The sequence below is a fragment of the Anolis carolinensis genome, unplaced genomic scaffold, assembly GCF_035594765.1.
Source record: "Anolis carolinensis isolate JA03-04 unplaced genomic scaffold, rAnoCar3.1.pri scaffold_7, whole genome shotgun sequence".
Lineage (NCBI taxonomy): Eukaryota > Metazoa > Chordata > Lepidosauria > Squamata > Dactyloidae > Anolis > Anolis carolinensis.
In genome coordinates this window covers 35,703,836-35,775,083 of record NW_026943818.1, presented here as the reverse complement: position 1 = coordinate 35,775,083, position 71,248 = coordinate 35,703,836, and the positions used below count along the sequence as shown (strand labels likewise).

The 71,248-nt window shown below is 43.1% G+C and overlaps 6 protein-coding genes across 6 annotated transcripts in view; 1 reads left to right on the top strand and 5 right to left on the bottom strand.

Annotated features, from left to right (window-relative positions):
• The window catches only part of LOC134293124 (uncharacterized), a 5,285-nt gene extending 4,001 nt beyond the window's left edge, over nt 1–1,284 (bottom strand). The window contains exon 1 of the mRNA XM_062959678.1: nt 1–1,284. This exon is cut by the window's left edge and continues 495 nt beyond it. Within this exon, the coding sequence (XP_062815748.1) occupies nt 1–1,053 (1,053 nt within the window). The 5' untranslated portion in view covers nt 1,054–1,284.
• A 551-nt stretch (nt 1,285–1,835) lies between these two features.
• Nucleotides 1,836–2,114, bottom strand: LOC103281293 (cysteine-rich and transmembrane domain-containing protein 1-like). Its single transcript, XM_008122582.1, has one exon. The coding sequence runs from the start codon at nt 2,112–2,114 to the stop codon at nt 1,836–1,838; it is 279 nt and encodes a 92-aa protein (XP_008120789.1).
• Nucleotides 2,115–7,680: 5,566 nt separating this feature from the next.
• Nucleotides 7,681–15,565, bottom strand: LOC100565934 (mast cell protease 1A). The gene is made up of 5 exons (XM_003228765.4): nt 15,406–15,565; nt 15,141–15,288; nt 12,965–13,100; nt 10,146–10,397; nt 7,681–8,336 (listed from the first exon to the last, which is right to left on the bottom strand). The coding sequence occupies exons 1-5, from the start codon at nt 15,464–15,466 to the stop codon at nt 8,196–8,198; spliced, it is 738 nt and encodes a 245-aa protein (XP_003228813.1). The 5' UTR covers nt 15,467–15,565; the 3' UTR covers nt 7,681–8,195.
• A 6,161-nt stretch (nt 15,566–21,726) lies between these two features.
• LOC134293226 (mast cell protease 2-like) lies at nt 21,727–32,523 on the bottom strand. Its single transcript, XM_062960186.1, has 5 exons — nt 32,386–32,523; nt 29,377–29,524; nt 29,145–29,286; nt 27,811–28,065; nt 21,727–21,927 (listed from the first exon to the last, which is right to left on the bottom strand). The coding sequence occupies exons 1-5, from the start codon at nt 32,438–32,440 to the stop codon at nt 21,796–21,798; spliced, it is 732 nt and encodes a 243-aa protein (XP_062816256.1). The 5' UTR covers nt 32,441–32,523; the 3' UTR covers nt 21,727–21,795.
• Nucleotides 32,524–45,592: 13,069 nt separating this feature from the next.
• LOC103281292 (cathepsin G) lies at nt 45,593–51,554 on the top strand. The gene is made up of 5 exons (XM_008122577.2): nt 45,593–45,725; nt 47,297–47,444; nt 48,594–48,729; nt 49,086–49,337; nt 50,991–51,554. The coding sequence occupies exons 1-5, from the start codon at nt 45,665–45,667 to the stop codon at nt 51,129–51,131; spliced, it is 738 nt and encodes a 245-aa protein (XP_008120784.1). The 5' UTR covers nt 45,593–45,664; the 3' UTR covers nt 51,132–51,554.
• Nucleotides 51,555–53,094: 1,540 nt separating this feature from the next.
• gna15 (G protein subunit alpha 15) lies at nt 53,095–70,991 on the bottom strand. Its single transcript, XM_008122578.3, has 8 exons — nt 70,853–70,991; nt 66,494–66,838; nt 63,009–63,193; nt 60,813–60,967; nt 60,441–60,569; nt 60,124–60,253; nt 55,529–55,682; nt 53,095–53,817 (listed from the first exon to the last, which is right to left on the bottom strand). The coding sequence occupies exons 2-8, from the start codon at nt 66,816–66,818 to the stop codon at nt 53,573–53,575; spliced, it is 1,323 nt and encodes a 440-aa protein (XP_008120785.2). The 5' UTR covers nt 66,819–66,838; nt 70,853–70,991; the 3' UTR covers nt 53,095–53,572.
• Nucleotides 70,992–71,248: the final 257 nt, after the last annotated feature.

The following is a 71,248-nucleotide window of genomic DNA, read 5'->3' as shown; positions in this document are numbered from 1 at the left end:
CTCCCTCGCCCGGATCTGCTCCAGTGGATCTCGGAAACGGGTCTCCAGGGCCCCCATAAAGCGTCGGAGTGACCCCAGACATGGGTCGCGCCGCGCGTGTAGTTGAACGTACCAGCTGGCCGCTCCCCTCTTCAACACTGCACCAATGGCCCGTACCCGGCTGGATTCCGTTCTAAAAGTGTGGGCATTGTCCTCCATATAGCCCCTCACCGTGGTCAGGAAAAAATCCAGTTCAGAGGACTCTCCCCCAAACTCGATCCTTAGTTCCTCTCGTCTCGGTAGGGGTCCCTGTGGTGGCAATCCCCAATTCTCCGCCCGTCGCAAGCCCCCTTGCGGGCCAGTGGGCCCCGCTGCTGCTTCCCTTTGTCCTGTGCCACGCCCGGCATTCGCCAGGGGCACCAGGGTCTCAGTTGGGAGCGTAGCCGGGATTCTCGGAGGCTTTTCCCCTTCGTCGTCACTCTCCTCCACCCGCGTCAGGCTCGTTTGGATCTTGGGCCGGGCACCGGGCTCCTTTCGCATTTCCCTTCCCTTCGGTGCTGGGAGGTCTGCAAAGCCCTGGCTGCTTCCCATGCTCACGTCCCACATTGAGCTAGCCCGGAGTTCCCTTCCTCGCTCCGGCTCCGCCAAAACCGCCAGGCGCTCCATCGCCCTCGACATCACTGCCAGGGTGGTCTCCATCGCCGACATCCTCTCCTCCAGAAACACCATCTTTTGCGGGCCTGGGGAAGGTGAACCTTCCTCTCCTCCGGTGCTATCTCCCCGCACCACTCCGCGCCTCTGGGTTACCCCATTTGGCTGGGCATAAGCGGTGGATGACGCCAGGGCCGCCAGCTGGTGGAACTCAGCGTCCGTCTCGGGAGTGGCCCTTTCCGACCTTCCTCCTCCGGCGCCCAAGAGCTCTTCATCCTCCACTTGCATGTTACACCTCACCGCTACAGCGGGATGGTGTCCGTATTCTTGGCTTAGTGTCAGCTCACCACAGCCGCTCCTGAATGAACACACGAGACTCTCTGTGGTATCACCAGGAACTTTTACTGTAGGAAACATGAACATCAGAAAAGCCAAGAATGGGAGGCTCCGGCCAACCCTCCTTTATATACCCTCCCCCTCATTTGAACAGTCTCTTCCCGCTCAGTAAAACCCCGCGCAAATTCCCCGCCAAGTCCATCAGCCGTTTCTCCTCCGAGTCCTGGGACGCAGGTGTCTTATCAATGTCAGTGACCCTGAAACTCAGAGCCACATCCAGGCTCTAGTAGCAGGGTTCTGACACTCTACTGTATTATTATTATTATTATTATTATTATTACTATTATTATTAACATTGAGGCTGGGTGGCCATCTGTCAGGGGTGTTTTGCTTGTACTTTCGGTGCACAAAGGCAGAAGGGGATTGGACTCAATGGCCCAAAAGGTCTCTTCCAACCCTCTTTTTATTATTGTTGTTATTTATTTATTTATTTATTATTGCTCGGTGGCCAACTATAGTCCGGCCCTCCAACGGTCCGAAGGATCGTGAACTGGCCCCCTGTTTAAAAAGTTTGGGGACCCCTGATCTAGATGGTCTTTCGAGTTCTTTTTGCTTGCCTATGGTCTTATGAGATCATCTAGATCAGGGTCACCAAACTAAGGCCTAATTTTGGACTATTTCATCATAGTCCGGACCCCCAGAGTCTGAGGGACTTAAAACGTTTGAGGACCCCTGGGATAGGGGGATCCTGGGACTCGACCAAGATGGCAGACACAACATGGCTTGCGACGCATGCAAAGCAATATGTTTATTACGTGGGGGGGGGGGGGGCAAAAACAGAGTTGAACCTCCCGGGAACGGGGAGTCGCTCAGTTGCAAGCGGTCAACATGTCGCACATACAGCAGCAGCAAAGGGCGGCCAGGCAGCCTTGCAGACAGCCGGTCAGAGCGGAGTCCTGCGTCCGCCGCTCCTCCACAACATACACTGTCTGCCCGGGCCCGTAGCCGTATGCAGGGCCTGGATATTGCTGGTACACAGGCTGTTGGTAGACCCCCGGGTAGGGGGCTCTATACAGCGGGGCTGCCATGGGTGCCGGGTAGGGAGCCATTGGACCTGGGTACGGCGGCGGAGGATAGTTGGGGTTCATGGCTCATGTCACCTGGAACGGTTGCTCTTGCCTTCTGCTCGTTCCTTACACTGTGCTGAATGAGAGATCCTAGGAGGAGTTGTCTCAAAGGTAGAGTGTTTTCATGGTCGGAAACTTTATCTTTGGGACTGCAACTCCTGCCGGATAGGAGATCCTGGGAGTTGACCACGATGACAACTACACTGTCCTTCTGTTTCGTCTAGTCTGTCAAAGCTGGTCCTTTGAGATCTCCTTCTTGGTAACAGCTACTTCTTCCTTTGGCTTTATGTGTCTTCTGCAATGGTTACTCCTCCGTTGCACACTTGTCTCGTCTCTTCTTGAACTACTTGATCCTTCCGACGTAAAGGCTGACCAATCCTTACCGGTCTCTCTCTCTCTCTCTTTCTTCTACTTATCTCGTTCTCTATCCTTCCTCTCTTATCTCTTTTGCTACACCTTCTTGCGTTGTTTTTTTACTCTGTTCTTGTATCGATCGGTGTGTCTTCCACCTTGGCACCAGTGTCCCAAGTATACATCCACAACAGTGGCTCCTTTCTTCCTTGTCCGCAATAGTTGGGTTTTCTTCCGACCCCAAAAGCTATCCGACCCTGCCGCTCATACTGATGGGTATGTCTTCCACAACCGCTACTCCTTCCTTCCGCTCATCCTCAGCGGCATCCCTTCCCTTTTCGCCTCTTCTTTCTGTAGGGACCATAAGCCAGAAAAATAGTAAATTTTTGCCTAACATAGCTGTGCCTCTGCATATATCATATAACCTTTATATAGACAACTAGCTGTGCCCGGCCACGCGTTGCTGTGGCTAGGACTTAATTTTTCTTTTCTTTTTGTTGTATGAACGTAGAGGCGTGGATGAGAGGTTGTGCTGTCAATTTTTGAGGTTGTGGGGCATTTAGTTTAATTGTTTTGTCCGGTGCCGTGATTCCATTACCCTTTTATATATATAGATACTAGCTGTGCCCAGCCACGCGTTGCTGTGGCGAAGTATGGTGGTATGGCAAATAAAGTATTGAGGAATTGGTGGTAATTAAGGTAAAGAGTAAAGGTGTGGAGTCCAGATAATCCAGTTAAAGCAGATAATATAAGATTATATGGGTTATATAGCTGTGTGGAAGGGCCTTGAGTCTACACTGCCATATAATCCAGTTAAAATCTGATAATCTGTATTTTATAGGCAGTGTGGAAGAGGTCTAAGTGAGGCCTAACTCTGCCTGTCCCCTGGGCTGAGTGGGTTGCTAGGAGACCAAGTGGGCGGAGCTTAGCCTTTTAACTGGCTGCAATTGGATAAAAACAATTATTCCTCTCCCTCTAATGAGGACTTTATTTTTCTTTTCTTTTTGTTGTATCTACCTAGAGGCGTGGATGATGGGTTGTGTTGTCAATTTTCGAGGTTGTGGGGTGTTTAGTTTTGTTGTTTTGGCAGTCGCCAGAATTCCATCACTCTTTTATATATATAGATAAGCACTTTGTATGAACCAAAGTAGTATGTACAACACAAGACCTGTGCCCCTCCCTTCCTGGGAGCTGGTGCCTTTTTCCAGAACGTTCCAAGACCAAAAGTTAGCTTGAAATCAACAAGTGAGGTCACAGGTATCACTTATGCCAAAGTAGGTGTGGAAGGTGGGGAAGATCCTCAGCCATTGGTCAATTTTAGATAAGCCGAGATATAAATTCTTTGTTTGCTACGCACATGTTGCAACGGCCATTTGCATGGTACAGACCCACAAAACACCTGTGGCTGTTTTGCCTTATCATCAGCTGTGATAATAATAAAAGTCTTGTTTTATTGCTCTCCTGGAATTCTCTCCTTTACCTCCCCTCCAGGCTAGTCTCTAACACTTCTACAATAGCTGATCCTCTTAATCCTATTTCTGCCTCTTCCGCAACGACTGGGCCTTCCTTCTGCTCCTTCAGATGGACCAGTGGGAGAAAGACGAAATCTATATATATAAAAGGGTAATGGAATCACGGCACCGGACAAAACAACTAAAGTAAACGCCCCACAACCTCAAAAATTGACCGCACAACCTCTCATCCACGCCTCTATGTTCATACTACAAAAAGAAAAGAAAAAATTAAGTCCTAGCCACAGCAACGCGTGGCCGGGCACAGCTAGTATATTTGCAATTAGAAAGCCGTTTCCTTTCCAGAGAGGATACAGGGGCCACCCAAAGAGAGGGACACAAAACATAAATTTGGGAATACTTGCTCTGTATATGTGTGTGTGTGTCTGTGTGTTGTCGTCAAACAGCCAACTGTGTTGACTGTTTATTACCTATGTATTGTTTTGGATTTGTATTTTGTATTTTGGGTCACACCTCGAGTGTTTTGTGAGTTGCTCTGAGTCCTTCTGGGAGATAGTGGCGGGATATAAATATATTATTATTATTATTATTGTTATTGACACAAAGACAGAATATGACACAGCAAACGAGATGAATATGCTGGATTTCATATCACAAAATCACAAGTCAAACGTCGTTGTTGTTCTTTTATTATTATTATTATTATTATTATTATTATTATTATTATTATTATTATTATTAAGCTTTGATTGCCAGAATCATTGTGTTGCTGTTAGTCTTCGGGCCTGTATGTCCAGATGGCACAGAAACATATCTCAAACATACAGTAGAGTCTCACTTATCCAACGTTCTGGATTATCCAACACATTTTTGTAGTCAATGTTTTCAATATATCATGGTATTTTAGTGCTAAATTCATAAATACAGTAATTACTACATAGCATTAATGTGTAATGAACTACTTTTTCTGTCAAATTTGTTGTATAACATGATGTTTTGGTGCTTAATTTGTAAAATCATAACCTATTTTGATGTTTAATAGGCTTTTTCTTAATCTCTCCTTATTATCCAACATATTCACTAATCCAACATTCTGCCAGCCCATTTATGTTGGATAAGTGAGACTCTACTGTATCTGTAACTAACGGATAAGTTATGTACCTGTGTATGCTGAACACATGAAGGTCGTGAGTAAACCAAATATGTTATTCTACCCAAGTCTACTTTGTGTTGTCGAAGGCTTTCATGGTCTGAATCACCCCGGACATCATTCCACAGATCTATAAACCCCACTTGCCTAGTTTCCAATAGACCTCACAACCTCTGAGCATGCCTGCCATAGATGCTGGCAAAACGTCAGGAGAGAATGCCTCTGGAATATGGCCAGACAGCCCGGAAGACTCACAGCAACGCAGTGATTCTGGTCATGAAAGCCTTCAACAACATAATATTAATAATATCCTGATTTCCCCTACCAAAGGAGACCCAAAATAAAATACTAAAAATATTATTCTTAATAATTATTATTTCAGATTTTGGAATTCTGGTTACGGATACCCAGCTAACCTGGAATATAGCACACGAGGCAACTCTAACTTCAGCTCCCAGCAGCCCCAACCAGCATCACCAATGGTGAGTCATACTGGGAGTTGTAGTCCAACAACATCTGGAGGAACGTCCTTACCCCTGATTTGCCTTTTGCTCCCAATCCTATTGCTGACTTAGACCCATTGAATCAAGGGGAACTGGGTAAATCAGTAGTGACCTAATCTTCATGGATTATTGGCCATGCCCTAAAACAGGGATTCCCAAAGTGGGAATCCGGAGGGGGGGGTAGTTTTAATTTTATTAGTAATTTTATTATTTATTTATTTCCAGCATTTATACCCCGCCCTTCTCACCTGGGGGACTCAAGGCGGCTTACAACAGTTGGCAACATTTAATGCCAAGAAATGTGGTGATGGTACCTATTAGGAGATGGGGGCGGGGCCAGGGAGGGGCGTGGCCTCTTCCCAAGTGTCGGAGACAGGGCTGAGAATCTATACCTCTCCTGAGGTGCCTGTTAGGACACAGAGGGCGGAGCTAGGGAAGGGGGTGGGGCCTCCTTCCAAGAGCCCGAGACAGGGCTGAGCCTCTATACCTCCCCTGAGGCGCTTGTTAGAACATGGGGGCGGGGTATAGAGGTTCAGCCCCGTCAGGCACTTGGGAAGAGGCCCCGCCCCCTGTGTCCTGGCAGGCGCCGCAGGACAGGGATAGAAGCTCAGCCCTGCCTCAAAGCTTGTAACTCCGCCCATCCCAGTCCCGGCCTCCCATTTGTGGCCCCGCCCACCTCCCCCTCCCAGCCCACCTCCCCCTCCCAGCCCTGCATCTTGGACTAGGGGAGAGGCTCAGCCCCGCCCTCTTGAGCAGGTGCCACACCCACCCCTCTAAGCCACGCCCCTTTCCAGGGGGCACTGAGTAATATTTTTTCTGGAAAGGGGGCAGTAGGCTAAATAAGTTTGGGAGCCACTGCCCTAAAGATGGCATGGACATTCAACATTTTGCTGGTACCACTCAATATGAATAGTAGAGACAGGAAAAGTCAAGGAGAGCAAAGAAGACACTCGGAAGAACCTGAAAACACAGGAGAAAAGGGATGCTTACTCCTCTCTGGTCCTCTCAAGGATCCAGACTGATGGGTTCTAGCTGCGAGTCAGTCCTCTTTGCTCACCTGACTTTTTGTGACATCATCTTCCCTGCAGATGAAGACCTGAAAGGATAGGGCGGCTTCACTTGCACAACCCTGGCCCTCTCGAATGACGTCACACAGGACATTGCCTAAGGAATCCTCCAAGGCCTCCTCATGGCCACCATAGAATTGTACTACGGGACCTAATGTTGTTGTTGTTGTTGTTGGCAGTTTTCCCCAACGGGATTACTTTTCTTTTTCCCAACCTAATGATGAGCATCCCCCTCATCCCATCCCCTCACTTGCACAACCCTGGCCCTCTCGAATAACGTCACACAGGACATCAGCTAAGGAATCCTCCAAGGCCTCCTCATGACCACTATAGAATTGTACTACGGGACCTGTTGTTGTTGTTGTTGTTGTTGGCAGTTTTCCCCAACAGGATTACTTTTCTTTTTCCCATCCTAGTTATGAGCATCCCCCTCATCCCACCCCCTCACTTGTAAAACCCTGGCCCTCTCGAATGACGTCACACAGGACATCAGCTAAGGAATCCTCCAAGGCCACATCATGGCAAGTTGGCAACTATAGAATTGTACTACAGGACCTGTTGTTATTGTTGTTGGCAGTTTTCCCCAACGGGATTACTTTTCTTTTTCCCATCCTAATGATGAGCATCCCCCTCATCCCACCCCCTCACTTGTAAAACCCTGGCCCTCTCGAATGACGTCACACAGGACATCAGCTAAGGAATCCTCCAAGGCCACCTCATGGCCATCATAGAAGTATACTACAGGACCTGCTGCTGTTGTTGTTGTTGGCAGTTTTCCCCAACAGGATTACTTTCCTTTTTCCCATCCTAGTAATGAGCATCTCCCTCATCCCACCCCCTCACTCATAAAACCCTGGCCCTCTCGAATAACGTCACACAGGACATCAGCTAAGGAATCCTCCAAGGCCTCCTCATGGCCACCATAGAATTGTACTACGGGACCTGCTGTTGTTGTTGTTGGCAGTTTTCCCCAACAGGATTACTTTTCTTTTTCCCAACCTAATGATGAGTATCCCCCTCAACCCACAACTGACCACAACTGAGTTTTATTTGCTGCAAAAGACATTTATTTCCAATACAGTGCAAAACAGAAGGAGTTTGTTAAGAAGGGGACAGAATCGGGAGACGCTTGGGAAACACAAAACTGTGAAATATACTGCCTGGGAGTCCGGTGGAGTCTCCTTCTCTGGAGGTTTTGAAGCAGAGGTTGGATGGCCATCTGTCGGGAAGGATCGGATGGTGTCCTATGTCGCAGAATAGGATTGGACTTCCAACTCTAGGATTCTAGGATTCTGTATCTTTATTTCCCCATGAACCTGCTAATGTCTATAAGTTGGATGGCCATCTGTAGAGATCGGATGGTGTCCTCCTGTGAGTTGGACTGGATGGCCTTTTGGGGATCCCTTCCAACACTAGGATTCTATAATGGAACATTCTTTGGGCTACTTGTTCCTAGATGATTTCTTCAAAAGGCAGGCTCAGTGGAAGAAGGAGAGGCATTGAAATAAGACCTGAGCAAGCAGAACATTGGGACGAAGAGCCCAAGGGTTGGGACCTTCTCAAGGATTCGACTCCATGACCTTCTGGATCCAAGGCAGGAAATGCGCAATGCGAGCGTAAACCCCGGGCGGGGCGTCGTAGCCAAAGGACACGACGCCATGTACCACGCCGTTGCAGACCATTGGGCCTCCGGAGTCTCCCTGCAAAGTTAAATTCAAACGTGATTTTCGTTCCTAGAAAGGTCATTTCCTAATTGGGTCTATCACAAAAACATAGGAGAAAGTTTTCAACTCAATGGGATCTCAGTAGAGCACAAGCTGAACATGAGCCAAATCTTTTTAGACACCTTTAGGAGGTAGCCCAGCCCACTCTCCCCATAGATATTAAGACCATAGGTAAGTTTGGGGATGGTTTCATAAGACCATTGGTAAGGAAAGGGACCCTCAAAGGCCATCTCGATGGTCTCATAAGGCCATCAGAAGACCACAGATAAGGAAAGGGACCCTCAAAGACCATCTAGATGATCTCATAAGGCCATCAGAAGACCATAGGTAAGGAAAGGAACCCTCAAACGCCATCTGGATGGTTTCATAAAACATTAGATAAGGAAAGGGACCCTCAAAAGCCCATCTAGATGATCTCATAGTACCATAGGTTAGGAAAGTGACCTCCAAAAGCCATCTAGATGGTCTCATAAGGCCGTAGCTAAGCAAATAGGCCTTCAAAGACCATCTAGACCAGGGGTCCCCAAACTTTTAAAACAGGGGGCCAGTTCATGATCCTTCGGACCGTTGGAGGGCCGGACTATAGTTGGCCACCGAGCAATTATTATTATTAATAATAATAATAATAATAATAATAATAATAATAATAATAAGAGGGTTGGAAGAGACCCTTTGGGCCATTGAGTCCAATCCCTTTCTGCCTTTGTGCACTGAAAGCACAAGCAAAGCATCCCTGACAGATGGCCACCCAGCCTCAATGTTTAATAATAATAATAATAATAATAATAATAATAATAAAAAGAGGGTTGGAAGAGACCCCTTGGGCCATTGAGTCCAATCCCTTTCTGCCTTTGTGCACTGAAAGCACAAGCAAAGCATCCCTGACAGATGTCCACCCAGCCTCAATGTTAATAATAATAATAATAATAATAATAATAATAATAATAATAATAAAGAGGGTTGGAAGAGACCCCTTGGGCCATTGAGTCCAATCCCTTTCTGCCTTTGTGCACTGAAAGCACAAGCAAAGCATCCCTGACAGATGTCCACCCAGCCTCAATGTTAATAATAATAATAATAATAATAATAATAATAATAATAATAATAAAGAGGGTTGGAAGAGACCCCTTGGGCCATTGAGTCCAATCCCTTTCTGCCTTTGTGCACTGAAAGCACAAGCAAAGCATCCCTGACAGATGGCCATCCAGCCTCAATGTTAATAATAATAATAATAATAATAATAATAATAATAATAATAATAATAATAATAAAGATGGTTGGAAGAGACCCCTTGGGCCATTGAGTCCAATCCCCTTCTGCCTTTGTGCACCAAAAGCCATTAGTATTGCCCCTGACAGATGTCCACCCAGCCTCAATGTTAATAATAATAATAATAATAATAATAATGGTTGTAAGAGAAGAAGAGACCCCTTGGGTCATTTAGCCCAACCCCCTTCTGCCCTTGTGCCGTGGGGGCCAGATAAATGGCTTCGATGCCCGGGCCTTAGTTTGGGGACCCCTGATCTAGACAATCTCATAAGGCCGTAGCTAAGCAAAGAGGCCTTCAAAGACCAGGTAGAATTAGGTGAACCCGAAGTCTAAAGTTTAGGACAGGGGCCAGGTCAATGACCTTGGAGGGCCACATCCGGCCCACGGGCCATAGTTTGGGGACCCCTGCTCTGAACTCACTGGGTGGCTTTAGGCAAGTCCCACCAGTGCCATGTGGCAGCGAAAAGAGCCAATTCAGTTCAGGTCTCCCGTGTCTGGATCCCCCTCGCTGCTTACCTGGCTTGTGTCCAGGAGCTGCTTGTGGCTCCCCGCACAGATCATCCCGTCGTCCAGCCAGGGGTAGACCATGCGGCACTTCCTGCGACTGTAGATGTTGACGTCGGTCTCAAAGAGCCTGGGAGTGGTTCTGCCTTCGTCAATCAGGCCCCAGCCGGCGATGTTGCAGGAGGTGCCGGCAGGGAGATCGCTGCCAGACTTTGGCAAAGGCACAATTTGGACGTATTTGTTTAGGACGGGTTTGAACTCCAGCTGGGAAAAAGGGAAAGAGGACAGCGTTTAAGGCAGGGTCCCTTGGACTTTTGGGAGACCGAACCACAGTTTGATGTTGTTGTGTTGCCTTCAAGTCTTTTCAGACTCAGGCAACCCTCCCACACAGTTTTCTTTTCAAGATGCATTCAAAACAGGTTTGCCTTTGTCTTCCTCTGAGGATGAGATAGTGGAACTTGCCTAAAGACACCCAGTGAGTTCATATAAGACCATCTAGATGGCTTTTGGAGGTCACTTTCCTTACCTATGGTCCTATGAGACCGTCCAGATGGCCTTTGAGGTTCCTTTCCTTATCTATGGTCTTATGAAACCATCCAAATGGCCTTTGAGGGTCCCTTTCCTTATCTATGGTCTTCTGATGGCCTTATGAGATCATATACATGGTCTTTGAAGGTCTCCTTGCTTAACGATGGCCTTATGAGACCATCTAGATGGCTTTTGGAGGTCCCTTTCCTTACCTATGGTCCTATGAGACCGTCTAGATGGCCTTTGAGATCCCTTTCCTTATCTATGGTCTTATGAAACCATCCAGATGGCCTTTGAGGGTCCCTTTTCTTATCTATGGTCTTCTGATGGCCTTATGAGACCATCTAAATGGCTTTTGGAGGTCACTTTCCTTACCTATGGTCCTATGAGACCGTCTAGATGGGCTTTGAGGGTCCCTTTCCTTACCGATGGTCCTATAAGACCATCTAGATGGCCTTTGAGGGTCTCTTTCCTTACCAATGGTCTTATGAGACCATCCAGATGGCCTTTGAGGGTCCCTTTCCTTACTGATGGTCTTATGAGACCATCTAGATGGCCTTTGAGGGTCCCTTTCCTTACCGATGGTCTTCTGATAACCTTACGAGACCATCTAGATGGCCTTTGAGGGCCCCCTTCCTTACCTATGGTCTTCTGATGGCCTTATGAGATCATCTAGATGGCCTTTGAGGGTCCCTTTCCTTACCTATGGTCTTATGAGACCATCTAGATGGTCTTTGGAGGTCTCTTTGCTTACCTATGCTGTTATGAGATCATCCAAATCAGGGGTCTCCAAACTAAGGCCCTCCAAGGTCATTTCCCTGGCTTGAAGACAACAACAACAATCCTAATTTTGGACTATTTCATCATAGTCCGCCCCCCCAGCAGTCCGAGGGACTGTGAATCGGCCCTCCACTTAAAAAGTTTGAGGACCCCTGGTTCAGAGCAACAGCGCGAAGTTCAAACCATAACACCAAATCAAGAAACATCTTCCTACGATCTACAGAGATACTCGCAGGAACACCTCAGCAAGCGGGATTCCAAAAGTGGCAGGCTAAAACCCGAAACCTCAATCAGTGACTGAGACGGGGCGACTCGGAAGGTGCTGAACATAGTGCGCTCTGGCACCACGAGATGCAGAACTAACCCTTACGAAATGTAACTACAAAGTGGAGTCTTATGAAATACAAGTGTAGAGAAGAGCAAACCACAGACCACTGACTATCATGCGGTCTGAGCCCTGCCGCATGCACAACACCAGAGGCATTCCAAGTGGCCAGCTTCTGGTCAAAAGAAATTTAGTATAACTGTGATGACTCATGGGCCTTGTAGTCCTGTTCCTAGTACTATTGTGGCAGACGAAGAGGAAAACATGGGGTTTTCGCCGGTTCAGCAAGAGCCGGAGTCCCTTCACCTGCAGGATGTTGATGTTTGCCCTCAAGAATTCAGCCAAACAGGCCTTGGGCAGAACTCCCCTCCGTTTCCCAGGAAGGAATCTTATTCTAGAGAAAGGGGAGTCAGAGAAGCCCAACGGAGGAGTTTACGCATAGCTGCCAAACATCAAGCTGATTAGGCCTGCTTCCCTTGGGAAATTCTAAGGAGTCACACATCTGGACAGAGTTGGGTTTCGCTTCTCGTTCTCTAGGGAAAGAGTTCTGTTGGCGGGAAAACGAGACCCAATATAGGTGTTTGGCGCGAGGGAGTCAATTGATCACCTTCAGGAGAGAGATCGTGTGTGGACTTCGTACCCCAGTTCCTTGCTTCCCAGATCAAGCTTCAAGCCTTGCCCTGCCTCGCGGTTTTACCACGGACCCTGCTTCATGCTTCATGTTTTGCCTTGTCTCCAGTCACGGACCTAGTCAAGAATCAAGTTTATTTCCAGCCTTGTTGTCAAGCTTCATTGGACTCTAAGACTCTGTTATTTCCCCACACTATTGCTTGGCAAAGTGTGTGTTTCGGTCAAGTGGATTAAAACTTTGAACTCTAATATCATTTATTGGACAATACATTTTTGGACTATATTTGACCTCATTTGAAAGGTCTGCTTCTGAACTATATTCTTCACTTGTTTTTATTGATTTTATATATTTCTTTAATAAAGATATTAGATAGAGACTGGCCCCTGTGTAAGGTTATTGGTGCCCAGCAGCCAGGGACCTGACAATAACGCCAAATTTTTTTGTGGTTTTTCTATACATTATAATTGTATTCTCAATAAATACGTCTTTGGGACCCGTGGAAACAACAACTCCTTCTGCCTTCCCTTCATGCCCGCACAAGTGTCCATACATTACAGTTCTCCTTACCTTCAGCAGGAGGATGTCGTTCGCAAAGCTGTCGGGGTTGTACTCGGGGTGTTTGTGGTATGACTGGACCCCGATCACTTGCTGGGACTCCTCGATGGCATCAAGGTCGTGGGCCCCCAAAACAACCGTGATATGTCTGCAAAAAGAAGGTGGAGTTAAGAGGCTGGCACGAAAAACTCCTAGAGTTAGAAGAGACCCCAAGGACCATCCGGTTGAACCTTCGTTCTGCTCCGGCAGCATCTAATCCCAGCCATTTTTCATGATATAATGAGACCCTATTGTACTTTAAAAGACATTGAATATTTGGATTGTTTCAACCATAATAAACATTTCTATATATTTGCAATCAATTCGGCCAGTAGTACAAAGTCCAACAAATTCCTCGCTTCCCTTGCAGACAGTTTTATGGTCCAGAAGGTAGAAGAGGCAACAAGGGGATCAGCTACTCTTGATCTCCCTGAGATTCCACTTTTCCCCGGACAGTGTCTGGCTATTCCTTACGACAAGTCACCCTCCTTGAAGTTTTTACCTGCGTCACCATAGCTATGAGAAAGCGGGACAGCCATACACACACCAAAAGGTTTGCACTTGCAAATGGCTGCTGCAACATGTGTGCAGTTAACAAAAAATATATATCAACAACTACTAAAATGGGCAACAGAAGAGGAATGCATAAAAGGACGCATGATAAAATGGACAAAAAGATATTGGCCACAGTCTGAATCTGGAACATTGGGAAAAATCTGGAAAGAAAAATTAAAATACACGGCCGCAACTGATATCAGAGAAAACTGGTAGAAGGTGCAATATAGGTGGTATTATATGCCAGAAAAAACTATCACAATTTAATAAAAAGAAATCCAACATGTGCTGGAAATGTGGGGGGAAAATTGGGACATTTTTTCATCAGTGGTGGACCTGTGAGAAAATTAAAAAATTCTGGAAGATCGTACATGAAATGACACAAGAAACTGTAGGAATCAAATTTAAATTAGAACCGGAAATGTTTTTACTAAGTTTTACAAATTCAAAATTTTTTAAAAAACGAAGATAGAATCTTTTTTTTACATAAGCACAGTGGGAAGATTAACAATAGCAAAGATCTGGAAAGGAAAAAGACTACCAACCCCCGAGGAATGGATAATAAGAATCTTGGATATACAGTAGAGTCTCACTTTTCCAACGTTCTGGATTATCCAACGCATTTTTGTAGTCAATGTTTTCAATACATCGTGATATTTTGGTGCTAAATTCAAAAATACAGTAATTACTACTTAGCATTACTGCATATTGAACTACTTTTTCTGTTAAATTTGTTGTATAACATGTTGTTTTGGTGCTTACTTTGTAAAATCATAACCCAATTTGATGTTTAATAGGCTTTTCCTTAATCCGTCCTTATTATCCAACATATTCGCTTATCCAATATTCTGCCGGCCCGTTTATGTTGGATAAGTGAGACTCTGCTGTAGTACAAATGGACAAACTAACACAAAAAATAAGAGAAGGAAAAAATAAAACAGATTGGACAAATTTTACAAAATTTTGAACAAAAAGAAGAACGGATTTCACGATATATCTGTCTAAACGGAACAAGACAAAGGAAACATACAAATAAACAGACAACAAAAGGGACAACTCCGAAGCCAAGATGGGAAGTTCAACCGTTGTTTTTTCTTCTTCTCTTTTTGTCTCTATCTATTTCTATGATTATTCCTCCTCTTGATATTTCCTCACTTTCCTATCGATATATTGTTCCACCACTTTCAATGTATTATGCTTCACTATAAAAAAAATTTAAAATTTTTTAAAAAACAAAGAATATTTCTATTGATACATTGTTCTACCACTTTCAATGTATTATGTTTCACTATAATTTTTTTTTAAAAAAAACAATAATTAAAAAAACAAAGAATATATATCTTGGCTTATCTAAAATTGACCAATGGCTGAGGGTCTTCCTCACCTTCCACACCTACTTTGGCACAAGTGATACCAATGACCTAACTTGTTTACTCTGAGCTTTCTTCTCTCCTTGGAACTTTCTGGAGGAAGGCACCTGCTCACATGAAGGGAAGGACATATGCAAAGGCAAAGCCACATAGGCAAAAGTTTACTATTTTCTGGTTTTCAGTGGGATATGATTCTGTCCCTTCTTCAATCTGGGGCTACTCACCTCATGCAATGTGCCGCGGTCATGACCCATTGGGGCGCCACTAGGAATCCGCCGCAACCGTAACCGCTCCCTATTTTCAAGGCGGCGATGTACGGTCGGGAGTGCGGCTTGGCTTCGTGGCCTCCGATGATCTGGCTCCGCAAGGGATCTGCCCAAAAAAAATTGCAAACAAATAGTCATATTTTGTGCAGGAAAATGTCTACAAGCACACGACCACGAGGCAAAGTGGAGAAGCCCATCCTCGTAAAGATATTCAAGAACTTACGGAGACGAGTCAAGGAGAAAGAGACTGTCAGGAGAAGAAGGACGTTGCTGAGGTTGCCCATCTTGGCGCCCGAATGGGGACGGCTCGAGGGTGGCTTTTTTAGCCCATTGTCCACTCCGGGGGCCCTTCTTCCACTTCTGCAATTTCAGGAAACTCGGCCGTTGGAGCTTTCGCAAGATCGGAGTCTGAGATCTTCAGATCTTAACTGGACCGCATCTTTTTCCTAGAAGATAAGGCTGTGGTCTCTCAACGTATTTCGACACGGCTCTCACGTCCCTTCTTGTCAACCATCTTTTCTCCAAGTTGAGCCACGCTCTCTCTTAAAACGCTCTTGAAACGGCCCGTTTTGGTGGCCCTTCTCTGGACACCTTCCACCTTTGTCCATATGTTTCTTGAAGGAAAGAAGAGACGTCTCAGAGGGACATATTTAACTATATATATAAAAGAGTGATGGAATCACGGCAGCGGGCAAAACAACAAAACTAAACACCCCACAACCTTGAAAATTGACAGTACAACCCCTCATCCACACCTCTAGGTTGATACAACAAAAAGAAAAGAAAAATAAAGTCCTAATTAGAGGGAGAGGAATAATTGTTTTTATCCAATTGCTGCCAGTTAGAAGGCTAAGCTCCGCCCACTTGATCTCCTAGCAACCCACTCAGCCCAGGGGACAGACAGAGTTAGGCCTCACTTAGGCCTCATCCACACTGCCTATAAAATACAGATTATCTGATTTGAACTGGATTATATGGCAGTGTAGACTCAAGACCCTTCAACACAGCTATATAACCCATTTATAATCTGAGATGACCACCAACCCCCAAAGTCAGACACGACTTAACTTAATGTCAGGGGAAAACCTTTACCCTTTACCTTAACTACCACCAATTCCTCAGTACTTTATTTCCCATACCACCATACTTCGCCACAGCAACACGTGGCCGGGCATAGCTAGTCTTTTATATTTTGAGTAATTAATATTTCATTAATCTCATTGGGCCACCTTGTCGGGAAGGAGACATGCTGATCTTTGGGTTGCTATGAGTTTTCTGGGCTGTATGGTTATATTCCAGAAGCATTCCCTCCTGACGTTTCGCCCACATCTATGGCAGGCATCCTCAGAGGTTGTGAGGTCTGTTGGAAATTGGACAAGTGGGGTTTATATGTCTGTGGAATGATGTCTTGTCTGTTTGAGGCAAGTGTGAATGTTGCAATTGGCCACCTTGATTAGCATTGAATTATTGGAGACTAGCCCGATGGGGAAGTAAAGAAGAAAATTCCAGGAATTTTATTGTTATCACAGCTGATGATAAGGCAAAACAGCCGTAGGTACCCACTTCAATGGGTCCATACCATGCGAATGGCTGTTGCCACATGTACGTAGCAAACAAAGAATTTATATCTCGGCTTATCTAAAATTGACCAATGGCTGAGGATCTTCCTCACCTTCCACACCTACTTGGCATAAATGATACCTGTGACCTCACTTGTTGATTTCAAGCTAACGTTTGGTCTTGGAACTTTCTGGAGAAAGGCACCAGCTCCCAGGAAGGGAGGGGCATATGTAGAGGCAATAGTTTCCTATTTTTCTGGCTTATGGTCCCCACAGAATGGCCTTGCAGCTTCAAAGACTGCCTGCATCCTGCCTGGGCAAGTGGGGTTAATATTTCTGTGGAATGTCCAGGTTAGGAGAAAGAACTCTTGTCTATTGGAGACAAGTGTGAATGTTGCCATTGTCCACCGTTAGAAGTGAATACCCTTGTAGCTTCAAAGCCTGGCTGCTTCCTGCTAGGGGAATCCTTTCTTGGGAGGTGTTAGCTGGCCCTGATTGCTTCTTGTCTGGAATTTCCCTATTTTCTGAGTGTTGCTCTTTATTTGCTGTCCTGATTTTAGAGATTTTTAAAAATATTGTTATCCAAATTTGGTTCATTTTCCTGATTTCCTCCTTTCTGTTGACATTGTCCACATGCTTGTGTATTTCGATAGCTTCTCTGTGTCGTCCGACATGGTGGTTGTGAGAGTGGTCCAGCATTTCTGTGTTCTCCAATAATATTTATTATTTGTTTTATTTATTTACTGCATTTATATCCCGCCCTTCTCACCCCGAAGGGGACTCTATGTGGCTTACAAATTTTATGTACATACTATATATTGTATTATTAGCATAGCACAATATTAGCATTATTTATTACTATATTGCACTATACCACTATACTGTAATATTATTAGTAATATTGCATATTACTGTGTCCAGATTGGTTCATCACATGCTGGCTATGGATGACTTCTCTGAATAAGTCAGCTTCCCTCTGTGGTCAGTGGTTTGCTTGATGTAAGAACACTTCTCCTCCGGGTGGGTCAAGGGAACCACTGACCGCAGAGGGAAGCTGATGAAGAAACACAACCTACAAACTATCTCCCGACCCTTTGAGAGAATCATACAAGGACAAGAGCAGGGGTCCTCAAACTTTTTAAGTTTCACAGATTCACAGGCCCTCGGACTGTTGGGGAGCCGGACTATGATGAAATAGTTAAAAAAAATTAGGATTGTTGTTGTTGTGTGCCTTCGTTTCAGACTTAGGTCAACCCTAACATAAGACCATAGATAAGCAAAGAGACCTCCAAAGACCATCTAGATGGTTTCATAAGACCATAGGTAAGGAAAGGGGCCCTCAAAGGCCATCTAGATGATCTCATCAGGCCATCAGAAGACCATAGGTAAGGAATTGACCCTCAAAGACCATCTAGAGGATTTCATAAGACCATAGGTAAGGAGAGGGACCTTCAAAGGGCATCTAGATGATCTCATAAGGCCATCAGAAGACCATAGATAAGGAAAGGGACCCTCAAAGACTATCTGGATGGTTTCATAAGACCATAGGTAAGGAAAGGGACCCTCAAAGGCCATCTAGATGATCTCATCAGGCCATCAGAAGACCATAGGTAAGGAATTGACCCTCAAAGACCATCTAGAGGATTTCATAAGACCATAGGTAAGGAGAGGGACCTTCAAAGGGCATCTAGATGATCTCATAAGGCCATCAGAAGACCATAGATAAGGAAAGGGACCCTCAAAGGCCATCTAGATGATCTCATCAGGCCATCAGAAGACCATAGAAAGAGACCTCCAAAGACCATCTAGATGGTTTCATAAGATCATCGGTAAGGAAAGGGACCCTCAAAGTCCATCTAGATGATCTTATAAGGCCATCAGAAGACCATAGATGAGGAAAGGGACCCTCAAAGGCCATCTAGATGATCTCATCAGGCCATCAGAAGACCATAGATAAGGAAAGGGACCCTCAAAGGCCATCTAAATGATCTCATCAGGCCATCAGAAGACCATAGATAAGGAAAGGGACCCTCAAAGACCATCTAGATGGTTTCATAAGACCATAGTTAAGAAAAGGGACCCTCAAAGTCCATCTAGATGATCTTATAAGGCCATCAGAAGACCATAGATAAGGAAAGGGACCCTCAAAGGCCATCTAGATGGTCTCGTAAGGTTATCAGAAGACCATAGGTAAGGAAAGGGACCCTCAAAGGCCATCTAGATGATCTCATAAGACCATCAGAAGACCATAGGTAAGGAAAGGGACCCTCAAAGGCCATCTAAATGGTCTCGTAAGACCATAGGTAAGGAAAGGGACCCTCAAAGGCCATCTAGATTATCTCATCAGGCCATCAGAAAACCATAGATAAGGAAAGGGACCCTCAAAGACTGTCTAGACCAGGGGTCCCCAGACTAAGGCCCGGGGGCCGGATGCGGCCCTCCAAGGTCATTTACCTGGCCCCCACCCTCAGTTTTATAATATAATATTTTATATCATTTTAATAATATATTGTATTTACATATAATATTGATAATAATATTATAATGTTATACGATATAATATTGATAATACCATATAATAATATTAATTATATGTTATATATTACATATAATATTACAGTATAGTGATATCATTCAATATAGTAATATAAAATGCTAATATTGTGGTATGCTAATAATATAATATATTGTATGTACATACAGCTGCTCTGAGTCCCCTTCAGGGTGAGAAGGGCGGGATATAAATGTAATAAATAAATGTAGTAAATGAATAAATAAATAATTTTAGAGTTAGGCTCGCCCAAAGTCTTAAATGACTTGAAGGCACACAACAGCAACATTCCTAATTAACCTGACTATCTCATTGGCCAGAAGTAGGCCCACACTTCCCATTGAAATCCTGATAGGTTTATGCTGGTTACAATTGTTTTCATTTTTAAATATTGTATTGTTCTTTCATTGTTGTTGTTTTGCACTGCAAATAAGACATGTGCAGTGTGCATAGGAATTTGTCTGGTTTTTTTTTTCCAAATGATAATTCGGCCCCTGCACAGTCTGAAGGATTGTGGACCAGCCCTCTGCTTTAAAAGTTTGAGGACCCCTGATCTAGATGGTTTCATAAGTCCATAGGTAAGGAAAGAGACCTCCAAAGACCATCTAGATGTTCTCATAAGACCATCGGTAAGGAAAGGGACTCTCAAAGGCCATCTAGATGGTTTCATAAGACCTTAGATTGGGAAAGGGACCCTCAAAGGCCATCTAGACAGTCTCATGGGACCATAAGTAAGGAAAGGGACCTCCAAAAGCCATCTAATGGTCTCACAAGGCCATAGCTAAGCAAAGAGACCTCCAAAGACCAGGCAGATATAGGTCAACTCAACCAGAGACAACCAGAGACATCAGCCATAGCAGAACACATGATGACTGTTGGCGGTTTACAAGTCATGGGACCCGTGATGGGAAGAGTTTCACAGACAGATCTTTGTCAGAGAAAGGGAAAGGCAGCCTACTATCTCTTTGCCCCAGAATCTGCTTGAAAAAACCCTTCCTTCCTTTTGATCTTTAGTCTCGAAAAACTGTCAGTTTGGGCGAAATGAGTGACCTTTATGGTCATATAGTGTTTCCAACTCGGTGCTGTGCTCCGGACCAACCTGCACACAAATCCCACTCTCGGTTTCTTGGGGTTCATCTGGCATGATGTGATTTGTAGTTCGCCCACAACCTTACGCATGTTGGGCCATTTCAAAAAATGACTTTTTCAAATAAGCCAGGGAATGAAGTCAGTAATAGTATATCGGCAAGGCTGTAATGTTTGTGTATGTTGTATATTCTGGATTTAGGAGATCATAAACTGTAATTGTATTACTTTACAGCACTGGTTCCCGAACTTATTTGGCCAACCGCCCGCTTTCCAGAAAAAAATATTACTCAATGCCCCCTGGAAATGGGGGTGTGGCTTAGAGGAGAGGGTGTGGCTCCTGCTTAAGAGGGCGGGCCACAAATGGGCAGCTAGGACTGGGATGGGCGGAGTTACGAGCTCTGAGGCAGGGCTGAGCTTCTATCTCTGTCCTGCAGCGCCTTCCAGGACACAGAGGGCAGGGCTAGAGGAGGGGGCGGGGCCTCTTCCCAAGTGCCTGACGGGGCTGAACCTCTATACCCCGACCCCGTGTTCTAACAAGCGCCTCAGGAGAAGTATAGAGGCTCAGCCCTGTCTCGCGCTCTTGGGAAGAGGCCCCGCCCCTAGCCCTGCCCTTTAGTCCTAAAAGACCTTTCAGAAGAAATATAGATGCTCAGCCCTATCTCAGGCTCTTGGGAAGAGGCCCCGCCCCTAGTACCGCCCTTTAGTCCTAAAAGACCTCTCAGGAGAGGTATAGAGGCTCAGCCCTGTCTTGCGCTCTTGAGAAGAGGCCCCGCCCCCACCCCTAGCCCCACCCTTTAGTCCTAAAAGACCTCTCAGGAGAGATATAGAGGCTCAGCCCTGTCTTGCGCTCTTGGGAAAAGGCCCCGCCTCTGCCCCTAACCCCACCCTTTAGTCCTAAAAGGCCTCTCAGGAGAGATATAGAGGCTCAGCCCTGTCTCAGGCCCTTGGGAAGAGGCCCCGCCCCTAATCCTGCCCTTTAGTCCTAAAAGACTACTCAGGAGAGGTATAGAGGCTCAGCCCTATCTCGGGCTGTTGAGAAGAAGCCACACCCACTACTCTAGCTCCGCCCCGTGTCCTAACAGGCGCCTCAGGTGCTCAGCCCTGTCTCTGGCACTTGGGAAGAGGCCCCGCCCCTCCCCTGGCCCCCCCTGTGTCCTAATAGGTGCCATCGCTGCAGCGCCCACCAGGGGGCAGTAGTGCCCACCTTGGGAATCACTGCTTTACAGGTTTGCTTTTGCTAGGCCTCTGGGTATGTCGCACTATCTCAGCCTCAGAGGAAACCCAATAACGGCGCATCGCAACAGCAGAGCAGGGGTGTGAGTCCCCAAATGAAGACGCCACCGCATTTGGATGCTAGGATTGGTTTATTTCACGAGCAAACGTGCCACCGGGATCTCCGGGCCTCGCCGACCCTTCAGCCCATGATCTCCTTGATCCACGGAAGGTAGGCAGCGACCCGGGTGTAAATGGAAGGGGGGACCTGGAAGCCGTAGGAGACGATGCCATGTGCCGCTCCGTTGCACACCATGGCACTCCCGGAATCGCCCTGCAAAGGAAGGAGGAGCGAGAGGGAACGTCACCAGTGCGCATTGAGGAACGGAGGCCCATTGAGGCATCAGCAAGAGAGCATCAATGAACATTTCATTTGGACCGCAGCCAAGGAGCATCAGTGCGCATTGAGAGAACTGATGTTCATTGGGACCTCAGCTAGAGAGCATCAGTGTGCATTGATAGAAGTTACGTTCATTGGGACCACAGCTAGAGAGCATCAACGCGCATTGATAGAACTGATGCTCATTGGGACAGTAGCTAGAGAGCATCTGTGTGCATTGATAGAAGTTATGTTCATTGGGACCTCAGCTAGAGAGCATCAGTGTGCATTGATAGAAGTTATGTTCATTGGGACCTCAGCTAGAGAGCATCAGTGTGCATTGATAGAAGTTATGTTCATTGGGACCTCAGCTAGAGAGCATCAGTGTGCACTGATAGAAGTTATGCTCATTGGGACATCAGCTAGAGAGCATCAGTGTGTATTGATAGAAGTTATGCTCATTGGGACCACAGCTAGAGAGCATCAACGCGCATTGATAGAAGTTATGCTCATTGGGACATCAGCCAGAGAGCATCAGTGTGTATTGATAGAAGTTATGCTCATTGGGACATCAGCTAGAGAGCATCAGTGTGCACTGATAGAAGTTATGTTCATTGGGACATCAGCTAGAGAGCATCAGTGTGCATTGATAGAAGTTATGCTCATTGGGACATCAGCTAGAGAGCATCAGTGTGCATTGATAGAAGTTATGCTCATTGGGACATCAGCTAGAGAGCATCAGTGTGCATTGATAGAAGTTATGCCCATTGGGGCCTCAGCTAGAGAGCATCAATGTGTATTGATAGAAGTTATGTTCATTGGGACATCAGCTAGAGAGCATCAGTGTGCATTGATAGAAGTTATGCCCATTGGGACATCAGCTAGAGAGCATAAATGTGTATTGATAGAAGTTATGTTCATTGGGACCTCAGCTAGAGAGCATCAATGTGTATTGATAGAAGTTATGCCCATTGGGACCTCAGCTAGAGAGCATCAACGCGCATTGATAGAACAGATGCTCATTGGGACATCAGCTAGAGAGCATCAACGCGCATTGATAGAACAGATGCTCATTGGGACATCAGCCAGAGAGCATCAGTGTGCATTGATAGAAGTTATGCTCATTGGGACATCAGCTAGAGAGCATCAGTGTGCATTGATAGAAGTTATGCTCATTGGGACATCAGCCAGAGAGCATCAGTGTGCATTGATAGAAGTTATGCTCATTGGGACATCAGCCAGAGAGCATCAGTGTGCATTGATAGAAGTTATGCTCATTGGGACATCAGCTAGAGAGCATCAGTGTGCATTGATAGAAGTTATGCTCATTGGGACATCAGCCAGAGAGCATCAGTGTGCATTGATAGAAGTTATGCTCATTGGGACATCAGCTAGAGAGCATCAGTGTGCATTGATAGAAGTTATGCTCATTGGGACATCAGCTAGAGAGCATCAGTGTGCATTGATAGAAGTTATGCTCATTGGGACATCAGCCAGAGAGCATCAGTGTGCATTGATAGAAGTTATGCTCATTGGGACATCAGCTAGAGAGCATCAGTGTGCATTGATAGAAGTTATGCTCATTGGGACATCAGCCAGAGAGCATCAGTGTGCATTGATAGAAGTTATGCTCATTGGGACATCAGCCAGAGAGCATCAGTGTGCATTGATAGAAGTTATGCTCATTGGGACATCAGCCAGAGAGCATCAGTGTGCATTGATAGAAGTTATGCTCATTGGGACATCAGCTAGAGAGCATCAGTGTGCATTGATAGAAGTTATGCTCATTGGGACATCAGCTAGAGAGCATCAGTGTGCATTGATAGAAGTTATGCTCATTGGGACATCAGCCAGAGAGCATCAGTGTGCATTGATAGAAGTTATGCTCATTGGGACATCAGCCAGAGAGCATCAGTGTGCATTGATAGAAGTTATGCTCATTGGGACATCAGCTAGAGAGCATCAGTGTGCATTGATAGAAGTTATGCTCATTGGGACATCAGCCAGAGAGCATCAGTGTGCATTGATAGAAGTTATGCTCATTGGGACATCAGCTAGAGAGCATCAGTGTGCATTGATAGAAGTTATGCTCATTGGGACATCAGCCAGAGAGCATCAGTGTGCATTGATAGAAGTTATGCTCATTGGGACATCAGCTAGAGAGCATCAGTGTGCATTGATAGAAGTTATGCTCATTGGGACATCAGCCAGAGAGCATCAGTGTGCATTGATAGAAGTTATGCTCATTGGGACATCAGCCAGAGAGCATCAGTGTGCATTGATAGAAGTTATGCTCATTGGGACATCAGCTAGAGAGCATCAATGTGCATTGATAGAAGTTATGCTCATTGGGACATCAGCCAGAGAGCATCAGTGTGCATTGATAGAAGTTATGCTCATTGGGACATCAGCCAGAGAGCATCAGTGTGCATTGATAGAAGTTATGCTCATTGGGACATCAGCCGGAGAGCATCAGTGTGCATTGATAGAAGTTATGCTCATTGGGACATCAGCCAGAGAGCATCAGTGTGCATTGATAGAAGTTATGCTCATTGGGACATCAGCCAGAGAGCATCAGTGTGCATTGATAGAAGTTATGCTCATTGGGACATCAGCTAGAGAGCATCAGTGTGCATTGATAGAAGTTATGCTCATTGGGACATCAGCTAGAGAGCATCAGTGTGCATTGATAGAAGTTATGCTCATTGGGACATCAGCTAGAGAGCATCAGTGTGCATTGATAGAAGTTATGCTCATTGGGACATCAGCTAGAGAGCATCCGTGTGTATTGATAGAAGTTATGCTCATTGGGACATCAGCTAGAGAGCATCAGTGTGTATTGATAGAAGTTATGCTCATTGGGACATCAGCCAGAGAGCATCAGTGTGCATTGATAGAAGTTATGCTCATTGGGACATCAGCCAGAGAGCATCAGTGTGCATTGATAGAAGTTATGCTCATTGGGACATCAGCCAGAGAGCATCAGTGTGTATTGATAGAAGTTATGCTCATTGGGACATCAGCCAGAGAGCATCAGTGTGTATTGATAGAAGTTATGCTCATTGGGACATCAGCCAGAGAGCATCAGTGTGCATTGATAGAAGTTATGCTCATTGGGACATCAGCCAGAGAGCATCGGTGTGTATTGATAGAAGTTATGCTCATTGGGACATCAGCCAGAGAGCATCAGTGTGCATTGATAGAAGTTATGCTCATTGGGACATCAGCCAGAGAGCATCAGTGTGCATTGATAGAAGTTATGCTCATTGGGACATCAGCCAGAGAGCATCAGTGTGCATTGATAGAAGTTATGCTCATTGGGACATCAGCTAGAGAGCATCAGTGTGCATTGATAGAAGTTATGCTCATTGGGACATCAGCTAGAGAGCATCAGTGTGTATTGATAGAAGTTATGCTCATTGGGACATCAGCTAGAGAGCATCAGTGTGCATTGATAGAAGTTATGCTCATTGGGACATCAGCTAGAGAGCATCAGTGTGTATTGATAGAAGTTATGCTCATTGGGACATCAGCTAGAGAGCATCAGTGTGTATTGATAGAAGTTATGCTCATTGGGACATCAGCTAGAGAGCATCAGTGTGCATTGATAGAAGTTATGCTCATTGGGACATCAGCTAGAGAGCATCAGTGTGTATTGATAGAAGTTATGCTCATTGGGACATCAGCTAGAGAGCATCAGTGTGCATTGATAGAAGTTATGCTCATTGGGACATCAGCTAGAGAGCATCAGTGTGTATTGATAGAAGTTATGCTCATTGGGACATCAGCTAGAGAGCATCAGTGTGTATTGATAGAAGTTATGCTCATTGGGACATCAGCTAGAGAGCATCAGTGTGCATTGATAGAAGTTATGCTCATTGGGACATCAGCTAGAGAGCATCAGTGTGTATTGATAGAAGTTATGCTCATTGGGACATCAGCTAGAGAGCATCAGTGTGTATTGATAGAAGTTATGCTCATTGGGACATCAGCTAGAGAGCATCAGTGTGCATTGATAGAAGTTATGCTCATTGGGACATCAGCCAGAGAGCATCAGTGTGCATTGATAGAAGTTATGCTCATTGGGACATCAGCTAGAGAGCATCAGTGTGTATTGATAGAAGTTATGCTCATTGGGACATCAGCCAGAGAGCATCAGTGTGTATTGATAGAAGTTATGCTCATTGGGACATCAGCTAGAGAGCATCAGTGTGCATTGATAGAAGTTATGCTCATTGGGACATCAGCTAGAGAGCATCAGTGTGTATTGATAGAAGTTATGCTCATTGGGACATCAGCTAGAGAGCATCAGTGTGCATTGATAGAAGTTATGCTCATTGGGACATCAGCTAGAGAGCATCAGTGTGCATTGATAGAAGTTATGCTCATTGGGACATCAGCTAGAGAGCATCAGTGTGCATTGATAGAAGTTATGCTCATTGGGACATCAGCTAGAGAGCATCAGTGTGCATTGATAGAAGTTATGCTCATTGGGACATCAGCCAGAGAGCATCAGTGTGCATTGATAGAAGTTATGCTCATTGGGACATCAGCTAGAGAGCATCAGTGTGCATTGATAGAAGTTATGCTCATTGGGACATCAGCTAGAGAGCATCAGTGTGTATTGATAGAAGTTATGCTCATTGGGACATCAGCTAGAGAGCATCAGTGTGCATTGGTAGAAGTTATGCTCATTGGGACATCAGCTAGAGAGCATCAGTGTGCATTGATAGAAGTTATGCTCATTGGGACATCAGCCAGAGAGCATCAGTGTGCATTGATAGAAGTTATGCTCATTGGGACATCAGCCAGAGAGCATCAGTGTGCATTGATAGAAGTTATGCTCATTGGGACATCAGCTAGAGAGCATCAGTGTGCATTGATAGAAGTTATGCTCATTGGGACATCAGCCAGAGAGCATCAGTGTGCATTGATAGAAGTTATGCTCATTGGGACATCAGCTAGAGAGCATCAGTGTGTATTGATAGAAGTTATGCTCATTGGGACATCAGCCAGAGAGCATCAGTGTGCATTGATAGAAGTTATGCTCATTGGGACATCAGCTAGAGAGCATCAGTGTGTATTGATAGAAGTTATGCTCATTGGGACATCAGCTAGAGAGCATCAGTGTGCATTGATAGAAGTTATGCTCATTGGGACATCAGCTAGAGAGTATCAGTGTGCATTGATAGAAGTTATGCTCATTGGGACATCAGCTAGAGAGCATCAGTGTGCATTGATAGAAGTTATGCTCATTGGGACATCAGCTAGAGAGCATCAGTGTGTATTGATAGAAGTTATGCTCATTGGGACATCAGCTAGAGAGCATCAGTGTGCTTTGATAGAAGTTATGCTCATTGGGACATCAGCTAGAGAGCATTAGTGTGCATTGATAGAAGTTATGTTCATTGGGACATCAGCTAGAGAGCATCAGTGTGTATTGATAGAAGTTATGCTCATTGGGACATCAGCTAGAGAGCATCAGTGTGCATTGATAGAAGTTATGCTCATTGGGACATCAGCTAGAGAGCATCAGTGTGTATTGATAGAAGTTATGCTCATTGGGACATCAGCTAGAGAGCATCAGTGTGCTTTGATAGAAGTTATGCTCATTGGGACATCAGCTAGAGAGCATCAGTGTGCATTGATAGAAGTTATGTTCATTGGGACATCAGCTAGAGAGCATCAGTGTGTATTGATAGAAGTTATGCTCATTGGGACATCAGCTAGAGAGCATCAGTGTGCTTTGATAGAAGTTATGCTCATTGGGACATCAGCTAGAGAGCATCAATCGTTGGGACAGCAGCTGGAAATCATAACAATGAGGGTGCCACTCACATTGCTGACATCGCAGATCGAAGAACGGCTGCCGGCGCACAGCATCTGGTCGGTAATTTCGGGGCGGAAGAGGAGGCACTGCCTGCGCCCAGGGATGGTGACGTTGGTCTCAAAGAGCTTGGAGGTGACTGGTCCCCTCTCGTCGATGCGCCCCCATCCGGCCACGAAGCACCGCGTGTTCTTGGGCAGGTCGCTGTCGGTCTTCGGCAGAAGGATGGGCTGGACGAAGCGGTTGAGCTTGGCCTCGCGCTCCAGCTGGGCGGAAGAAAAGAAAGAAGGAAGCAGAGCCCGGGAGGAGGCTCCATCTCTCTCTCCAGATCCATCATATATCGCAGTGATTCCCAAAGTGGGCACTACCATCCCCTGGTGGGCGCTGCAGCGATATTAGGAGATGGGGGCGGGGCCAGGGGATGGGTGGGGCCTCTTCCCAAGTGAGCACCAGAAGCACCTGTTAGGACATGGGTGGAGCTAGAGGAGTGGGCGTGGCTTCGTCCCAAGAGCCCGATACAGGACTGAGGATCTATACCTCTCCTGAGGCGCTTGTTGGGACACAGAGGGAGGAGCTAGGGAAAGAGGCGGGCCCTTCTTCCCAAGAGCATGAGACAGGGCTGAGCTTCTATATCTCTCCTGAGAGGCCTTTTAGGACTAAAGGGCGGGGCTAGGGTTGGGGGCGGGGCCTCTTCTCAAGAGCCCGAGACAGGGCTGAGCTTCTATATTTCTCCTGAGAGGCCTTTTAGGACTAAACGGTGGGGCTAGGGACAGGGGCGGGGCCTCTTCCGAAAAGCATGAGACAGGGCTGAGCCTCTATACCTCTCCTGAGAGGACTTTTAGGACTAAAGGGCGGGGCTAGGGGCGGGGTCTCTTGCCAAGAGTCCGAGACAGGGCTGAGCTTCTATACCTCTCCTGAGAGGACTTTTAGGACTAAAGGGCGGGGCTAGGGGCGGGGTCTCTTGCCAAGAGCCCGACACAGGGCTGAGCCTCTATATACTTCCCCTGAAGCATTTGTTAGAACACGGGGGCGGGGTATAGAGGTTCGGCCCCATCAGGCACTTGTGAAGAAGCCCCTCCTCTAGTCCCGCCTCCTGTGTGTTGACAGGCACTGCAGGATAGGGATAGATGCTCAGCCCTACCTCAGAGCTCGTAAGTCTGCACATCCCAGTCCTGGCCACCCATTTGTGGGCCCGCCCACATCCCCTCGCAGCCCTGCATCTTGGACTAGGGGATAGGCTCAGCTCCACCCTCTTGAGCAGGAGCCACGCCCACCGCTCTAAGCCCCGCCTCCAAATAAGTTTATAGGGATGTGAGGTATATGGGAAAAGATCTCCCCTTCTCACCTTGAGCAGAAGGATGTCATCGTACGGAAGGCCTCTCATAAAGTTGAAACCGGGGTGCATGTGGTAGCTTTCCACAGCCAAGACTTGGGCAGTCTCTTCGATGGCGTTCAGATCGTGGGCCCCGAGGATGACCTGGATGTCACTTAATGAAAGGAGAAGAGCATCCACATGTCAATCTAGGCCGGGACATTTCCACGTTGTGGATCGCCCCAATCCCGTAGGAGGGACTCACCCATTACAATGGGCCGCCGTCATGACCCATTGGGGCGCGATGAGGAACCCTCCGCAGGCGAAGTTACCATAGACCTTCAGCGCCACCGCATAGGGCCGCGAATGGGGCCGGGCTTCGTGCCCACCCACGATCTGGTGGCGCAGGGTGCCTGCAAAACAATGTGTTTACATAGGGGATCCTCAACTAGGATCCAAAGCTAGGCTTCCTTTGAATCTGTTGCTCGCTTGCAGTACCGCCAACAGTCACTAGGTGGCAGAGAGGAAGCTGCTATTGGGTTGAGGATATGTATCTATATATATAAAAAAGAGTGATGGCATCACGGCAACACACAAAACAACAAAACTACAGGCCCCCCAACCTCGAAATTTGACAACACAACCCATCATCCACGCCTCTAGTTTGATACAACAAAAAGAAAAGAAAAATAAAGTCCTAATTACAGGGAGAGGAATAATTGTTTTTATCCAATTGCTGCCAGTTAGAAGGCTAAGCTCCTCCAACTTGGTCTCCTAGCAACCCAATAAAAAATAATTAAAAACACTAAAAAATTAATACAATAAAATACTATAATAACAGAAAATAACTAAAAATAATACAAGAAAATAATAAAATATAATAAATAAAAATATAACTTACAATAAAATTAATAAAAATGCAAATAAAGTCAAATAAAAATTACACAACAATTTTTAACCAATACCACCACCACTTTGCCACAGCAACGCGTGGCCGGGCACAGCTAGTTTATTATATAATAATAATATAATATACACATGTATTTATTATATAATTATAATATAATATAATTAGGAGCAAGCTGACAACAAAACCACTGGGCCAAATCATACCAGCTGCCATTGGGTAGGGGATATATATGTGTTTATTATTATCTATATATATAAAAGAGTGATGGCATCACGGCGACCCACAAAGCAACAAAATTACAGGTCCCCCAACCTCGAAATTTGACAACACAACCCATCATCCACGCCTCTAGGTTGATACAACAAAAAAGAAAAGAAAAATAAAGTCCTAATTTGAGAGAGAGGAATAATTGCTTTTATCCAATTGCTGCCAGTTAGAAGGCTAAGCTCCTCCAACTTGGTCTGCTAGCAACCCAATAAAAATAATAAAAAACACTAAAAAAATTAATACAATAAAATACTATAATAACAGAAAATAACTAAAAATAATACAAGAAAATAATACAATATAATAAATAAAAATATAACTTACAATAAGATTAATTAAAAAATGCAAATAATGTCAAATAAAAATTACACAACAATTTTTAACCAATACCACCACCACTTTGCCACAGCAACGCGTGGCCGGGCACAGCTAGTATAATTATAATATAATATAATTAGGAGCAAGTTGACAACAAAACCACTGGGCCAAATCAAACCAGCTGCCATTGGGTGGAGGATATATATGTGTTTATTATTATTATATAATAATAATAATAATAATAATAATAATAATAATAATAATAATAATAATAATAATCAGGAGACCGAAAGCTGCCATTGTGCTGAGGATATGTATGTTTAATATATTATAATAAATGTAATGTGCATAATTACGACTAAGTTAACAACAAAACCACTGGACCAAATGACACCAAATTTAATAATATTATAATATAATCAGGAGAAAGGAAGCTGCCATTGGGTGGAGGATATATATGTGTTTATTATATAATAATAATAATAATAATAATAATAATAATAATAATAATAATAATAATATCAGGAGACAGAAAGCTGCCATTTGGCTGAGGATATGTATGCGTTTATTATATTATAATAAATGTAATGTGCATAATTAGGACCAAGTTAACAACAAAACTACTGGGCCAAATCACACCAAATTTGGCCCCAATATTCTTCACTTTCCAAGGAGTGACCTTGCAGCTTCAAAGCCTGGCTGCTTCATACCTGGGGGACTCCATTGTTGGCCAACTTGAATACCATTGATAATAATAATAATAATCTGCACGCATCATCCGAAAATACATCACACAGTCCTAGACACTTGGGAAGTGTTCGACTTGTGATTTTGTGATACGAAATCCAGAATATCTATCTTGTTTGTTGTGTCATAAAATAATAATAATAATAATAATAATAATAATAATAATAATAATAATACATCACACAGTCCTAGACACTTGGGAAGTGTTCGACTTTTGATTTTGTGATACGAAATCCAGCATATCTATCTTGTTTGTTGTGTCATAAAATAATAATAATAATAATAATAATAATAATAATAATAATAATAATAATAATACATCACACAGTCCTAGACACTTGGGAAGTGTTCGACTTTTGATTTTGTGATACGAAATCCAGCATATCTATCTTGTTTGTTGTGTCATAAAATAATAATAATAATAATAATAATAATAATACATCACACAGTCCTAGACACTTGGGAAGTGTTCGACTTGTGATTTTGTGATACGAAATCCAGCATATCTATCTTGTTTGTTGTGTCATAAAATAATAATAATAATAATAATAATACATCACACAGTCCTAGACACTTGGGAAGTGTTCGACTTGTGAATTTGTGATACGAAATCCAGCATATCTATCTTGTTTGCTGTGTCATACAATGACGTTGTGTCAATAATAATAATAATAATAATAATAATAATAATAATAATAATAATATAATCAGGAGACAAAAAGCCACTATTGGGTTGAATAAATAAATATATACATATATATATGTACACACACACACACATATATACACACATATAATGTACTATAAGAATATATTATTATGTCATCATATATAATAATACTATAATATTATAATCTTCTATACACATAATAAAACTGATCTAGCTCCCACTACTCGGGAGACTCTAGTTGTTCAATGAATATCTCGTCGAGTCTCAACCGATTTTGTGGCAGCCACAAAAAATGAAGTTTCTGGAGGCTGGATGGCTATCTGTCAGGAGGGCTTGTGTTGTGCCCTGAGTCTCCTACTCACCCGTGAAGGCAAACTGGGCAGAAGAGAGGAGAAGAAGGACAATTCGGGGCTCCATCTCCGCTCCTTTCCTTTGCTTCCAAAGCAGAATCGCTTTCACCGTTCTGTCTTTTATATACTGCTATCTGCCATCTCTGACATGGGAGATGATGATGATGATGATGAGTAGGAGACAATGAGCTTTGTCGAAAAAGAGATGCACAGGAAAATATGAAGGAAGGAACAGGGGCAAAAAATAGTTAGCACTGAGTTAAGAACAAAACCATTGGGCCAAATCATACCAAATTTAAGTTAGTAGACATGTCCAAAAAATCGTTTTGAATTGTATATCGGAATTATTTCGGATTGTTCTCGCTTTTTGAGACGCATTCCGAGACATTGTCTCACAGCGCAACCGGCAATGTAATTGTTGGCCCATTCTCTAATTGTCTCTTAATGTTTCATTAATTTTTTAAAAAATATATATTTAAAAATATTTTTTAAAAATTTTTGTTTCTGCAACCTACCTTGAATGGGAGCTTAGCGCAGCCTAACATGGCTGCTGCTCCCCGGCCAATCAGAAGCTTCCACGATGGACGCAAAGGTGGGGGCTAACATCCTCTGCGTCCACATGGAAGATTGCCATACAAGCCCGGTGTGTAGCGATTGCGCATGCGCGTCCGCCATTTTAGAAACATTTAGAATCATTACGAATTTTTGGGTGAAAAAATCGGAAATACTTTCTATATCGAAGCGCCAGCGCCCCCTACTTTAGAAACGAGAATTGAAACATTTTTTTCATCGATCGGACATGCCTATAAGTTAGCATTAACAACAAAACCATTGGGCCAAATCATACCAAATTTGGCCACAATACTGGAGGTCTTTCTCCTTGTTTTGTGGGAGTTGTAGTTCAGCTACATCCAGAGAAAACTGAATCGAAACAACGATGGATCTGGACCAAATTTGGCACAAAGAACCTCCATGACTAACCCAACCTATTGGAGAGGTTTGAGGGGACTGACTCACCATAGTGGGAGTTGTAGTTCACCTACATCCAGAGAACACTGAATCCAAACAACGATGGATCTGGACCAAATTTGACACACAGAACCTCCATGACTAACACAACCTAATGGAGAAGTTTGAAGGGACTGACTCGCCATAGTGGGAGTTGTAGTTCACCTACATCCAGAGAACACTGAATCCAAACAACGATGGATCTGGACCAAATTTGACACACAGAACCTCCATGACTAACACAACCTAATGGAGAAGTTTGAAGGGACTGACTCGCCATAGTGGGAGTTGTAGTTCACCTACATCCAGAGAGCACTCTGAATTGAAACAACGATGGATCTGGACCAAATTTGGCACACAGAACCTCCATGACTAACCCAACTTACTGGAGAGGTTTGAGGGGACTGACTCACCATAGTGGGAGTTGTAGTTTACTAGGTATGTCCAATCGATGAAAAAAAGTTTCAATTCTCATTTCTAAAGTAGGGGGCGCTGGCGCTTCGATATAGAAAGTATTTCCGATTTTTTCACCCAAAAATTTCAGATATTTCAGAAAATTCGTAATGATTCTAAATGTTTCTAAAATGGCAATCGCCAAAAATAGGAACCCGGGGGGGGGACATTTACAGGGCTCTCCCGCCCTCATTTCTTGAGCTATCCTCATCAAATTTGGTACAGTGGGAGAACACATTCAACACTCTTAGCTCAACAAATTGCAGAACGTTTCCTGTCTCCTATGATTTTTGGTGAATTTTCATAACTTTTTATAATACACTGGACCAGTGACCACGCCAAGCAATGCCCTGGCAAGGAGTGCAAAGATACTTTGAAAACTATAAATTCCCTTGCGATATTTGTAAGCAAGAACTCTGGAAATCAATGGTGTCTCTGGCTATGTGATCCCACAAGCCTGAAAGGCAATGCCTTCTTAATGAAATAGACTACTGATTCTGCAAAGGTATGCTATGATCCAGCAAGAACTATTCTTAACGAAATTAAAAGCTAGATAATTTTTTTTAAAAAAATTAACGAAACATTAAGAGACAATTAGAGAATGGGCCAACGATGGTTCAAATTACATTGCCGGTTGCGCTGTGAGACAACGTCTCGGAATGCGTCTCAAAAAGCAAAAACAATCCGATATAAATCCGATATAAGATTCAAAACGACTTTTTGGACAAACCTATAGTTTACCCTACAACCAGAGAGCACAAAACCCCGCCCATGCTGCATATAGAGCAAACAGGCCCAACATCACAAACTTTAAGTACTGATTGAGTTTCTCGGGGTTCACTTGGCACGATGTGAGTTGTAGTTCACCCACAACCTTATGCATATTGTACAATTAAATAATAATCCAGGCAATGCCGAGTTCCCCAAGCTAGTATTGTATAGGAAAGAACCCTGAACATACCTATTCAGGTGATCACTATTATTATTATTATTTTATTATGACACAGCAAACAAGATAGATATGCTGGATTTCGTAACACAAAATCACAAGTCAAACACTTCCCAAGTGTCTAGGACTCTGTGATATTATTATTATTATTATTATTATTATTATTATTATTATTATTATTATTATGTTATGACACAGCAAACAAGATAGATATGCTGGATTTCGTAACACAAAATCACAAGTCAAACACTTCCCAAGTGTCTAGGACTCTGTGATATTATTATTATTATTATTATTATTATTATTATTATATTATGACACAGCAAACAAGATAGATATGCTGGATTTCGTAACACAAAATCACAAGTCAAACACTTCCCAAGTGTCTAGGACTCTGTGATATTATTATTATTATTATTATTATTATTATTATTATTATTATTATTATTATTATATTATGACACAGCAAACAAGATAGATATGCTGGATTTCGTAACACAAAATCACAAGTCAAACACTTCCCAAGTGTCTAGGACTCTGTGATATTATTATTATTATTATTATTATTATTATTATTATTATTATTATTATTATGTTATGACACAGCAAACAAGATAGATATGCTGGATTTCGTAACACAAAATCACAAGTCAAACACTTCCCAAGTGTCTAGGACTCTGTGATATTATTATTATTATTATTATTATTATTATTATTATTATTATGTTATGACACAGCAAACAAGATAGATATGCTGGATTTCGTAACACAAAATCACAAGTCAAACACTTCCCAAGTGTCTAGGACTCTGTGATATTATTATTATTATTATTATTATTATTATTATTATTATTATTATTATATTATGACACAGCAAACAAGATAGATATGCTGGATTTCGTAACACAAAATCACAAGTCAAACACTTCCCAAGTGTCTAGGACTCTGTGATATTATTATTATTATTATTATTATTATTATTATTATTATTATTATTATATTATGACACAGCAAACAAGATAGATATGCTGGATTTCGTAACACAAAATCACAAGTCAAACACTTCCCAAGTGTCTAGGACTCTGTGATATTATTATTATTATTATTATTATTATATTATGACACAGCAAACAAGATAGATATGCTGGATTTCGTAACACAAAATCACAAGTCAAACACTTCCCAAGTGTCTAGGACTCTGTGATATTATTATTATTATTATTATTATTATTATTATATTATGACACAGCAAACAAGATAGATATGCTGGATTTCGTAACACAAAATCACAAGTCAAACACTTCCCAAGTGCCTAGGACTCTGTGATATTATTATTATTATTATTATTATTATTATTATTATTATTATTATTATATTATGACACAGCAAACAAGATAGATATGCTGGATTTCGTAACACAAAATCACAAGTCAAACACTTCCCAAGTGCCTAGGACTCTGTGATATTATTATTATTATTATTATTATTATTATTATTATTATTATTATTATTATATTATGACACAGCAAACAAGATAGATATGCTGGATTTCGTAACACAAAATCACAAGTCAAACACTTCCCAAGTGTCTAGGACTCTGTGATATTATTATTATTATTATTATTATTATTATTATTATTATTATTATATTATGACACAGCAAACAAGATAGATATGCTGGATTTCGTAACACAAAATCACAAGTCAAACACTTCCCAAGTGTCTAGGACTCTGTGATATTATTATTATTATTATTATTATTATTATTATATTATGACACAGCAAACAAGATAGATATGCTGGATTTCGTAACACAAAATCACAAGTCAAACACTTCCCAAGTGCCTAGGACTCTGTGATATTATTATTATTATTATTATTATTTTATTATGATACAGCAAACAAGATAGACATGCTGGATTTCGTAACACAAAATCACAAGTCAAACACTTCCCAAGTGTCTAGGACTCTGTGATATTATTATTATTATTATTATTATTATTATTATTATTATTATTATTTTATTATGATACAGCAAACAAGATAGACATGCTGGATTTCGTAACACAAAATCACAAGTCAAACACTTCCCAAGTGCCTAGGACTCTGTGATATTATTATTATTATTATTATTATTATTATTATTATTATTATTATTATTATTATTATTATATTATGACACAGCAAACAAGATAGATATGCTGGATTTCGTAACACAAAATCACAAGTCAAACACTTCCCAAGTGCCTAGGACTCTGTGATATTATTATTATTATTATTATTATTTTATTATGATACAGCAAACAAGATAGACATGCTGGATTTCGTAACACAAAATCACAAGTCAAACACTTCCCAAGTGTCTAGGACTCTGTGATATTATTATTATTATTATTATTATTATTTTATTATGATACAGCAAACAAGATAGACATGCTGGATTTCGTAACACAAAATCACAAGTCAAACACTTCCCAAGTGCCTAGGACTCTGTGATATTATTATTATTATTATTATTATTTTATTATGATACAGCAAACAAGATAGACATGCTGGATTTCGTAACACAAAATCACAAGTCAAACACTTCCCAAGTGTCTAGGACTCTGTGATATTATTATTATTATTATTATTATTATTATTATTATTATATTATGACACAGCAAACAAGATAGACATGCTGGATTTCGTAACACAAAATCACAAGTCAAACACTTCCCAAGTGCCTAGGACTCTGTGATATTATTATTATTATTATTATTATTATTATTATTATTATTATTATATTATGACACAGCAAACAAGATAGATATGCTGGATTTCGTAACACAAAATCACAAGTCAAACACTTCCCAAGTGCCTAGGACTCTGTGATATTATTATTATTATTATTATTATTATTTTATTATGATACAGCAAACAAGATAGACATGCTGGATTTCGTAACACAAAATCACAAGTCAAACACTTCCCAAGTGTCTAGGACTCTGTGATATTATTATTATTATTATTATTATTATAATATTATGACACAGCAAACAAGATAGACATGCTGGATTTCGTAACACAAAATCACAAGTCAAACACTTCCCAAGTGCCTAGGACTCTGTGATATTATTATTATTATTATTATTATTATTTTATTATGATACAGCAAACACTTCTCAAGTGTCTAGGACTGTGTGATATTATTATTATTATTATTATTATTATTATTATTGTTATTATTTTATTATGACACAGCAAACAAGATAGACATGCTGGATTTCGTATCACAAAATCACAAGTCGAACACTTCCCAAGTGTCTAGGACTGTGTGATGCATTTTCACACAGATTATTATTATTATTATTATTATTATTATTATTATTATTATTATTATTATTATTTCTCTGGTACTAAATGGATATGAACAGTATAAGAAAGAACCCACACAACTCATTGAAATGGACTATCCGTTTCCAAGCAGAACCATCTGACGGTTGGGAACCGCAAACGTGTGACTTCTTGTTTATCTCTTGTGGCGCATTATTATCAACCATCGAGACAAAGAGTATTTCTCGGAAGTCATGATCTCGACGAAGGAGGGGTTTGCGGGTGACTGGGGCAGCTTTTAGTACTAAAAATTATAAAAATAAAATTATTATTATTATTACTAGCCCATGGCTGTACCCAGTGTTGCCTAGATATGTAGACAATGCATATATTCATATCTAGAGGCCATGAGCTGATCCTTTCTATCTCTGTATTGCCCTCTTGTGGCAGCATTTGGGCATTACAGTCATAGAGGCCAGTAGCTAATCCTTTCTATCTCTATTCAGCTCTCTCTTGGCTGCCCCTGGGCATTGCGTTCAAAGAGGCCAGTAGCTAATCCTTTCTATCTCTATTTAGCTCTCTCTTGGCTGCCCCTGGGCATTGCGTTCAAAGAGGCCAGTAGCTAATCCTTTCTATCTCTATTTAGCTCTCTCTTGGCTGCCCCTGGGCATTGCGTTCAAAGAGGCCAGTAGCTAATCCTTTCTATCTCTATTTAGCTCTCTCTTGGCTGCCCCTGGGCATTGCGTTCAAAGAGGCCAGTAGCTAATCCTTTCTATCTCTATTTAGCTCTCTCTTGGCTGCCCCTGGGCATTGCGTTCAAAGAGGCCAGTAGCTAATCCTTTCTATCTCTATATTGCCCTCTTGTTTCTATCTCTATATTGCCCTCTATATTGCCCTATATTGCATCTGGGCACTGCATTCATAGAGGCCAGTAGCTAATCCTTTCTATCTCTATACTGCCCTCTTGTGGCTGCATTTGGGCATTGTATTCATAGAAGCCAGTAGCTAATCCTTTCTATCTCTATACTGCTCTCTTGTGGCTGCATCTGGGCACTGCGTTCATAGAGGCCAGTAGCTAATCCTTTCTATCTCTATACTGCTCTCTTGCGGCTGCATCTGGGCACTGCATTCATAGAGGCCAGTAGCTAATTCTTTCTATCTCTATATTGCTCTCTTGCGGCTGCATTTGGGCATTGCATTCATAGAGGCCAGGAGCTAATCCTTTCTATCTCTATACCGTCCTCTTGTGGCTGCATTTGGGCATTGTATTCATAGAAGCCAGTAGATAATCCTTTCTATCTTTATACTGCCCTCTTGTGGCTGCATTTGGGCATTGTATTCATAGAAGCCAGTAGCTAATCCTCTCGGTCTCTATACTACCCTCTTGCGGCTGCATTTGGGCACTGCATTCATAGAGGCCAGGAGCTAATCCTTTCTATCTCTATACTGCCCTCTTGAGGCTACATCTGGGCATTGCATTTGAGCATTGCATTCATAGAGTCCCCTTTGAGGTGAGAAGAGCGGGATAAAAATGTAGTAAATAAATAAATAAAGGCCAATAGCTAATCCTTTCTATCTCTATATTTCCCTCTTGTGGCTGCTTTTGGGCACTTCGTTCATACAGGCCAGTAGCTAATCCTTTCTATCTCTATATTGCCTTCTTGTGGCTGCATTTGGGCACTGCGTTCATAGAGGCCAGTAGCTAATCCTTTCTATCCATATACTGCCCTCTTGTGGATGCATCTAGGCAATACATTCATACCTAAAGGCCAGGAGCTAATCCTTTCTATCCATATACTGCCCTCTTGTGGCTGCATCTAGGCAATACATTCATACCTAGAAGCCAGGAGCTAATCCTTTCTATCCATATACTGCCCTCTTGTGGATGCATCTAGGCGATACATTCATACCTAGAAGCCAGGAGCTAATCCTTTCTATCCATATACTGCCCTCTTGTGGATGCATCTAGGCGATACATTCATACCTAGAAGCTAGGAGCTAATCCTTTCTATCCATACACCGCCCTCTTGTGGATGCATTTATTTATTCTGTTGAATGGAATTTAAAAATTTGAAACCCCACCAGTATTTGAATTTGGATTGTGATGGATATACACACACCGAGTTTGGTCCAAATCTATCAAGTCATGTAGAAGCCTTTGCGGAACAAACATAAATACATACTTTCATGTCTATGTATGTCTTGAGATTCCAGCGGTTCTCAAACTGCTCCGCAGAGCCCTTGATCCTGGCCTGTGGGTCTCTTTCTCTCAAGAAGCTGGATGGCCCTCTGTTTAGAGGGCTTGGATGGTGCCTTCCAGCCTGGCAGAAGGAGGGTTGGACTGGATGGACTCTGGGGATCCCTTCCCACTCTAGGATTCTGTCATTCGTGTTGGGTGGAGTTGTAGTTTTCTGAGGCCTTTTCTGCCAAAGAGTTTAGAGCAGTGGTTCCCATACCTCTGCCGCCACTTTCCAGAAAAAATATTACTCAGCGTCCCCTGGAAAGGGGGGCGTGCCTTAGAGGGGTGGGCGTGGCTCCTGCTCAAGAGGGCGGGGCTGAGCCTCTCCCCTAGTCCAAGATACAGGGCTGGGAGGGGAGGTGGGCGGGGCCACAAATGGGCGGCCAGGACTGGGATGGGTGGAGTTACGAGCTCTGAGGCAGGGCTGAGCTTCTATTCCTGTCTTGTGGTGCCTGCCAGGACACAGGGGGCGGGGCTAGAGGAATGGGCGGGGCTAGAGGAAGAGGCGGGACCTCTTCCCAAGTGCCTGACAGGGCTCAGCTTCTAGGCCCCGCCCCCGTGTTCTAACAAGCGTCTCAGGGGAGGTATACAGAGGCTCAGCCCTGTCTCGGGATCTTGGAAGGAGGCCCCGCCCCCACCCCTAGCCCTGCCCTTTAGTCTTAAAAGGCCTCTCAGGAGAGGTATAGAGGCTCAGCCCTGTCTCGGGCTCTTGGGAAGAGGCCCCACCCCCACCCCTAGCCCCGCCCTTTAGTCTTAAAAGGCCTCTCAGGAGAGGTATAGAGGCTCAGCCCTGCCTCAGGCTCTTGGGAAGAGGCCCCGCCCCCACCCCTAGCCCCACTCTTTAGTCCTAAAAGGCCTCTCAGGAGAGGTATAGAGGCTCAGCCCTGTCTCGGGCTCTTGGGAAGAGGCCCCACCCCCACCCCTAGCCCCACTCTTTAGTCCTAAAAGGCCTCTCAGGAGAGGTATAGAGGCTCAGCCCTGTCTCGGGCTCTTGGGAAGAGGCCCCACCCCCACCCCTAGCCCCACTCTTTAGTCCTAAAAGGCCTCTCAGGAGAGGTATAGAGGCTCAGCCCTGTCTCGGGCTCTTGGAAGGAGGCCCGCCCCCACCCCTAGCCCCGCCCTTTAGTCCTAAAAGGCCTCTCAGGAGAGGTATAGAGGCTCAACCCTGTCTCGGGCTCTTGGGAAGAGGCCCCACCCCCACCCCTAGCCCCACTCTTTAGTCCTAAAAGGCCTCTCAGGAGAGGTATAGAGGCTCAGCCCTGTCTCGGGCTCTTGGAAGGAGGCCCGCCCCCACCCCTAGCCCCGCCCTTTAGTCCTAAAAGGCCTCTCAGGAGAGGTATAGAGGCTCAGCCCTGTCTCGGGCTCTTGGGAAGAAGCCACGTCCACTACTCTAGCTCCGCCCTGTGTGTCCTACAAGCGCCTCAGGTGCTCAGCCCTGTCTCCAGCACTTTGTAAGAGGCCCCGCCCCCCCTCTGGCTCCACCCCCGTGTCCTAATAGGTGCCATCACTGCCCCCCTGGATCACTGCAGCACCCACCAGGGGGCGGTTGCGCCCACTTGGGGAATCACTGCTTTAGTGCTCTCCACAACTCTGTTCCTAGCAAGGGTGGGATTTATAGTTCCCATACTCCTGACTGTTTGACCTGCTGGGGATCGGGGGACTCTTTTGTTGGGAGTGCTTTGATTGTAATTTTATCGCATGAGTTTCTACTGTTATTGTTAGTATCATCATAAACACAAAGACTGGATGGCCAGTCTATGGACCTATTGACACAGAGGTTAGCGCAGGACAGAACTCCCAAAAACAGTATGGATTGGAGACCCATGAAAGAGTATTTACTAAGAGAAAAAATAAATATTCACATAGAATTGGACTAAGGAAACTTCCTGGGAGTATAATAGGAATAAAAATAACAATAATAAATGTAGTTAAACCTTATCTTTAAACTATAAAATTAAAACACATGATTATTGCGAAAAATAAAGAGGAACATTTTCAGAGCTCTGGAAGTCATAGAGACATATAGCAACTGATAAATGATATGTATATATTTTAGGCATGTCCGATCAATGAAAAAAATGTTTCAATTCCCGTTTCTAAAGTAGGGGGCGCTGGCGCTTCGATATAGAAAGTATTTCCGATTTTTCCACCCAAAAATTTTGGATATTTCCGAAAATTCGTAATGGTTCTAAATATTTCTAAAATAGTGGACGTGCATGCGCAATCGCCAAAAAAAAAAGGGAACCCGGGGGGGGGGGGGGCTTTTGCATATCAGAAAGCGAGAACAATCCGAAATAATTCCGATATACAATTCAAAACGATTTTTTGGACATGTCTAATCTATATATATAAAAGAGTGATGGCATCAGGGCAGTGGACAAAACAACAAAACTACAGGCCCCCCAACCTCGAAATTTGACAACACAACCCATCATCCACGCCTCTAGGTTGATACAACAAAAAGAAAAGAAAAATAAAGTCCTAATTAGAGGGAGAGCAATAATTGTTTTTATCCAATTGCTGCCAGTTTAGAGGGCTAATCTCTGCCCACTTCGTTGCCTAGCAACCAAGGGACAGCCAGGTTTCAGTTAGGGGACAGGAAAATTTAGGCCTCACTTACTCTTCTTCCACAGATTATCTAATTTGCACTGGATTATATGGCAGTGTAGACTCAAGGTCCTTCCACACAGCTATATAACCCATTTATAATCTTATATTATCTGCTTTGCACTGGATTATCTTGACTCCACACTGCCATATAATCCACTTCAGTGTGCATTTTATACAACTGTGAAGAAGGGGCCTCATATAATCCAGTTCTAAGCAGATAATATAAGATGATCAATATACAGTAGACTCTCACTTATCCAACATAAACAGGCCGGCAGGATAAGTAAATATATTGGATAATAAGAAGGGATTCAGGAAAAGCTGATTAAACATCAAATTAGGTAATCGTTATACAAATTAAGCACCAAAACATCATATTATACAACAAATTTGATAGAAAAGGTAGTTCCATGCGCAGTAATGCTATGTAGTAATTACAGTAGAGTCTCACTTATCCAACACTCGCTTATCCAACGTTCTGGATTATCCAACGCATTTTTGTAGTCAATGTTTTCAATATATCGTGATATTTTGGTGCTAAATTCATAAATACAGTAATTACTACATAGCATTACTGCGTATTGAACTACTTTTTCTGCCAAATTTGTTGTCTAACATGATGTTTTGGTGTTTCATTTGTAAAATCATAACCTAATTTGATATTTAATAGACTTTTCCTTAACGCCTCCTTATTATCCAACATATTCAGTTATCCAACATTTTGCCAGCCCACTTATGTTGGATAAGTGAGACTCTACTGTACTGTATTTACAAATTTACCAGTAAAATATCACAATGAATTTGAAACACTGACTACAAAAACATTGATTATGAAAAGGCAGACTGTGTTGGATAATCCAGAACATTGTATAAGCGAATGTTGGATAAGTGAGATTCTACTTTGATATGAAATAATTTCTAGGATAGAATAATGCAGAACAATATAATCTCTAAAACCAGGACAGTAATAAAGAAATAAAGAAATAAAGAAAGTAAATAAAGCAAGGAAATTGGAAATTCCACAAAGGAAACAATCAGGGCCAGCTAACACCTCCCAAGAAAGGCTTCTTCCAGAAAGGAAGCTGAGAAGGCAGTGAAGCACTATGTATTACCAAAGTCATTATTATTACTATCATTACTATCCTTACTATTATTATTATTATTATTATTATTATTATTATTATTATTATTGTGTTGCAGTCAACTGTGAAAATGAATACAATCTGGCTCCAAGTATTCAAAAACACTAAAATCAGAATATATAAAAATTAATGTGGTATAATAAAACAGAACAATACAATCTCTAAAATCAGAACACTAAATAAAGAACAACACTCTGAAAATAGGGGAATTCCACACAGAAAACAATCAGGGCCAGCTAACACCTCCCAACAAAGGATTCCCATCATCAAAGTCTGGCCAATCCTCTGTTTTCTCAGGGCCACAGACAGTAGAAGCATATAAAATATCGCAAACAACACCACTCTGAAAACAAGGGAATTCCAGACAGGAAACAATCAGGGCCAGCTAACACCTCCCAACAAAAAAATCACTCAGGGAGGAAACAGCCAGGCTTTAAATCTGCAAGGCCATTACATCCTAATCATTTTTCCTAATTGCAGCATTCATACTTGCCTCCAACAGACAAAAAAAAAACAATCAGAAATATTGTATATTCACAACCTTTAGGAAATAATGTCCCCTGATGGCACAGCATGTTAAAGTGCTGAGCTGCTGAACTTCTGGACCGAAAGGCCGCAGGTTTGAATTGGGGGAACTGACAGAGCCCCCACTGTTAGCCCCAGCTTCTGCCAACCCAGAAGTTCAAAAACATGTAAATGTGAGTGCATCAATAGGTACTGCTCCGGTGGGAAGGTAACGCTGCTCCATGCAGTCATCCCACATGACCTTGGAGGAGTCTACGGACAACAACGGCTCTTCGGCTTAGAAATGGAGATGAGCACCAACACCCAGAATCAGACATGACTGGACTTAACGTCAGGGGAAAACGTTTACCCTTGACCTTAACTACCACCAATTCCTCAATACTTTATTTCCCATACCACCAGACTTCGCCACAGCAACGCGTGGCCGGGCACAGCTAGTATATTTATAAAGTTATTTTTTTCTTGTCTTATCCTTTTCTGTTTTTATTTTATTTTATTCTTCTTTTTATTTTTCTCTTCTCTTTTTTTTTTCTTTTCTTTCGTTCTCCCACACTTTATGTTGGCATTTGGGTTGTGGTTATCTAAGATGTGTTTTTTTATTCTAATGAGAAAAGACTTTCGATCACTGTTTGTAACAAGAAAGATACAAGTTGCTTACAAATTGCACAATAAAAACAACTTATAAAAAAAAAGACTGGATGGCCATCTGTTGAGGGCAATCTGTTGGGAGTGTCCCCAAAGCGTCTAAGGAGAGAAGGAGACTCAATTTGGAGAAAAGTCGGTCGAGAGAAAGAGACACGAGAGCCTTGTTGAAATACTTTGAAAGCTCATATTGAGGAGTGGATCGGGCATTATTTCCTAGATCTCCCCACTTTTTCGCCGTTCTGAGACGTTGCCATTATCTCCCAGCGCGGACCAGTTAAGATCTGCTGAGATCTCGCGTTCCAATCTTGATAAAGTACAAACAACTAAGTTTCTCAGAATTGTGGAAGTGGAGTGACTGACAGGCTATAAAAGACACGCTAGAGACGCCCCAGTTTGGGCGCCAAGATGGGGAGACTCCACAATATCCTTCTTCTCCTGACGGTCGCTTTCTCCTCGGCTCTTCTCCGTAAGTTTCATATTTTTATCAGGATGAACTTCTAGTTTGTTTCCTTCAAATTGTTGCATCCAACATTCACTTCGTTGCCCGTATGTGGGGATTATCCTGTGCAAAATTAGTGGTTCGTTTGCGTCATCATTATTATTATTATTGACACAAAGACATAGTATGACACAGCAAATGAGGTCTATTTTCGTATCAGAAAATCACAAGTTGAACGCTTCTCAAGTGTTTAGGACTGTGTGATTTATTAATATTATTATTATTATTATTATTATTATTATTATTATTATTATTATTATTATTATTGTATGACACAGCAAACAAGATAGATATGCTGGATTTCGTATCACAAAATCACAAGTATATAGGACTGATGTATTATTATTATTATTATTATTATTATTATTATTATTATTTATTGTATGACACAGCAAACAAGATAGATATGCTGGATTTCATATCACAAAATCACAAGTGTCGAGGACTGTGTGATGTATTATTATTATTATTATTATTATTATTATTATTATTATTGTATGACACAGCAAACAAGACAGACATGCTGGATTTCGTTTCACAAAATCACAAGTCAAACACTTCCCAAGTGTCTAGGACTGTGTGATGTATTTTCGGATGATGCGCAGATCCCAGTCGGGTGGCCTTTTGCAGTTGGCATATCGTGATTTTGTCAATGCCTATTGTTTCCAAATGCCGGCTGAGATCTTTTGGCACGGCACCCAATATGCCGATCACCACTGGGACCACCTGCACTGGTTTCTGCCAGAGTCTTTGAAGTTCAATCTTGAGGTCCTGATAGCGGCTGAGTCTTTCCTGTTGTTTTTCTTCAATGCGACTGTCACCTGGGATGGCGACATCAATGATCCAAACCTTTTTCTTTTCCACAACTGTGATGTCTGGTGTGTTGTGTTCCAGAACTTTGTCAGTCTGGATTCGGAAGTCCCACAGTATCTTTGCGTGCTCATTTTCCAAGACTTTTGCAGGTTTGTGATCCCACCAGTTCTTTGCTGCTGGGAGGTGGTACTTGAGGCATAAGTTCCAATGAATCATTTGGGCCACATAGTTGTGCCTCTGTTTGTAGTCTGTCTGTGCGATTTTCTTACAGCAGCTGAGGATATGATCAATGGTTTCATCGGTTTCCTTGCACAGTCTGCATTTTGGGTCATCTGCTGATTTTTCAATCTTGGCCTGAATTGCCTTTGTCCTGATGTCTTGCTCCTGGGCTGCAAGGATCAGGCCTTCTGTCTCCTTCTTCAGGGTCCCATTCGTGAGCCAGAGCCAGGTCTTCTCCTTATCAGCTTTTCCTTCGATTTTGTCAAGGAACATTCCATGCAATGTTTTGTTGCGCCAGCTGTCAGCTCTAGTTTGTAGTGCGGTTTTCTTGTATTTTTTTTTTGTCTGCTGTGCTTTGAGAAGTTTCTGATTTTTGACTTCAATCAAAGCAGTTCTTCATTTTATTTTACATATTCTGCCAGGGCATGTTCTTCTTCTTTGACTGCTTGTTTTACTTGTAAGAGTCCTCTGCCCCCTGATCTTATTATTATTATTATTATTTGCAGATCCTTTGCGGAGCCAGATCATTGGAGGCCAAGAAGCCAAGCCCCACTCCCGACCATACATCGCCGCCTTGAAAGTAGGGGGTGATTATGGTTGCGGTGGATTCCTGGTGGCGCCCCAATGGGTCATGACTGCGGCACATTGCAGGGAGTGAGTAGCATTAAATTGGTTTGGCTTCCTTCTCTCTGTTTCACCCTGAATTTCAAAGAAAGAGCAGAACCCTATCCTAAAGATTCAGCATCTCATAAGGTGTGATGGAGTCTCCTTCTCTGGGGGTTTAGAAGCAGAGGCAGTGTGGCCATCTGTTGGGAGGGATCGGATAGTGCCGTGGCAGAATGAAAGTTCAACCGGATAGTCCTTGGGGTCTCTTCCAATTCTAGGACCCACTCATAAACCTTATGGGTTTCTCCATCGTGGTTATCGCACCTCAGGTTAGCTTCACCTTGCTGTATACACCAAACTGCACACAGGTTGAAGTCTTTTTTAGTTTATTAGAAAATAGAAGATAAAGAGCTCTTTAAAAGCTAAAGTAAAGTTCCAAGAAATCATTACAAAATAAAGCCTTAGAGAGTAATTCAAGAAATCACTAGGAATAAACAAAGTGAAATGAAATGAAAGCATTTCTCTGGCCTCTAACCTCCCTCTTGTTTGCGATTCTCACACTCCTCCGAACCCTGAATTCCAAACGGTCAGCTCGATCTAAGGAACCTGTCTCGTCAAGGTCAGCCTGCTCGTTCATTTGCTGAGCCTCATTATCAAGACTGAGAACTGTCCTCCTTTTCCAAGTCCATTTGCACCTGGCTAGTTTCAGTATCATCAACATCATTCCTTGCTGTGGGAAAATGAACTTGCACTCTCTGTTCCTCCTCTTCTACAACAGGGACATTTTGAACCTGATTTTGAACCTGAATCCCATCATCCTCATCAGAGTCAATCTGAGATTCCACCTGAGTCACAATACTGGTCAACTGTGAAATACGTACATATAGTATTTCCTGTGCCTGCACAGACAGTTCGGAATCTTCTAGAAATCTTTTAGACACTTTTAGCCGGTAGCCCCGCCCACTCTCCCCATAGAGTATATAGCCAGTGAGAGGTTTTTGAGAACTGAGAATTCACCGCCGCTTGAGAATTGTCATAGAATAAATTACCAGATTATGCCAGAGAGAAGAGTAGTCAAGTACTCCAAAGTATGATAAAACTGTCCAAGTCCAATTAAAATAATATATATATATTTATAAAAAAAATCCCTATGGGTTTTTTATGCCAGGCTTTTAACCCGATCCTCTCCGTTTGCAGCGATATCACGGTCGTTTTGGGGGCCCACAACCTTGATGTCTTCGAGGAGTCCCAGCAAGTGATCGGGGTCCAGTCATACCACGAACACCCCGAGTACAACCCCGAGAGCATTTCGAATGACATCCTCCTGCTGAAGGTAAGGAGAACTATATATCCCTGGCTGTAAGACAGGAGTCATGGTTTTCACAGGTACTGACGAAATGGGAAGAACCTTAAACTATCCTCAGCCCTGAGTCTGAAACGACTAGAAGATATACAAGAAGAACAAGAAGAAGAAGAAGAACAATTTGAGGGAAACAAACTAGCAGAGAAGCTCACCCTCATAAAAATATGCAACTTACGGAGAAGAGCTGAGGAAAAAGAGACTATGAGAAGAAGGACATTGCAGTGGCTCCCCATCTTGGCGCCCAAACAGGGACATCTCCCAACAGCCTCAGGGACCCTGCTTAAAAGCACCTGCCTAACTGCTGCCTGTCTTTCCCTTTTTCCCAGCTGGAGTTCAAACCCGTCCTAAACAAATACGTCCAAATTGTGCCTTTGCCAAAGTCTGGCAGCGACCTCCCCGCCGGCACCTCCTGCAACATCGCCGGCTGGGGCCTGATTGACGAAGGCAGAGCCACTCCCAGGCTCTTTGAGACCGACGTCAACATCTACAGTCGCAGGAAGTGCCGCATGGTCTACCCCTGGCTGGACGACGGGATGATCTGTGCGGGGAGCCGCAAGCAGCTCCTGGACACAAGCCAGGTAAGCAGCGAGGGGGATCCAGACACGGGAGACCTGAACTGCATTGGCTCTTTTTGCTGCCGCATCACACTGGCTGTATACCCTATGGCAGGGGTCCTCAAACTTTTTAAGTTTTTCACAGTCCCTCAGACTGTTGGGGGGGCCAGACTAGGATGAAATAGTCCAAAATTAGGATTGTTGTTGTGTGCCTTCAAGTCTTAGGTCAACCCTAAGTCTAAAGTTTAGGACAGAGGCCAGGTCAATGACCTTGGAGGGTCTTAGTTTGGGGACCCCTCATCTAGACGATCTCATAAGACCATAGGTAAGCAAAGAGACCTCCAAAGACCATCTAGATGGTCTCACTTCAACAGAACATATTTAAGGAAAGGGACCCTCAAAGGCCATCTAGATGATCTCATCAGGCCATCAGAAGACCATAGATAAGGAAAGGGATCTCCAAAAGCCATCTAGATGGTCTCATAAGGCCATAGCTAAGCAAAGAGACCTTCAAAGACCATCTAGACAATCTCATAAGACCATCGGTAAGGAAAGGGACCCTCAAAGGCTATCTAGATGATTTCATCAGGACATCAGAAGACCGTAGATAAGGAAAGGGACCCTCAAAAACCATCTAGATGATCTCATCAGGCCATCAGAAGACCATAGATAAAGAAAAAGACCCTCAAAGATCATCTTGATGGTTTCATAGGACCATAGGTAAGGAAAATGGCCTCCAAAAGCCATCTAGATGGTCTCATAAGGCCGTAGCTAAGCAAAGAGACCTTCAAAGACCATCTAGATGGTCTCATAAAACCATTGGTAAGGAAAGGGACCCTCAAAGACCATCTCGATGGTTTCATAGGACCATAGGTAAGGAAAGTGGCCTCCAAAAGCCATCTAGATGGTCTCATAAGGCCGTAGCTAAGCAAAGGGACCTTCAAAGACCATATAGATGGTCTCATAAGACCATCAGTAAGGAAAGGGACCCTCAAAGGTTATCTAGATGATCTCATCTTGCCATCAGAAGACCATAGATAAGGAAAGCGATCCTCAAAAACCATCTAGATGGTTTCATAAGGCCATTGGTAAGGAAAGGAGCCCTCAAAAGGCATCTAGATGATCTCATAGGACTATAGGTAAGGAAAGTAACCTCTAAAAGCCATCTAGATGGTCTCATAAGGCCATAGCTAAGCAAAGAGACCTTCAAAGACCATCTAGACAATCTCATAAGACCATATGTAAGCAAAGAGACCTCCCAAGATCAGGTAGACTTAGGTCAACCCCAAGTCTAAAGTTTAGGACAGGGGCTAGGTCAATGAGCTTGGAGGGCCGCGTCAGGCCCATGGGGAGAGTGGCCGGGGCTACCGCCTAAAAGTGTCTAAAAGATTTGGCTCATGTTCAGCTTGTGCTCTGCTGAGATCCCATTGAGTCGAATCCTTTTTCTCCCATGTCTTTGTGATAGACCCAATTAGGAAATGACATTTTATAACCCAGGAACAAAAATTGTCTTGCAGAGGAAATGCAGCACAGTACAGGTAAAGAGAGAGCACAGGAATATCTGACTATTCAAATAGGTTTCTCATCGTTTCAACCAATTCAACCGAGTTTATTTATTTTTATTATTCATATTATTTACGTTATTGCTATTGCTATTATTATTATTTCCCTTTGAAGGGGGACTCCGGGGGTCCGATGGTCTGCAATGGTGTGGTGCATGGGATCGTGTCCTTCGGCTACAGTTCCCCGCCCGGGGTTTACTCTCGCATTGCGCATTTCCTGCCGTGGATCCAGAAGGTCATGGAATCGAATCCTTGAGAAGGTCCCGACTCCATGTTCCGTCTCCCGCTTGTTCAGACCTATTTCAGTGCCTCCCCGTCTCCCACTGAGCCTTCCTTTTGATGAAATCATATCGGAGTCCTAGAGTTGGAGTCCACATCCGATCCCTCCCGACAGATGTCCATCCAACCTCATAGTCATTAGCAAATTTATGGGAAATAGGGATATAGAATCATAGTGTCCTAGAGTTGGAATGGGTTCCAAGGGCCGTCTAGTCCAAATCCATTCTGTGACATAGAAAGACACCATCCGATCCCTCCTGACAGATGTCCATCCAACTTCTGCTTCAAAACCATCAGAGAAGGGGACTCCACCGGACCCCCAATTCTGTCCCTTTAACAAACTCCTCGTGTTTCTGTTTCGCACCATATTAGAAATAAATGTCTTCTGCAGCAAATAAAACCCAACTGTGGTCTCTGCAGCCTTTGGAACCTTGGTATGAGAAAAGACATCCCTCCTTGTCATAACAATAATAACAATAATAATTCTACTAATAATAGGTCCTGGTCAATTCTGCTGAAATGTGACCATATGGTGGCATTGGAGGGCCTAGAGATTCCTTTAGAGAATTCTTCCCTAATACTACCAATAATAATAATAATAATAATAATAATAATAATAATAATAATAATAATAATAATCCAAACTCCATGCTGATATCGGTGCTAAAAATTCGGACAGTGTTAGTCAGAGACTGGATTTCAGTTTCAGTTTTCCCATACAGCTTCAGGTCATCCATGTACCTCAGATGCGAAATAATAATAATAATAATAATAATAATAATAATAATAATAAATTCCATCATCGTCATACCGTAAAAACAATAACAATAATAATTCAATAATGATAATAATACTAATACTAGGTCCTGTAGTGCAATTCTATGGTCAATTTCTGCTAGAAGGTGACCATAAGGTGGCCTTGGAGGACCTAGAGATCCCTTTAGAGAATTCTTCCCTAATAATAATACAGTAGAGTCTCACTTATCCAACACTCACTTATCCAATGTTCTGGATTATCCAAGCCATTTTTGTAGTCAATGTTTTCAATATATCATGATATTTTGGTGCTAAATTCATAAATACAGTAATTACTACATAGCATTAATGTGTATTGAACTACTTTTTCTGTCAAATTTGTTGTATAACATGATGTTTTGGTGCTTAATTTGTAAAATCATAACCTAATTTGATGTTTAATAGGCTTTTCCTTAATCTCTCTTTATTATCCTTATTCGCTTATCCAACGTTCTGCCGGCCTTTTTACATTGGATAAGTGAGACTCTACTGTAATAATACAAATCCAAACTCCATGCTGATATCAGTGCTAAAAATTCGGACTGTGTTAGAGACTGGATTTCAGTTTCAGTTTTCCCATACAGCTTTAGGTCATCCATGTACATCAGATGTGAAATAATAATAATAATAATAATAATAATAATAATAATAATAATAATTCCATCATCGTCATGCCATAAAAACAATAATAATTCAGTAATGATAATAATACTAATACTAGGTCCTGTAGTGCAATTCTATGGTCAATTTCTGCTAGAAGGTGACCATAAGGTGGCCTTGGAGAACTTAGAGATCCCTTTAGAGAATTCTTCCCTAATAATAATAATAATATTTCCCCATCATTATCATACCATTGCATATAGTGGTACAGTACAATATCTATATATATAAAAGGGTACTGACATTTCGGCCTAGGACAAATCAACAAAACCACATCTCAGAAACACTAAACTTGGCAGCACAACCCCTCATCCATGCCTCTACGTTCATACAGCAAAAAGCTCCAGCTACTCCAGAAAACGGCCAGGCTTTGAGACTGCAAGGCTATTCACTGCTATTCCACCTGGCCAACAAAGGATTCCCATAAGCCACAGCAACGCGTGACCGGGCAAAGCTATTAGTCATATATAATGCTTATATTGTGCTATGCTAATAATATAATTTATTGTATGTACATATAACTTGTAAGCCGCCCTGAGTCCCCTTCGGGGTGAAAAGGGCGAGATATAAATGTCACTAATACGAAATAAATCCGGAAGCAGAGAAGCCTGTCGGTTGAGTTCTCCACCCAGAGGAGTCTTTTGCAAAGCTAATGTCACTTGATGTCTCATTCCATACCAAGCATCTTGAGCGAGGATTCTTCACTGCAACTCAACGTTGCTCAGAAACACATCTCACCGGTGCTTTTGCCAGGACGGCGAAACCAACAGGTATCAGATAATATATTTCCACAAATAGTTATAGCGCCCACAGCTCAGGAGACACCATTGGCCCTCCCTCCAATGACACAGGTTATCGCGAGCGCCGTGAACATGTCTAATATATGTCCCATGTGAAGCTCCAGAAACATGTCACGCCAAGTTCGAGGATTGAAAAGGTCCTTGTTTGTCCGCCTTGATGGGATTAGACGAGGTTGAACTCATCCAAATAGCTGGCCAGGACAGCGTCCTTGATGTCCTCGAACACGGTGCTGATGTTCCGCGTGTCCGTGGCACATGTGTAGTGCGGGTAGAGGATCCGGGGCCAGGAGCTCTCGTTGGACGGCCCCGCGCCGTAGGCGTCATCCGAAGCCGCCGAAGATTGGCCGAAGACCTCGGTGTACATGTCGAGGATGAAGCGCTTGGCGGCGGCCGCGTCACGTTTCGGACCTGAGAGAGATTGCGGGTTGAGACACGGATAACACGTCAATAAGGCAGGAGTCATGGAATCGATAGTGCTAATAAAATATTAATTGAATTAATAAAACAAGGTTGAAAAGAAGGGAAACTAGACAAAGAAAGAACACACCTCTCCAGTTTATAAATAATAACAAAACGAGGCTGAAAAGAAGGGAAAATAATAATAATAATCTATATATATAAATGAGTGATGGCATCACGGTGACCAACAAAACTACAGGCCCCCCAACATCGAAATTTGACAACACAACCTATCATCCATGCCTCTAGGTTGACACAACAAAAAGAAAAGAAAAATAAAGTCCTAATTAGAGGGAAAGGAATAATTGTTTTTATCCAATTGCTGCCAGTTAGAGGACTAATCTCTGCCCACTTGGTCTCCTAGCAACCAACTCAGCCCAGGGGACAGGCAGACTTAGGCCTCAGGCCTCTTCCACAGATTATCAAATTAGCACTGGATTATATGGCAGTGTAGACTCAAGGCCCTTCCACACAGCTATATAACCCATTTATAATCTTATATTATCTGCTTTGAACTGGATTATCTTGACTCCACACTGCCATATAATCCATGACCTTGGAGGAGTCTACGGACAATGCCGGCTCTTCTGCTTAGAAATGGAGATGAGCACCAACCCCCAGAGTCAGACATGACTAGACTTAATGTCAGGGAAAACGTTTACCCTTTACCTTAACTACCACCAATTCCTCAATACTTTATTTCCCATACCACCAGACTTTGCCACAGCAACGCGTGGCTGGGCACAGCTAGTCTAGATATATAAAAATGTAATGTACGTTGTAGGACTGAGTAAACAACAAAACCACTGAACCCAATCGCACCAAATTTGGCCACAAAAGACATCGTCATCCAATCTATGTCTTACATACAAAAAAACTGGAAAATAAAGTTCAAATAATAATAATTATTATTATTATTATTATTATTATTATTATTATTATTATTATTATTATTATTATTTTATGACACAGCAAACAAGATAGATATTCCGGATTTCGTATCACAAAATCACAAGCTGAACACTTCCCAAACGTTTAGGACTGAGCCAAAGCCAGGTCTTCTCCTTGTCAGCTTTTCCTTCAATTTTGTCAAGGAACTTTCCATGCAATGTTTTGTTGTGCCAGCTGCCAGCTCTAGTTTGTAGTGCGGTTTTCTTGTACTGATTCTGCTCTAGTTTGTAGTGCGGTTTTCTTGTACTGATTCTTTGTCTGCTGTGCTTTGAAGAGTTTCTGATTTTTGACTTCAATCAAAGCAGTAATAATAATCTATACACATAATAAAAGTGAAAATATGTGTGTATATGTGTGGCTGGGGTGTCCACTCACACAGACAAGCTCCCACTTCTACAAATAGTTATATCTCCCACTTCTCAGGAGACACCAATGGCCCTCCCTCCAATGACATTGCAGGTTATGGCGAGTGCCGTGAACATGTCCAATAACCTCCACAAACACCACACTGCCCACCATCCACATGAAGGCTTTCATTTCAATCCTAGATTGTCTGTTTTTCCTCCACCACATACACCCCAGTGTTCCTGACTCTCTGCATTGGTGTGGGATTTGCATAACTCCGCCCACTGCCTCTCCTATAACCCTTTCCTATGCTTTTCTATGGCACGTAGAGAAATATTTTGAATGGGAACCGGGGAAGAATTACCTGTGAATCCCGGGAAATAGGCCGCCAAGTCCGAGCTCAGGATCTTCTCCTCCAGAATGTCTACTTTGTTGAGGAAGAGGATGATGGAGGCCTTCGAGAACCAAGGCAGGTCCAGGATGGTTCGGAAAAGATCCAGACTTTCTTGCATCCGGTTCTGATGGGAAGGAGAGGAGGCGGGAGAGCATGAATCCTAGAATCCTAGACTCGGAAGGGACCCCCAAAGGCCATCTGTCTTGATGCAGGAAAACTACCATACAAGCCCTCCCAATAGATAGTCATCCAGCCTCTGCTTAATTATTTATTTGCTATTATTTATTAGCGACATTTATATCCCGCCCTTCTCACCCTGAAGGGGACTCAGGGCGGCTTACAAGTTATAGTTACATACAATTTATCTATATATATAAAAGAGTGATGGCATCACGGCGATGGACAAAACAACAAATCTACAGCTCCCCCAAACTCTAAAATTGGCAACGCAATCCATCATCCCCGCCTCCAGTAAGATACAACATAATCAAACAAAAAACACAATCACACCACCAAAAAAACACAACAGGCAATCTGCGCACGCGCAGAAACACAGTCCTCCCAACTCTTTCCGCGCGCGCGCACACACACAGAACCGTTCCCCTCCCTCCCTCTCTTGCACCTCCTCCACCGCCGAAGCCAGGGACTCTGCAGGAGAAGGCACATCTCCGCCTCACGAGGCTGAGCTCCCCATCCTCGAATCGGGAGTTCTACTCCAAAACACCCGGAGGGCCTCAGCCGACCCTTCCCTGCCCTCACCTCTCGCCTGGAAAACAAAAAGGTCCCTCCCTCGGGACCTTCCTGGTTTTTGGCGCCAACACTGTCATTGCCGCGCCAGGCACTTCTGGGAAAGCGAGTCCTGCCTCTCTCCCTCTGTGTGGAGGGGAAGCCTTTCCCACCCCTTTCTCTTCCTCTCGGGCCTGCAGCGGCGGACGAGCACCACGTTGCCCGCCTTCCTGGCCCGGTTCCCCTCCTCCTCCTCGCCGTTGCTCAGGCCTCCTCCTGTCCTCCTCCTCCTCCGCGGGAAGAACATGGAGGCCGGCATCGGGAAGCGCGGAGGCGGGAGGAAGCCGCGACGCCCCAGGCCTGCGCCTCCACTGGAGCCCGCTCTTGCCTGGCCTACAACCCACCACCACACCGGCGCCACCTCCGGTAGGAGGGGAAGGGCCGGGATGGAGGGGCAAAGGGGAAGGGCAGACCTCACCCCGCCACGCCTCCCGCCTGGCCCCTGAGCACGTACAGAGCGCCTTCTCCTCTTCTCTTATTTACCCTTTTCCAGGGCCCGGGGGATGGCGCAAACGCCTTCCTTGCAAAATTATAAATATACAGTAGAATCTCACTTATCCAACATAAACATCCCAGCACAACATTGCATAACTGAATATGTTGGATAATAAGAACGGATTCAGGAAATCCCAATTAAACATCAAATTAGGGAATCATTATACAAATTAGCCACCAAAACATCATGTTATACAACAAATTTGACAGAAAAAGTATCACAATTTAAAACACTGAATACACAAAAATTGACTACTAAAACGCAGACTACATTGGATAATCCAGAACATTGCATTACCAAATGTTGGATAACTGAGATTCTACTGTAAGATGAAATAATTACTGTGGTGCAGTAATACACAACAATATAATCTCTACAATCACAACACTAAATAAACAACACCACTCTGAAAACGGGAATTCCAGACAGGAAACAATCAGGGCCAGCTAACACCTCCCAACAAAGTATTCCCATCGCCAAAGTCTGGCAAATCCTCTGTTTTCTGAGGGTCACAGACAGTAGAAGCACATAAAATATCACACACAACACCACTCTGAAAACAAGGAAATTCCAGAGAGGAAACAATCACGGCCAGCTAACACCTCCCAACAAAAAATTCACTCAGGGAGGAAACAGCCAGGCTTTAAAGCTACAAGGTCATTACATGCTAATCATTTTTCCTAATTGCAGCATTCATACTTCCCTCCAACAGACAAAAACAATCAAAAATATTGTATATTCACAACCTTTCGAAAATAATACCCCTGATGGTGCAGCGTGTTAAAGCGCTGAGCTGCTAAACTTCTGGACCGAAAGGTTGCAGGTTTGAATTCGAGGAACAGACAGAGCCCCCACTGTTAGCCCCAACTTCTCCCAACCCTAAAGTTCAAAAACATTCAAATGAGAGTAGATGAATAGGTACCACTCCAGCGGAAAGGTTACGGTACTCCATGCAGTCATACCACATGACCTTGGAGGAGTCTACGGACAACGCCAGCTCTTCAAGCTTACAAATAGAGATAACCACTAACCCCCAAAGTCGGACACGACTGGACTTAATGTCAGGGGAAAACGTTTACTCTTTACCTTAACTACCACCAATTCCTCAATACTTTATTTCCCATACCACCAGACTTCGCCACAGCAACGCGTGGCCGGGCACAGCTAGTATATATATATAAATGTAATGTACGTTTGTAGGATTGAGTAAACAACAAAACCACTGAACCCAATCGCACCAAATTTGGCCACAAAAGACATAGTCATCCAATCTATGTCTTTCAAACAAAAAAACCTGGAAAAAACATGGGTTAATCTATATATATAAAAATGTGATGTACGTTTGTAGGACTGAGTAAACAACAAAACCACTGAACCCAATAGCACCAAATTTGGCCACAAAAGACATAGTCGTCCAATCTATGTCTTTCAAACAAAAAAGCCCGGAAAATCAAGTCCAAATTAGAGAACGAGGAAGAGTCGTTTTCAACCCTGGTTGCTGGTCAGAAGGGTAGGCCCCGCCCCCTTCAGGCCCCGCCCACTTCGTCTCCTAGCAACCCTCTTGGCCACAATGGTGCCGAGGTACAGCCAGGGTTCAGGTTTTGAGGCTGTAAGGCTATTCACTGCTATTCCACCTGGCCAACAAAGCATTCCCATAAGCCACAGCAACGCGTGGCCGGGCACAGCTAATAATAATAATAATAATAATAATAATAATAATAATAATAATAATAATAATTGGTAGCATGTCATAGGAGTCCATAGATTCGTAAGAGACGCCAAGGCCCACCCAGTACAACCCTTCTGCCAGAGATGAAGACACCATTATATTATATTATATTATATTATATTATATTATATTATATTATATTATATTATATTATATTATATTATATCTATATATATAAAAATGTAATGTGCGTTTTTCCCATGGAGTAAACTACAAAACCACTGGACCAAATCACACCGAATTTGGCCACAAAGGACATAGTCATCCCATCTATGTCTTTCAATCAAAAAAGTCTTGTCTGGATTTTCGTCCATTTTAATGTCAATTATCTTCTATCTATCTATATAAAAATGTAATGTGCGTTTTTCCCCTGGAGTAAACAACAAAACCACTGGACCAAATCGCACCAAATTTGGCCACAAAGGACATAGTCATCCCATCTATGTCTTTCAATCAAAAAAACCTAGAAAAATAAAGTCCACATAACAGAAAACACTCCCGTTGCTTACTGCACATGCGCAGAGAACTCCTGGGGACCTCATAGCTGTGTGCGGAGCCTAACACCACTTTTAAAAAATGTTGCCATGATGGAACAGCCTTGCAGCTTCAAAGCCAGGCTGCTTCCTAACCAGAGGGATTCCTAATATATATTATATTATGTTATTAGTACAGCACAATAGAAGCATTCTATAAGCATTATATATTATTATATTGTACTATATGACTATATTGCAATATTATTAGTAATATTACACGTAATATAAATATACAATCATAATAGTGTATTATTATTATATTGTATTACATTATCATATTATTATCAATATTATATGTATACTAGCTGTGCCCGGCCACGCGGACTTTATTTTTCTTTTCTTTTTGTTGTATGAACGTAGAGGCGTAGATGAGAGGTTGTGCTGCCAATTTTTGAGGTTGTGGGGCATTTAGTTTAGTTGTTTTGTCCGGTGCCGTGATTCCATTACCCTTTTATATATAGAGAGAGATTACATCTATATATATAAAAGGGTAATGGAATCACGGCATCGGACAAAACAACTAAACTTTTGGCCGAGGACAAAACAACAAAACTACACATCCCAGAAACACTAAACTTGGCAGCACAACCCCTCATCCATGCCTCTACGTTCATACAACAAAAAGCTCCAGCTACTCCAGAAAACGGCCAGGCTTTGAGACTGCAAGGCTATTCACTGCTATTCCACCTGGCCAACAAAGGATTCCCATAAGCCATAGCAACACATGGCCGGGCAAAGCTAATATATTATAATATTAGTATAGTATAACGTGAGTATTATATATTATTATATTGTTAAATTGATACAGGAAACTAATAATACTAATAATAGAATCCTAGAGTTGGAAGAGACCCCCAAGGGCCATCCAGACCAAATCCCTTCTGCAGGAAAAACACAATCAAAACACTCTCAACAGATGGCCATCCAGCCTCCACAGAAAGAGCCTCCACCGGATTCCGAGGCAGTGAGTTCCACTGTTCAATTCAAACCAGGTTTAATTTCCCTCCCTGGGCCTTACTTCACTGCTGTTCTCCTCCAGGGATTGGTCGTATTCGCTGAGCGACGCCAAGTAGATCAACGCGATCACGTTTTCGAAGCAGTGGATCCACTTCCGGCGCTCCGACTTCTGCCCGCCGACGTCGACAATCCTACAAACAGAAGATGTTGTGAAGGTTACTCGTGGTTTCATCTATGCTGACGATCATGCCATCACTTGAAATGGTTGAATAGAAGCTCTCCGAAGCTTTAGAAACCAGCGGATTCTACGTGTTCCAACTATCAGCATGCTCCGCCACTGGGTGATCTCTAACGATACCCAAAGCTATGTTTTCTCACCTTAGTGTGACCTTTTGGACCAGGAAACAGTACTCGTTGATGCCGGTGGTCGGGACGCGGGTCCGTAAGATATCCTGGGCGCTGGGCACATAACCCTCCGCTGCAATGCGCTCGAGGTGCGACAGGAAACTGAAAGACAAGAGCCACCAGAATCACGAGACCGAAATCCATCCAGATTTCTGCGCAGGGTTCCATACTTCGCGCTTTAACAACACAACCGTCCAATGCTAAGGCTTCCCCGTCTGCGCAGGGTTCTGTACTTCGCACTTTAACAACACAACCGTTCAATGCTAAGGCTTCCCGCCAAATGGAACTGTATTCAACTCTCGTAGATCCGATTTTATCCTCAAGGGACGGGGCGAAGGGACTTACTAAGGGGTGGAATCCAGCAGGTGATACTCCCTCCGCCTCAGGTAGCAGGTGCGAATCCCGGCATCCTTCCAGAGGCTGGCGATGCTCCTCGCTTGCTCCGCTTCTAACGTAGTGGCCTTGTAGGCATCGACTCCCAGGAGCAACCGGGCCTTTTGCTAGGAAGGAAATCAAAATCGAATTGGGTTAAATCAAAAACCCAACCTATACACTCATGGATGGGAGGCGATTCGACCAGTTGAGAGCTTGGAAATGGTTGAACAGAAGCTCTCAGAAGCTTTAGGTGGTCTTACTGCCTATGACTGAAAAACCACTTGAGAGCTTGGAAATCATAGAATCATAGAATCATAGAATAGTAGAGTTGGAAGAGACCACATGGGCCATCTAGTCCAACCCCCTGCTAAGAAGCAGGAAATCGCATTCAAAGCACCCCCGACAGATGGCCATCCAGCCTCTGCTTAAAAGCCTCCAAGGAAGGAGCCTCCACCACGGCCCCGGGGAGAGAGTTCCACTGTCGAACAGCCCTTCTCACAGTGAGGAAGTTCTTCCTGATGTTCAGGTGGAATCTCCTTTCCTGTAGTTTGAAGCCTTGTCCTAGTCTGCAGGGCAGCAGAAAACAAGCTCCCTCCCTCCTCCCTATGACTTCCCTTCACGTATTTGTAGATGGCTCTCATGTCTCCTCTCAGCCTTCTCTTCTGCAGGCTAAACATGCCCAGCTCTTTAAGCCGCTCCTCATAGGGCTTGTTCTCCAGACCCTTAATCATTTTAGTTGCCCTCCTCTGGACGCTTTCCAGCTTGTCAACATCTCCCTTCAACTGTGGTGCCCAAAATTGGACACAGTGTGATTCCAGGTAAAGTGGTCTGACCAAGGCAGAATAGAAAGAGGGGGAGCATGACTTCCCTGGATCTAGACGCTATTCCCCTCTTGATGCAGGCCAGAATCCCATTGGCTTTTTTAGCAGCCGCATCACATTGTTGGCTCATGTTCATCTTCCTCCCCACGAGGACTCCAAGGTCTTTTTCGCACACACTGCTGTCAAGCCAGGCATCGTCCCCCATTCTGTCTCTTTGATTTCCATTTTTTCTGCCGAAGTGAAGTATCTTGCATTTGTCCCTGTTGAACTTCATTTTGTTAGTTTCGGCCCATCTCTCTAGTCTGTCAAGATCGTTTTGAATTCTGCTCCTGTCTTCTGGAGTGTTAGCTATCCCTCCCAGTTTTGTGTCGTCTGCAAACTTGATGATCGTGCCTTCTAACCCTTCGTCTAAGTCGTTAATAAAGATGTTGAACAGAACCGGGCCCAGGACGGAGCCCTGCGGCACTCCACTTGTCACTTCTTTCCATGATGAAGACGACGCATTGGTGAGCACCCTTTGGGTTCGTTCGCTTAGCCAATTACAGATCCACCTAACCGTTACAGATCCACCTAACCTAAATGGTTGAACAGAAGCTCTCCGAAGCTTTAGGTGGTCTTACTGCCTATTAGTGAAAAACCAGTTGAGAGCTTGGAAATGGTTGAACAGAAGCTCTCCGAAGCTTTAGGTGGTCTTACTGCCTATTACTGAAAAACCAGTTGAGAGCTTGGAAATGGTTGAACAGAAGCTCTCCGAAGCTTTAGGTGGTCTTACTGCCTATTAGTGAAAAACCAGTTGAGAGCTTGGAAATGGTTGAACAGAAGCTCTCCGAAGCTTTAGGTGGTCTTACTGCCTATGACTGAAAAACCAGTTGAGAGCTTGGAAATGGTTGAACAGAAGCTCTCCGAAGCTTTAGGTGGTCTTACTGCCTATGACTGAAAAACCAGTTGAGAGCTTGGAAATGGTTGAACAGAAGCTCTCCGAAGCTTTAGGTGGTCTTACTGCCTATGACTGAAAAACCAGTTGAGAGCTTGGAAATGGTTGAACAGAAGCTCTCCGAAGCTTTAGGTGGTCTTACTGCCTATGACTGAAAAACCAGTTGAGAGCTTGGAAATGGTTGAACAGAAGCTCTCCGAAGCTTTAGGTGGTCTTACTGCCTATTACTGAAAAACCAGTTGAGAGCTTGGAAATGGTTGAACAGAAGCTCTCCGAAGCTTTAGGTGGTCTTACTGCCTATTACTGAAAAACCAGTTGATCCCTAATCCATCTAAAACAGATGTGTGCTTTTCACCCGAAGATCAGAGAGTTTCATCTACCCGTCGCCACTCAAACTGGGTTCCAACTCACCACGTTCTCCGGACTTTCATACGGGATCTGTAGAGTCTCCATGGCCTTGATCATGGCCTGGATGGACATGAAGATGTTCTGGTAGACGATCTTGGCGAAGGCCTTGCGGTCCTCCTCTGTGTAGCCCACCCCGTGGATGATCCGCATCTGTTTGATGAAGGTGCTCTTCCCGCTCTCGCCGGTGCCTAAAGAGGAGCAGAAGAATCGACCTGATTATTTGGGATGTATAGTTCACCTGCAATCTAAGAGCACTCTGAACTCCACCAAAGATGGAATTGGACCAGACTTGGCACACCGAACCCCCATGACCAGCAAAAGATACAGGAGGTGTTTGGGGAAAATTCATCTTGATTTATGAGAATTGTAGTTCACCTACATCCAGAGAGCACGGCGAACCCAAACACCAATGGATCTGGACCAACTTGGCACACAGACCTGATATGTCAAAATTTGATGACTGGAGGGGTTTGGGTTAGGGTTAGGGAGCGGACCTTCCTTTCTGGGAGTTGTAGTTCACCCACAACCAGGGAAACTGTGACCTCCACTGATGATGGATCTGGACCAAATTTTGTACACAGAACCCCCATGACTCACTCAACCTACTGAGTTTGAGGGGACTGACTCACCATAGTGGGAGTTGTAGTTTACCCTACAGCCGGGGAGCACATTGAACCCCACCCATGATGCATCCAGAGCAAAATTGCCCAAACCTTAAGTATCTGGGAGTTTACCTGGCATGATGTGAGTTGTAGTTCACCCATAACCTTATGCATTTTGTGCTATAAAAATGTAATGTACGTTTGTAGGACTGAATAAACAACACTGAACCACTGGACCAAATCACACCAAATTTGGCCACAAAGGACATAGTCATCCAACCTATGTTTTTCAATCAAAAAAATCCTGGAAAAGAAATTAGAGAACGAGGAAGAGCCGTTTTCAACCCTGGTTGCTGGTCAGAAGGGTAGGCCCCGCCCCCTTTAGGCCCCGCCCACTTTGTCTCCTAGTAACCCCACTGGGGTACAGCCAGGGTTCAGGCTTTTGAGGCTGCAAGGCTATTCATTGCTATTCCGCTTGGCCAACAAAGCATTCCCATAAGCCACAGCAACACGTGTCAGGGCACAGCTAATAGTAATCTATATATATATAATAAAAGTGAAATCGGAGTATGTATCAGCGTTTTGATTGGCCTGGCGGAATATGTGCTCGCGTTTTGATTGGCCTGGCGGAATATGGATCAGCTTTCTGATTGGCCGGCCGGAATATGGGCCAGCTCTGATTGGCCGCCACTTTCACAGGCCACTGGGATTGCTGAGGGAAAAACTACTACCAACTGGCTTCGTTCGGCCTACTTATCTCCTCAGAATGATGCTAGCTTTGGGACAGTTAACAGCTTTCGGCCTACACTTTGGTAATAAAAAACACCACTGGGACCACCAGGAAGGCCGGACCTGGACCAAACTTGACACACATCACCCCTACGATCCATGAACCCACTGACAACGGATGGCCCCCTTTGGCCCCTCTGCTGACATGTTTAAGGCCTTCCAGGCTGGCCCCACGCCGCTAGGCCCAAAAGGGGACGCCATCTTGCCTCAGCTTTCAACTTCTTTGTAAGGCCCTACTTTCCTCAAAAGACAGCAGAGAACATTGTTATTATCTTTTTAATGATATGCTTATGAACACTTCTAGCCCCGAAAGCCCCAATCCAAGCTGCCTTAGATCATTTTGCTAACACGTTTCAGGCCTTGCAGCCTGGCTCCATTGTGCTAGGCCGCAAAAGAGGCGGCCATCTTCCCTGTTCCAAACAGAGCAGCTTTTGCCTGTGTCTTTTGGATACAGCACTCTCCTTCCACAAGGTCAGGCGGCAGTACGTAAATAGGTTGATCCACTGCGACGGCACTTCCTCATTCCAACGTCATAAATTAGTTAAATTTGCCTCCCCACTTTATAAGAGGTACCTTATTTCCTACTTGATAGATGCAACTATCTTTCGGGTTGCTAGGTCCTTTGGCTCTGGGAGTTATAGTTCACCCTTATATAGACAGCACTGAACCCAGCCAACTTCGGATCTGGACCAAACTTGGCACACGGCCTCATCATGCCCAACTGTACATACAGGCAGGGTTTCGGGGTGATTCTCCTTTGGCTCTGGGAGTTGTAGTTCACCCTTATATAAACAGCACTGAACCCAGCTGATGATGGATCTGGACCAAACTTAAGTGATATTTCCTCACATCCCCAAACAACTCAATGCCGTCGACTAATAACCCGGGCACCGCCGGGACCCCAAGCTATTATTATTAATAATAATAATAACAAGCAGTCAAAGAAGAGGAATTGGCTACGTCTCCCACAACTTCCTGCAGCTCTTAATAATAATAATAATAATAATAATAATAATAATAATAATAAGTAAAACAAGCAGTCAAAGAAGAAGAACATGCCCTGGCAGAAGATGTAAAGCAAAGTGAAGAACCTGCTTTAACTGAAGTCAAAAATCAGAAACTCCTCAAAGCACAGCAGACAAAAAACCAGTACAAGAAAACCGCACTACAAACTAGAGCTGACAGCTGGCACAACAAAACATTGCATGGAAAGTTCCTTGACAAAATTGAAGGAAAAGCTGAGAAGGAGAAGACCTGGCTCTGGCTCACGAATGGGACCCTGAAGAAGGAGACAGAAGGCCTGATCCTTGCAGCCCAGGAGCAAGACATCAGGACAAAGGCCATTCAGGCCAAGATCGAAAACCGATGATGACCCAAAATGCAGACTGTGCAAGGAAACCGACGAAACCATGGATCATATCCTCAGCTGCTGTAAGAAAATCGCACAGACAGACTACAAACAGAGGCACAACCATGTGGCCCAAATGATTCATTGAAACTTATGCCTCAAGTACCACCTCCCAGCAGCAAAGACCTGGTGGGATCACAAACCTGCAAAAGTATTGGAAAATGAACACGCAAAGATACTGTGGGACTTCTGAATCCAGACTGACAAAGTTCTGGAACTCAACACACCAGACATCACAGTTGTGGAAAAGAAAAAGGTCTGGATCATAGATGTCGCCATCCCAGGTGACAGTCGCATTGACGAAAAACAACAGGAAAAACTCAGCCGCTCTCAGGACCTCAAGATTGAACTTCAAAGACTCTGGCAGAAACCAGGGCAGGTGGTCCCGGTGGTGATGGGCACACTGGGTGCCGTGCCAAAAGATCTCAGCTGGCATTTGGAAACGATAGACATTGACATAATTACAATCTGCCAACTGCAAAAGGCCACCCTACTGGGATCTGCACACATCATCCAAAAATACATCACACAGTCCTAGACACTTGGGAAGTGTTCGACTTGTGATTTTGTGATACGAAATCCAGCATATTTATCTTGTCTGCTGTGTCATAATAAAATAATAATAATAATAATAATAATAATAATAATAATAATAATAATAATAATAATAATAATAAATGGGCGCTCACCCAGCAAAAGGAGCTTCAGTTCCCACCGGTCCTTCTTCTTTTGCTCCTGGAGAAGCCGGTTGATCTCTCTGTCGATGGCGACGGCTCTCTTCTCGTCCTCCGACAAAAGGCAAAAGCACCAGAACATGATGGAAGGAGTTTCGGGGATATATCCAGATCGGGACGCATGAAAATGCGGATAAAGTCGCCTTCCGAATGTTCTCGGACGGCGAATCTTTCCGCCACCCTGGAAGGAGGTGCCCACCTCCAGATCGGATTTCAGCAGAAAGAACGGATCCGGAGAATTGTTTAGATCACGGTCCCATGGTCTGCAAGCCTTGATCATAGCCTTGCGCCATTCCCTTGCTCAAGAGGAGAAAAAACAATGGAAATTCAAGATTATTCCCCAACATTTCACAGACGAAGACTTGAGCCAAGAGGTCACGATAATAATAATAATAATAATAATAATAATAATAATAATAATAATAATAATAATGTCTGCAAGATGGTTTGAATGAACGAAGATAAGAGAAGCCACCTCCGAGTGGTTTTGCTAATGCTAGATCTACACTGATACAACAACAATAATAATAATAATAATAATAATAATAATAATAATAATAATAATAATAATAATGTGTTAATAATAATAATAATACTAATAGAGTGTCTGCAAGATGGTTTGAATGCATGAAGATAAGAGAAGCCACCTCCAAGTAGTTTTGCTAAGGCTAGATCTACACTGATACAATAATAATAATAATAATAATAATAATAATAATAATAATAATAATAATAATAATATCTATCTTGTTTGCTGTGTCATAATAAAATAATAATAATAATAATAATAATAATAATAATAATAATAATAATAATAATAATAATAATGTGGTGGTGGTGGTGGTGATGATGATGATGATGATGATGATAATAATAATAGAGTGTGCTGTGGACTCATCTTGTATTCAAATAACAATAATAATAATTTGTCAATAATAATAATAATAGAGTGTGCTGTGGACTCATCTTGTGTTTCAAATAATAATAATAATAATAATAATGTGTTAATAATAATAATAATGTGTTAATAATAATAATACAATAATAATAATAGAGTGTGCTGTGGACTCATCGTGTTTCAAATAATAATAATAATAATGTGATGATGATGATGATAATAATAATAATAATAATAATAATAATAATAATAGAGTGTGCTGTGGACTCATCTTGTGTTTCTAATAATAATAATAATAATAATAATAATAATAATAATAATAATAATAACTAAATCCAGCATCTATCTTGTTTGCTGTGTCATACAATGTCATTGCGTCAATCATAATTCATAATAATAATACATTATTATTATTATTATTATTATTATTATTATTATTATTATCCCGACAGATGGCCATCCAATCCGACCCCCTTCTGTCATCAAGGAAGGCACCATCCTATCCTTCCCGACAGATGGCCACCCACTCCGAACCCCTCCTGCTATTAAGGACAGCACCAACTGATCCCTCCCGAAAGATGGCCATTTAAATACCTTCTCCGGACTCCTATGCCGTCTCCTTAATTTTTCGGTGGCATCTCTTTTCCTGCCATTTGAACTCGTGGCTCCGTCGTGTCTCAGCTCAACGCAACTTCTGTTCAAATATTTCCGTATGTCTCTTCTCCACCTTCGCTTCTCCAGACTAAACATTTCCCGGTTCTCTACGCCGTTCCATATAAGGCATAATTTCCAAGCCATTGTGGTTGCCTTCTCTTACATGGCTTTGCCCACAACTGGACATACAGTATTATTATTATTATTATTATTATTATTATTATTATTATTATTATTATTATTATTTTATTATGACACAGCAAACAAGATAGATATCTTGAGGTCCTGATAGCGACTGAGTTTTTCCTGTTGCTTTTTGTCAATGTGACTGTCACCTGGGATGGCAACATCAATGATCCAAACCTTTTTCTTTTCCACAACTGTGATGTCTGGTGGGTTGTGTTCCAGAACTTTGTCAGTCTGGATTCAGAAGTCCCGCAGTATCTTTGCGTGCTCATTTTCCAATCCTTTTGCAGGTTTGAGATCCCACCAGTTCTTTGCTGCTGGGAGGTGGGACTTGAGGCATAAGTTCCATTGAATCCTTTGGGCCACAGAGTTGTGCCTCTGTTTGTAGTCTGTCTGTGCAATTTTCTTACAGCAGCTGAGAATATGATCCATGGTTTTGTCGGTTTCCTTGCACAGTCTGCATTTTGGGTCATCAGCTGCTTTTTGGATCTTGGCCTGAATTGCCTTTGTTCTGATGTCTTGCTCCTGGGCTGCGAGGATCAGGCCTTCTGTCTCCTTCTTCAGGGTCCCATTCGTGAGCCAGAGCCAGGTCTTCTCCTTATCAGCTTTTCCTTCAGTTTTGTCAAGGAACTTTGCATGCAATGTTTTGTTGTGCCAGCTGTCAGCAATAGTTTGTAGTGCGGTTTTCTTGTACTGATTCTGCTCTAGTTTGTAGTGCGGTTTTCTTGTACTGATTCTGCTCTAGTTTGTAGTGTGGTTTTCTTGTACTGATTCTTTGTCTGCTGTGCTTTGAGGAGTTTCTGATGTTTGACTTCAATCAAAGCAGGTTCTTCACTTTGCTTTACATCTTCTGCCAGGGCATGTTCTTCTTCTTTGACTGGTTGTTTGACTTGTAAGAGTCCTCTGCCCCTTGATCTTCTAGGCAGATATAGCCGGTCAACATCACTGCGAGGGTGCAGTGAATGATGAATGGTCATGATATTTATTATTATTATTATTATTATTATTATTATTATTATTATTATTATTCCAGGTGAGTAGAAATAGACACTGAGCTCCTATGGGGGCAGCCTAGAATCGCATTGGCCTTTTTCACTGCCACATCTCCTTCTTGGCTTGTGTTGGTGGAATGGAGCAGAGTCACACTTTCACTGGAGACCTTTAAACAGAGGCTGGGTGGCCATCTGTCGGGAGGGATCGGATGGTGTCTTCCCGCATGATAAAATGGGGTCAGACTAGATGGTCTTTGGGTTCTCTGCCATCTATAGGGTTCTACGATTTTATATGCCAATTTCTCTATAAACGTTGTAATGTTTATGAGGATGGGTGGCCATCTGTCGGGAGGGATCAGATGGTGTTTTCCCGCATGATAGCACACGGTTAGACTAGATGGCCCTTGGGGTTTCTTCCAGGTCTAAAATTCTATAATTATTAATCAGAATCATAGAATAATAATAATAATAATAATAATAATAATAATAATAATAATAATGTTTATGAGGCCAGATGGCCATCTATCAGGAGAGATCGGATGGTGTCTTCCCGCATGATAAAATAGAGTCAGACTAGATGGTCTTTGGGGTCTCTTCCATCTATAGGATTCTATGATTATTAATCATAATCATAGAATAATAATAATAATAATAATAATAATAATAATAATAATAATGATGATGATGTTTATGAGGCTGGGTGGCCATCTGTCGGGAGGGATCGGATGGTGTCTTCTCACCTGAAAGAACGGGGTCAGAAGAGATGGCCCTTGGGGTCTCTTCCAGCTCTACGATCCTATGATTATTAATCATAATCATAGAATAATAATAATAATAATAATAATAATAATAATGTCGTTGAGGCTGGGTGGCCATCTGTCGGGAGGGATCAAATAGTGTCTTCCCGCATGATAGACTTGGGTCGGACTAGATGGCCCTTGGGGTCTCTTCCAGCTCTAAAATTCTGATTATTAATCATAATCATAGAATAATAATAATAATAATGTCTATGAGGCTGGGTGGCCATCTGTCGGGAGGGATCGGATGGTGTCTTCCCACATGATAGAACTGGGTCAGACTAGATGGCTGTTGGGGTCTCTTCTAGCTCTAAAATTTTATGATTATTAATCGTAATCATAGAATAATAATACTAATAATAATAATAATAATGTCTATGAGGCTGGGTGGCCATCTGTCGGGAGGGATCGAATGGTGTCTTCCCACATGACAGAATGGGGACGGACTAGATGGCCCTTGGGGTCTCTTCCAGCTCTAAAATTCTATGATTATTAATCATAATCATAGAATAATAATAATAATAATAATAATAATAATAATAATAATAATAATAATGATGTTTATGAGGCTGGGTGGCCATCTGTCGGGAGGGATCGGATGGTGTCTTCCCACATGATAGAACGGGGTGGCCCTTGGGGTCTCTTCCAACTCTAGGATTCTATGATGAAGAACACAAAACGCAGCACACAACGATCTCAACACACTATAACAATTGAATCTGAATGAAGAGAGTTGGATTTCCTGCAGCAGGGAGTTCCACAGGCCCTGCCTTGCGTCGGGACTTACCGTGATGGCAAAAACGGCGGGGCTTTTGAGGTCCTTTGGGGTCGATTCCGAGCCCCAAAGGAAGGTCCGAGGACGCTTGTCTTTCTGTTTGAAAAGTTTGCAAATGCTCTCCTTCCTCCTTTTTCGAAACTTGCAAAACCTCCGCCGGAAGAAGAAGAAGAAGAAGAAGAAGAACCCAAGCCGGAAGGAAGGTTGTTTGTGCAAAAGGATAACAAAGCTTTGAAGCCAAGGGTGAGACGATATGCGATCGAATGCATACACGGTACATATTTTATTTGTAGTGCTGGATGGCCTTCTGTCGGGAGTGCTTTGACTGTCCTTTTCCTTTGTAGCAGAATGGGGCTGGGTTGGGTGGCCTTACTTTAGGATTCTTTCAATAATAATAATAATAATACG

What these genes read in the sequence shown, in the direction of transcription:
- LOC103281293 (XM_008122582.1), bottom strand. Translation starts at nt 2,114, where the DNA reads ATGAACCCCAACTATCCTCCGCCGCCGTACCCAGGTCCAATGGCTCCC.
- LOC100565934 (XM_003228765.4), bottom strand. Translation starts at nt 15,466, where the DNA reads ATGGGCAACCTCAGCAACGTCCTTCTTCTCCTGACAGTCTCTTTCTCC. An exon ending in ACCGCGGCACATTGCATGAG is followed by an intron (nt 13,101 to 15,140) that starts GTGAGTAGCCCC and finishes TTCTTTTTGCAG; the next exon opens with ACATATCACGGTTGTTTTGG. An exon ending in ACGACATCCTCCTGCTGAAG is followed by an intron (nt 10,398 to 12,964) that starts GTAAGGAGAACT and finishes CCTTTTTCCCAG; the next exon opens with CTGGAGTTCAAACCCGTCCT.
- LOC134293226 (XM_062960186.1), bottom strand. Translation starts at nt 32,440, where the DNA reads ATGGAGCCCCGAATTGTCCTTCTTCTCCTCTCTTCTGCCCAGTTTGCC. An exon ending in TGCCCAGTTTGCCTTCACGG is followed by an intron (nt 29,525 to 32,385) that starts GTGAGTAGGAGA and finishes ATTGTTTTGCAG; the next exon opens with GCACCCTGCGCCACCAGATC. An exon ending in ACGGCGGCCCATTGTAATGG is followed by an intron (nt 29,287 to 29,376) that starts GTGAGTCCCTCC and finishes CCTTTCATTAAG; the next exon opens with TGACATCCAGGTCATCCTCG.
- LOC103281292 (XM_008122577.2), top strand. Translation starts at nt 45,665, where the DNA reads ATGGGGAGACTCCACAATATCCTTCTTCTCCTGACGGTCGCTTTCTCC. An exon ending in ATGACATCCTCCTGCTGAAG is followed by an intron (nt 48,730 to 49,085) that starts GTAAGGAGAACT and finishes CCTTTTTCCCAG; the next exon opens with CTGGAGTTCAAACCCGTCCT. An exon ending in AGCTCCTGGACACAAGCCAG is followed by an intron (nt 49,338 to 50,990) that starts GTAAGCAGCGAG and finishes TTCCCTTTGAAG; the next exon opens with GGGGACTCCGGGGGTCCGAT.
- gna15 (XM_008122578.3), bottom strand. Translation starts at nt 66,818, where the DNA reads ATGATCAAGGCTTGCAGACCATGGGACCGTGATCTAAACAATTCTCCG. An exon ending in ACTGAAGCTCCTTTTGCTGG is followed by an intron (nt 63,194 to 66,493) that starts GTGAGCGCCCAT and finishes GCTCCTCTTTAG; the next exon opens with GCACCGGCGAGAGCGGGAAG. An exon ending in CTATTTCCCGGGATTCACAG is followed by an intron (nt 53,818 to 55,528) that starts GTAATTCTTCCC and finishes AATCTCTCTCAG; the next exon opens with GTCCGAAACGTGACGCGGCC.